This window comes from Xenopus laevis, chromosome 7L (assembly GCF_017654675.1).
Source record: "Xenopus laevis strain J_2021 chromosome 7L, Xenopus_laevis_v10.1, whole genome shotgun sequence".
NCBI classification, from domain to species: Eukaryota; Metazoa; Chordata; class Amphibia; order Anura; family Pipidae; genus Xenopus; species Xenopus laevis.
In genome coordinates this window covers 28,581,581-28,653,669 of record NC_054383.1, presented here as the reverse complement: position 1 = coordinate 28,653,669, position 72,089 = coordinate 28,581,581, and the positions used below count along the sequence as shown (strand labels likewise).

Sequence of the window (72,089 nt, the reverse complement as noted above, 5' to 3'; positions counted from 1 at the left end):
AAAACTATACCCCCAAAATGAATACTTAAGCAACAGATAGTTTATATCAAATTAAGTGGCATATTAAATAATCTTGCCAAACTGGAATATATATATATATTTACATCTCTTTCCTTTTTGTTATGGTCTGTGTGCTGCCTCAGAGATCACCTGACCGGAAATACTACAACTCTAAGGGGCAGATTTATCAAATGTGGAGGTAAATTTTCGAATGAAAAAAATTCAAATTTGGAGCTATTTTTTGTGTACTTCGACTAGGGAATAGTCCAAATACGATTCGAATTTGAAAAAAAAAATCGAATATCGAAATCTATCATGTACTGTCTCTTTAAAAATTCGACTTCGACCATTTGCCATCTAAAACCTGCCGAATTGATGTTTTAGCCTATGGGGGACCTCCTAGAACCTATTTGGAGTCAATTGGTGGACAAAATCAAAGTCTTTTTAAAGAAAAACTTCTAATCAAATTGGATCGAATACACTATTCCTTCAATTTGTACAATTCGAATCCGACCTATTTGTTCGAAAATGGGCCTATTCGACCAAAATAAACTTCGAATTAATTTCGGTTGGACTTTTTGAATTCTAATTTTGAAGTTTTTTCAATTCGAAATTCGACCCTTGATAAATATGCCCCTTACTGTAACAGGAAGAAGTGAGGAAGCAAAAGACAGAACTCTGTCTGCTAATTGGCTCATGTGACCTAACATGTATGGTTTATTTGGTGTGTTTGTGTGCACAGTGAATCGTACGATCCCAGGGGACGGCCCTTATTTTTCAAAATGGCAATTTTCTATATGATTTCCCAAAGGCACATACTACTAGAAAAGTATATTATTATGAAAATGGTTTATTTACATGAAGCAGGATTTTACATATGAGCTGTTTTATGCAATATCTTTTTCCTTATCTTATCCTACATTGTTTGACGGGTATATTTTTTCCTTTAAAGTGTTTTTAAGCACTGGTAAAACTGGTGAAGCACTGAATGATAGTTATAGTTTATGTAAACAAGCTGCCGTGTAGCCATAGGAGCAGCCATTCAAACACTGGACACACAGTAGATAACAAATACGTTATGTAGAATCCTATTGTATACTACAGAGCTCATCTGTTATCTGCTATGTAACTTTTCTCCTTTTTCCACCTTGAATAGCTGCCCTCACAGCTACCCAGCAGTCTGTTTATATAAACCAAAGTATAGTTTCTGAAGCAAACACACCAGTTTTACCAGTGCAGGGGAACAGAACATTATATTTTCATTACTTTAAAACACTATCATTTTTTGGTGTTACCGTTCCTTTAAGCAGAGATAAACAGATCTCAAATGTCATTCATGGCTCTCCATACACCTATATGAGAGGTGTATATAAAACAAGAGCGTTGTTGCTAAGACACGTAGGGGCAGATTTATCAAAGGTTGAGGTGAATTTTCGATTGAAAAAAATTCAAATTTCGAGCTATTTTTTGTGTACTTGGACTAGGGAATAGTCCAAATTCAAATTCGAAAAAAAATGGAAAATTCGAATATCAAAATTTATCATGTACTGTCTATTTAAAAATTTGACGTCGACCATTCGCCATCTAAAACCTGCCGATTTGCTCTTTTAACTTATGGGGGACCTCCTAGAACCTATTTGGAGTCAATTGGTAGACTTTGAAAAATTTAAGTTTTTTTGGGGGCAAACTTAGAATCGAATTCGATCGAATGCGATATTGCTACGATTCGTGTGATTCGAATTTTGCTGAATACGGACCTATTTGATCAAAAAAAAACTTTTTGATTTTGAATTTCAAAGTATTTTCAATTCGAAATCTGACCCTTGATAAATATGCCCCATCATATTGGCAGGTGCTAGACAAATAGGTAAAGTTTTTTTGTGACATGGTTTTGCTTTATGATTAGTGATGGACGAATAAAAAAAAAAAAAACCGCGTCAAAATCATTGCATGTTAATATTTGGATGCCCATTGACTTTAATGCTGGTGTCAAAATTGACACGGACGTCAAAATTCGAGTTTCATGAATTTTTGCGATGCTTCGCGAAATTGGGCAATTTTTTGGCAAAGCGAAATGGGACAAATTCACCCATCACTATTTATGATATAATTGGCCCTTTAAGCCTCAAAACTAAAAAAAAAGAAACCAAATATCAAGAATGACAGAATTCTGAATATTTCACATAATGACATCCTGATCCATGGGGCATACAAATTCATAAGCCCACTGCGCTCCCTCGGCTCATAGCACAATGCCTCAGCCAAACAAGTCATTTACTGTAAAATATTCAGCCAGTGTTTAAATGTTATTCGGCTTTTGGGGGATTATTTTTTTTAAAGAATATATCTGTGGCATGTCTGTTTGATATCAGATCTCATTAGGAAGCAGAGATACCAGTATCTTGTACAAATGCAGGTCCGTGTGCCTCATCTTCCCGCTGGCACGATTGTAGGCCACATGGCACGACTTATACAAAGAGATCAGGCATAACACAGCAGCACTGGGGTGTCTAATCCATTTATTTTGTGCAGCATATACATATATATACACAACATTTGAAAACTGGTCGGCGCTGACTCTTCAAGCGAACCTAAGGCTGACTGCAAACAAACTACATTTGTGTCTGTCCGGTTTATTCATACAGGATAATGACCCGCAGGACACAGCGAGGATGGAATATAAAGAAAACAAAGTTTGCACAAAGTAAGTTCTCTCTGACCTTTTCATGAAGGGCCAGCTAGTTTATTCTATTGGAAAGATTCAATAAAAACATTGGAACTCAAGGGGCCAGCTATATAAATTAGCCTAAAAGGAAATTTACGACCAATTTATTACGTATTTATCTGTCTTTTATACGTTTTTACAAAGGTACACATATTAGTCAGTCCTGAAAGATTGTTTACCACTTGGGGTGAAGTACTGCATTTGGTCTTGTTCTGTTAGTGGGTTGGTCATTACAGTCATCAAACTAAATCATAGGGAATACGCTAATAATATAGGGAATATGTTACTAGTGTAAAAGTTTTTTTTTAATAGTTTAATGGTCAAATAGTAATAGAAAGTTTGCTTTGTCCTTTTTTCATGATTCATAATTAATATGTTTGGTTTTAGGAGTAAGAGGCAGTGAGTCAGCCATGCTGGCAGTGAGTAGGTAGGGATCGCAGCTTCTGAACATGAGGGACAGTTAGTTAGAAAAAGGGCACATGCAAGTCAACAAACATTCCATATTCTATTCTTCACTTTTAAAAACTAGATTGCTCCAAATAAAGTTCATTCACTGCTACCAATAGATGACTTCTTAAAGGGGAAGGAAACCTAGTCGGCGCAAACCCCCCACCCCCCTCCCGTTTGTTGCCCACCCTCCCTCCTCCCCCCTGGCCTACCCGTCCCGCTGGGCAAATGCCCCTAACTTGTTACTTACCCTTCTGCGCAGGTCCAGTCCAGGGAGTTCACCAACGACATCTTCTTCCACGCGATCTTCTTCCTGCTGTGAACGGCGTATGCGCAGTAGGATCATTTCGCCGGTATGATCTACTGCGCATGCACATGACTTTTGGCGCATGCGCAGTAGATCCGTGCTGGCAAAATGCTCCTACTGCGCATGCGCCAAAACGCCGTTCACAGCAGGAAGAAGATGGAGGGATCAAGGCTCTCAGTGATATACCGGAAAGGTTTTCTCTGCCGAAGGCCAATCGTCTCATATACTGAACTTTCTTCTCAAATAAATAAAAGCAACAGCAAGTGTTTTCATACTCTCTTTTCAGCTGAAAAGCTCAATTAAAAGGCACTGTTATCTTGAAGTAGGAATCTGAGAGGAGGCAGTGCGATTGCTCACGACATCAATTGTGTTTTGGTGAATGAGCTGAAAGCAGAACAAACAGGTTGTCTTCATGCTTTTATTCTTACAATTCTCTCAAAGCAAGAGCTGACACCTCTGACAAAAATATTGATTTTTCCTGCATGTCAATGATTTGTACTTGGGGTTTCTCAGGTTGTCAAAGGACTGAAACCCCCAACATCCCCTGTAAACAGGCATCTTTGGGGAGCCCGGAAAATTTACACTTGAGGGGTTATTTATCAAGGTCCGAAGTTTTTCTAAGTTAGAAATCCGAGCAACTCCGATTGCCCGAATGGACCTTATTTATGAAGAAAAAAGCCTGAAAAAATAGGGTCGGGCAAACTTCTGAGTTTTCCCCGAAAACTCTGAATCGTTTGTGGTTTCTGCACAAAAAACTCCAAAATCGAGGGAAAAAAAATCTTAGTTTTCTGCGCAGAAACCACAAACTCATCGGATATCGTTACTGACATCAGCGCAGAATGGGACCTTCCCCATTGAATTATATAGGACCTCGAGAGCTTTTAGATGCCAGGGTTTTGGATTCTGAGTTTTTAGACCATCGGACTTTAATAAATCTTAAAAAATTCTTATTTTTTTTCACCGAAAACCACGAATTATTCGAGGTTCAGATATTCAGACCTTGATAAATAACTCCCCATGTGTAGCTGCTGCACTGGGGCACAGCCTCCTTATTACAAAGGTGGTATTTTTGAAAAGGCGACACACCAACGATGTAAATAGAGGTTATAACTTACATTTAAAGCAAGGTGGCAGCTAGTGCAAGCTTCTACAAACCCCAAAAGACTTTAATATGTGTTTTCTTGCAAGTGAAACTTCTCAGGTATTCATATATTCCAAGCCGGAGGTATAGCTAATAGCTCATTATATAATAAAAAGTCTATTTGATGTTTGGTTACCATTTAGTGTACTTAAAGGACTTAAAAAAGAAAATTTCGTTCCCTGGAGAGAGTGTACAAAGATCGTATTTGACAACCGTAATTTATACATGTGAAAACAGAACTATAAAAGGCAATTCTTCCTCCTTTATTGCTTCCACTCTTAGTTTGTTGTTGAGTGTCACTCTATTCGTCTAAACCGTTTTCACCCAGATAGCACCTTACCTTATGTGCGTAGGGGAAAACAACTCATGAACATGTATTCCCTACATCCCGGGTCCGGGTTGGGTGCGGGTTTTACTTACCCCGCACATCACTAGTTCAGACTCTCACTTTTTCATAGTTCAGTCTCTCATTTATACTATTGCCTGTTTGCTAGGGAAATTACTGTAGCAACCAGATATCTGCTGACATTCCTAACTGGAGAGGTGCTGAATAAAAACCTAAATAATTCCACAGAAAATAAAAATAAAAAAAATATCACACTCTATATCATATTGAAAGTTAATTTTAAGGTGCTTTAAGAGCAGTTCTTATTTTCTTTACTGCTGGGCCTAAATTATTACCTTGCTGTGGCAAGTTTTTTTTGCAATTAATCAAATCTTTACTTCATTTTCAGAGTTTGAGTAGACTGATCAAAGCTAATTGCTAATAGCTTTCTTGGATCCATGCTCTATGAGCCATAAGCCTCAAGGCATAAAGGTGACCTTAAAGGAGAAGGAAAGGTACCGAAGCAGTTTATTGTCAGTAGATTAGCCACAATAGTGCAAGCTATAACACTATATTTATTCTGTAGAACGTTATACCATACCTGAGTAAACAGCTCTAGAACCTCTCTGTTTGTTTAGGATAGCAGCTGCCATATTCACTTGGTGTGACATTACTTCCTGCTTGAGTCTCTCCCTGCTCTGGGCTCAGATTACAGCAGGGAGGGGGAGAAGAGCAAACTGAGCATGCTCAAGCCCTAGCGGTTTAAGATGAAAACAGGAAGTCTGATACAGAAAACACAGGAGCAGTTGTAATCCGGTGGAATGAGCCCACATGCGGGGAATCTGCACACAGGTGTGTCCAAGGAAACCATTCTGGATAAATTGACACGGATAAGTTGACACGCGGAAACCAGCGTTTTAAAAGCATTAATACTTTATTAGACATCGTTTAAAATCATTAGCGGGCAGGGGATGTGTGCTCGACCATTGTGTCACTTCATCAGAAGCATGAGTGTCCGCTGTCGGGCCCACACTAAAATAGCACATATCATTAAAATCAAGGTGAAACACCTGAATAAAAAATCACGTAACGTGCACTCGCACAAAGTAAGGAAATATCATATATCCAATAATGAAAGCTCATGGTTAACCCTTTAAGTGCCACAGAACGTAGAATCTACGTTCTGTGGATCAAAGGACCAAAGTGCCACAGATCGTAGATTCTACGTTCTGCAGCACTTCCGGGTTTGCGAGCGGAGGAGCGGCTGTTAGAGCCGCTCGCTCCGCTCCTTCACGATCCCCTGCCCCTAGGCAACGAGCAGAGCAGGGGATCGAGTGGCCCCTGGGGCGCGATCGCCCAGGGGCCCAAAAACAGCAGCAGGCACGTGTTACTTACGTGTCCTGCTGCTGCAGCCTACACCGCGCCGGAGATCTCCGCCCCCACAGCACAGGGACACAGATGACGTCGCAGATCTCTTCCAGAGGCTCTTCCTGATCGTGTGCAACAGTCTCCAGCGACTTTTTCAGGTTAGTGCAACAATTACACACACAAACACACCAACACACACTTATTACAGTAATACACACTTAGATTCACACTTACACACACTTACACATACATTTTTGGGGATTGGGGGGGTCACTTACACTCACTGCACTTACACACACGTGCACACGCACACACGCGCACATAACATGTAATTTACCATTTGTACACACGCACACGCACATATATGGCATTGTGGCTTTTTTTTTTTTTTTCTTATCGCATCGTTTCTTTTTTTGGCTGAAAAAAATGTTTTATTGCCATTACGAATAGCGTATTCGCTAACCGTACTGTGCAATACCTTTTGTATGTTATTTCGGTGATTATATTGCAATTTTGGGTATTTTGGTGCATTTTTAGCCATTTTATTGAATTTTTAGCCATTTTATTGCATTTTCAGCTCTGCGTATGTTGTGTTCACTTGTTTCTAGCCGTATAACCTGTTTGGCCCAGCTAAAATATTCAAACTGTGATTCTGACGGCCGATAACACTAGTCTGGAAAAAAAAACATTGATTTTTGTGGTTTTATTGGATTTTTTTTGCATTTCACTCTTTACTGCCTTATTTTGTTTTGCCTTGTAAATTTTTTCTACTATATATCCATTTGGGGGTCTCTGTGCGCCACATAGTTTGGTATATCTATGCATACTGGGCATCAAAGTGTTCAGTAGACCCCTGGCGTTCATATTTAGGATGTTTTATGCTGATAAGTTATGAAATGTGTGGCATATAATGGGGTAGAATTGAAGCTTTGTGACGATTTTCAGAAATTTGATAAAAACCGTTACGTTCAGCATTGCTTTGCAGTTTGGCAGTTTGCAGTAGAAACACTTATTTACCCATATTGGATTCGTCAGAATGTGTACTTTCTGAAAATATATGGTTTTCTGGGGTCTCTGTACTGTTAGGGGGGTCTAATGTCGCATAATACACACACCAGGTGCTCATATTGCAGCAGCCAGCGCGTCAGCCGTGAAAATGTATATACACTATTGTCATTTGGGGGTCTCTGTGCGCCACATAGTTTGGTATATCTATGCATATTGGGCATCAAAGTGTTCAGTAGACCCCTGGCGTTCATATTTAGGATGTTTTATGCTGATACGTTACGAAATGTGTGGCATATAATGGGGTAAAATTCAAGCTTTGTGACGATTTTCAGAAATTTGATAAAAACCGTTATGTTCAGCATTGCTTTGCAGTTTGACAGTTTGCAGTAGAAACACTTATTTACCCATATTGGATTCGTCAGAATGTGTACTTTCTGAAAATATATGGTTTTCTGGGGTCTCTGTACTGTTAGGGGGGTCTAATGTTGCATAATACACACACCAGGTGCTTATATTGCAGCAGCCAGCGCATCAGCCTTGAAAATGTATATACACTATTGTCATTTGGGGGTCTCTGTGCGCCACATAGTTTGGTATATCTATGCATACTGGGCATCAAAGTGTTCAGTAGACCCCTGGCGTTCATATTTAGGATGTTTTATGCTGATAAGTTACGAAATGTGTGGCATATAATGGGGTAGAATTCAAGCTTTGTGACGATTTTCCGAAATTTGATAAAAACCGTTATGTTCAGCATTGCTTTGCAGTTTGGCAGTTTGCAGTAAAAACACTTATTTACCCATATTGGATTCGTCAGAATGTGTACTTTCTGAAAATATATGGTTTTCTGGGGTCTCTGTACTGTTAGGGGGGTCTAATGTCGCATAATACACACACCAGGTGCTCATATTGCAGCAGCCAGCGCGTCAGCCGTGAAAATGTATATACACTATTGTCATTTGGGGGTCTCTGTGCGCCACATAGTTTGGTATATCTATGCATATTGGGCATCAAAGTGTTCAGTAGACCCCTGGCATTCATATTTAGGATGTTTTATGCTGATACGTTACGAAATGTGTGGCATATAATGGGGTAAAATTCAAGCTTTGTGACGATTTTCAGAAATTTGATAAAAACCGTTATGTTCAGCATTGCTTTGCAGTTTGGCAGTTTGCAGTAGAAACACTTATTTACCCATATTGGATTCGTCAGAATGTGTACTTTCTGAAAATATATGGTTTTCTGGGGTCTCTGTACTGTTAGGGGGGTCTAATGTTGCATAATACACACACCAGGTGCTTATATTGCAGCAGCCAGCGCGTCAGCCGTGAAAATGTATATACACTATTGTCATTTGGGGGTCTCTGTGCGCCACATAGTTTGGTATATCTATGCATATTGGGCATCAAAGTGTTCAGTAGACCCCTGGCATTCATATTTAGGATGTTTTATGCTGATAAGTTACGAAATGTGTGGCATATAATGGGGTAGAATTCAAGCTTTGTGACGATTTTCTGAAATTTGATAAAACTGTTATTTTCAGCATTGCTTTGCAGTTTGGCAGTTTGCAGTAGAAACACTTATTTACCCATATTGGATTCGTCAGAATGTGTACTTTCTGAAAATATATGGTTTTCTGGGGTCTCTGTACTGTTAGGTGGTCTAATGTCGCATAATACACACACCAGGTGGTTATATTGAAGCAGCAAGCGCGTCAGCCGTGAAAATGTCTATACATATTGTCATTTGGGGGTCTCTGTGCGCCACAAAGTTTGGTATATCTATGCACATTGGGCATCAAACTGTTTAGTAGACCCCTATGTTTATATTTAGGATGCTTTATGCTGGTAATGATACATGGACAATACGATGCTGGAAAGTTGAAGCTTTGAGGCAATTTCCAGATATTTCACCAAAACCGCCAAATTTGGCAAAGCCTTGCGACTCAGTAGTTTGGAGCAGAAAGGCATGGGTACCCATTTTAGATTCGGTAGAATGTGTACTTTCCAAAACTATATGGGTTTTGGGGGGCAAACATATATTTCTGTGTTTTTACCCCACAAAAATGCAGTCAATGTGTTGATTTTTCATTAGCTGAAGTTACCCACGGGACTGTTTGTATGCGCTAACTTCATTTTGGGGCCTCTAAATGCCAGATACTTTGGTAAACTTATGAACAATGGCCACCAAAATGTTCAGAGGAACCCTGGCAATCATATTTAGGGTGCTTTTTCTTAGTACGTAATGATACATGGGTGATATAGTGCTGGGAAGTTGAAGCTTTGAGGCAATTTTCAGATATTTCACCAAAACTGACAACTTTGGGAAAGCCTTGCGACTCAGTAGTTTGGAGCAGAAAGGCATGGGTACCCATTTTAGATTCAGTAGAATGTGTACTTTCCAAAAATATATGGGTTTGGGGGGTAAACATATATTTCTGTGTTTTTACCCCACAAAAATGCAGTCAATGTGTTGATTTCTCATTAGATGAAGTTACCTACAGGACTATTTGTCTGCGCTAACTTCATTTTGAGGCCTCTAAATGCCAGATACTTTGGTAAACCTATGAACAATGGCCACCAAACTGTTTGGAGGAACCCTGGCAATCATATTTAGGGTGCGTTTTCTTGGTGCGTAACGATACATGGGTGATATGGTGCTGAGAAGTTGAAGCTTTGAGGCAATTTTCAGATATTTCACCAAAACCGACAATTGTGGGAAAGCCTTGCGACTCAGTAGTTTGGAGCAGAAAGGCATGGGTACCCATTTTAGATTCGGTAGAATGTGTACTTTCCAAAAATATATGGGTTTGGGGGGTCAACATATATTTCTGTGTTTTTACCCCACAAAAATGCAGTCAATGTGTTGATTTTTCATTAGCTGAAGTTACCCACGGGACTGTTTGTATGCGCTATCTTCATTTTGGGGCCTCTAAATGCCAGATACTTTGGTAAACCTAGGAACAATGGCCACCAAACTGTTCGGAGGAACCCTGGCAATCATATTTAGGGTGCTTTATCTTGGTGCGTAACGATACATGGGCGATATGGTGCTGAGAATTTGAAGCTTTGAGGCAATTTTCAGATATTTCACCAAAACCGACAATTGTGGGAAAGCCTTGCGACTCAGTAGTTTGGAGCAGAAAGGCATGGGTACCCATTTTAGATTCGGTAGAATGTGTACTTTCCAAAAATATATGGGTTTTGGGGGTAAACATATATTTCTGTGTTTTTACCCCACAAAAATGCAGTCAATGTGTTGATTTTTCATTAGCTGAAGTTACCCACGGGACTGTTTGTATGCGCTAACTTCATTTTGGGGCCTCTAAATGCCAGATACTTTGGTAAACCTAGGAACAATGGCCACCAAACTGTTTGGAGGAACCCTGGCAATCATATTTAGGGTGCTTTTTCTTGGTGCATAACGATACATGGGTGATATGGTGCTGAGAAGTTGAAGGTTTGAGGCAATTTTCACATATTTCACCAAAACCGACAATTGTGGGAAAGCCTTGCGACTCAGTAGTTTGGAGCAGAAAGGCATGGGTACCCATTTTAGATTCGGTAGAATGTGTACTTTCCAAAAATATATGGGTTTTGGGGGTAAACATATATTTCTGTGTTTTTACCCCACAAAAATGCAGTCAATGTGTTGATTTTTCATTAGCTGAAGTTACCCACGGGACTGTTTGTATGCGCTAACTTCATTTTGGGGCCTCTAAATGCCAGATACTTTGGTAAACCTATGAACAATGGCCACCAAAATGTTCAGAGGAACCATGGCAATCATATTTAGGGTGCTTTTTCTTAGTGCATAATGATACATGGGTGATATGGTGCTGGGAAGTTGAAGGTTTGAGGCAATTTTCACATATTTCACCAAAACCGACAATTTTGGGAAAGCCTTGCGACTCAGTAGTTTGGAGCAGAAAGGCATGGGTACCCATTTTAGATTCGGTAGAATGTGTACTTTCCAAAAATATATGGGTTTGGGGGGTAAACATATATTTCTGTGTTTTTACCCCAAAAAAAATGCAGTCAATGTGTTGATTTCTCAGTAGCTGAAGTAAAGTCCTGATCAATTTGGATGTGCTAACTTCATATTGGTGTCTCTAAATGCCAGATACTTTGGTAAACCTATGCATAATGGGTATCAAACTGTTCAGTGGACCCCTGGCAATCATATTTCAGGTGCTTTTTCTTGGTACCTAATATAGTTTGGGATATGCGGAGCAGCAAAATAAAACCTTTGAAATGATTTTTCAGAATTTTGAATTTTTTTTTGAAGAACCGCTATGTTCAGACAAGCTTTTATGTTTGGTAGTTGGGAGTAGAGAGACATAGTTACCCATTTTGTAATCGGCAGAATGTGTACTTTTCAAAAATGTATGGTTTTCTGGGGTAAACCTACGGTTTCAGGAGTTTTTGCCTTGGAATCTAAAGCATGCCGTTTTCTGCCTTAGTGCTTTCAAAATTCGGCAATATACTGCCGGGAGTTTTTGAGGTACAGAAGTCCTAAATCTCCCTAAAACTATACATATCTGGTATTGGCACGTTCGAGAGACATAAGGCTTTCCAAATCAGTTGGATTTTCATCCGTAAAATGAAATATTTTTCTGGTATAAATTGATATACGAAGAAAAATGGTAATTTTTCTTTTTTTTTTGGTATTTAGCACTATAAATTTTTTTGCACAGGTGGAAATACATGAAAACTCAGGCAGATTTAGAAAGCTCAGTTTCTACCGAAAAAAACAATGTATAGTTTTCCTAGGTAAACTATAGGTTTCCCCTCAGAAAATGCCCCTAAAGTGAGAGAGCACAAAATGTTTCAAAAACGGCTGGCATTTCGCGTAACCAAAATGTGAAATTCTGCTGGCACTTAAAGGGTTAAACTGTTGTGCAGTCCACTTCAGTATGAATGTAAATCAAACATATTCATCAAAGAATATTGAAATAAAAAAATAACAGTATATCAACATTATATCAGCATAAATAAATAATTAATAGAAAAATGGGAAAAACAAGAAAAAAATATATACACATGTATACATATATATGCAGAAAATATGCAAAAATATATATATGCAAAAATATATATATATGTGTATAAATATATATACATGAAAGAATATATAAATATAAATGAAAAAATATATATTAATGAAAAAATACATACATATGTATGAAAAAATATATATGAAAAAATATATGATGTGTATATATGGAAAAGTATACATATATATAGGGGAAACAAAGGAGAAAACCAAAACAGAACAAAAACAAACGACACAACAAAAACAAAAACAAAAAAGCCCCAGGTCACAAATCTAACGGTCAATGAAGCAACTCAGCTCCCATTCCCTATTCAGCCCATTTGGAGCAACAGTACCACAATTGGCATAAAGCTGGATGTTATATAATTTGGGATCTCGCCTGCCTTTAAAAGTTTTGGTTGGCCTCATATAGCGACAAGTGCCGCAACGGGTTCCACCACATCTGTAGCATCCTTTGGTTGTCTGATACAGAAGCCCATGAGTACACAATAGAAGGTAAGAAATTCAGTGTTTCTTTTGCCCGGAGGACTCAGGGAAGCATTACTTTGAGGTTTTACTGGTGTATTTACTGTATATAGACCTTTCTGATAAAGCTTACTTAGTTTTAGCCTTTCCTTCTCATTCATTGGAGAGGTGACAAGGTTTTAAAGAGTTAAGGGACTTTGAAGATAATGAAACCATTAGTATATAATATCACAATTACATATTTGATTCAAGAGGGTCAGTATTTTCCATTTTCCGTAGGACCAGGCTCAATTGAAATATCAAAAGCTGAATATATATTTTCTGTTAGCTTTATTTCTGCAAAGTTTCTTTGAAGGTGTTACTGGACCAGCCTGCAGCAACTGAAAGCAATGTCACGCTGCCGTGTTTCCACTAGACAAGTCCAGGAATTGCCATTTAAGTCAATAGAGGGGCAATTCTACACATTTTGCCTCCTGCACGATTTAGAACTCAGTGGGAAATACCCTGTGTGTCACTGCTCTTAATGTAGGCTGGCCACAAACTCCGCATCAGGGGAGCTCCTCTTGTGTTCACAATCTGATCACAATACGCCATACTCTCCATGGAGTAATTAGTGAGCACAGTGAGCAGTGGGCATGGCATTTAAAGGGGAACTACCACAACAATGAAAATTTAATATAAGCTTCATCAATTAAAAATTCTATACAGTTTCTGAAAATAATAAAGTTTATCTTCACTATTCCTCTCTCAGCATCTGTTTCTCCTCATTCTGTCTTCATTTAGTAATTGGGTACGAGATGAATGATCCAATATATCTTATAGGGGGGCACTGTGTCTAGAAGATGTATTAGAGCTCACACTATTAAAATCAGCAGAAATCCTGTCTCTCTACATGCAGAATTTGTGCAAAAGGCAGTTATTTTGTTAGATTTTGTTTGTACTAAAATCCGTTATTTGAGTGAGCTCTAATACATCTGCTAGGAAAGGAAGCCCCCTATAATATATATTGGATTAATCAGCTAATACCCAACTGCTGCATGAAGACAGAATGAAAAGAAACAGATGCTGAATAAAAAAAAAAGAGTACATTCAAGCAGAACGGGATTAGAATCGTGTTTGCCTTTAAATAAGCTATACACACGGGGAGGAAATCCTTGCGGCTCAATCCCACAATAAGAAATTAGTTAATTAGATTTTCAAATATGGCTCACCCAGCGCAAAGTTAGACCTGGGTGTCCAAACCTCAGGTCTATCACCTAACAGGCAAAGCCGTAACACGTCAAGAGCATGAAGTGAAAAATATGAAATGAAGATTATCGCAGTAAATCAACCACACTCACCGATGGCTTCTGGTACAGGGCCGGAACTAGGGGTAGGCAGGGTAGGCGACCGCCTAGGGCGCAATCATGTGGGGGGTGCACTTTTAAGGGCATTTTTTTTAAACATTAGTTTGCGTGGCCTTTAATAGTTTTCAATTTTATAAACTGCTTGTTTCAACCCCCACCTCCCCCTTGGCAGCTTCTAGCAGAGGTAAACAGATGATTAGGGGCAATATGATGGATTTTTGGCTGCTGCTAGCACAGGTACAAAGGGGGGCACTATGGTAGGTGCTGGCACAGGTACATGGGGCAACATGATGGCTGCTGGCACAGGTACAGGGTACAATATGAATGGTAAGGTGGGAAATGGTAATGCAGGACCACCGGGTGGGGGGCACTAATTCAAGCTCTTGCCTAGGGTGCCAAAATACCTTGGCCCGGCCCTGATCTGGTGGCTTGGGTGCAGCGCCCCGAACCTGTAGCTTGGGGAGTAATATCGACACATAGCAGAAAACTAACACGTACTCCAGGAGCCATTCAGTGCCGATAAAAGAATCTTTATTCCAAAAGAGCTAAAACACAGGTCCTAACGCGTTTCGCATCCGAAGATACTTAATCATCGTACCTATGATTAAGTATCTTTGGATACGAAACACGTTAGGACCGGTGTTTTAGCTCTTTTGGAATAAAGATTCTTTTATCGGCACTGACTGGCTCCTGGAGTGCGTCTCCGTTTTCTGCTATTTTTAAATAAGCTGCTCAAGAACCTCCATGCACATCTGTATAAGAAGAACTCATATTCCCTGTACCATGGATGGGAATTTTAAATGGCTAATCATCATGTTTTCATGGTCCCTAGTCTGACAATGGTGTTTGGTCAAGGGGAACAGGGCTGAAAATGGCAATATTACAAAGAACTAGGATTAGCCTATGAAATCTGTGCCCCAGGCAAACCTGTGCTGTATCGTGTTCTGGCATACAAGCCATACACATACATGAGACCATGAAAACATGGTTATTAGCCACTTCAAATTCCCATCCATGGAACAGGGAATGTCAGTGCTCTTATACGGATGGGCTTGGAGGTTCTTGAGTAGCATATTTAAAGGCAAACAAGACTCTAATTCAGTTCAGAGTGTTTACTCTTTTAAATTCCATGCCCAGTGCTCACTAATTAATCCATGGAGAGCATGATTATCCACTAGCGCAATACCTTTCACGAAGACTCTCCCACTCAACTGGGCCACTCTTATGCCTCAGCATCATGTTTGAAGCACTCATCTATTATTGCTGAAGCATTAATTACAAGTTGTAGACCTCGATGAAGATCAAATGCATATTCCTGCTTGCAGAGATTTTTGAACGGAAACAGTGCCAGATGAATGTTGGAGCCTACACAAAGTCACAATTAGATTGTTAGTACTGAGTAAAAACAAGCCATGTGGCAAGCTGTGCATCTGTCAGTAACCGACGGATTGTTGGCTGCTCTCCTAATGACTCCTAAGGCTGCATTTTTTTTCCACAGGCCAAACTGTGTTTATTTCCTATACCCCTCTTAGGTTATCACTGTATAGCCATATAGATTTTATTCTGATACAATATTTCTTCAACAAATTATGTATTTGTGCTCTAAGCCAGTATTTTCTCATTACCCTTAAAGGGATACTGTCTTTGAAAAAAATATTTTTTTAAAATTAATCAGTTAATAGTGCTGATCCACCAGAATTCTGCACTGAACTCCATTTCTCAAAAGAGCAAACAGATTTTGTTATATTCAATTTTGAAATCTGACATGGGGCTAGACATATTGTCAATTTCCCAGCTGCCCCAAGTCATGTGACTTGTGCTCTGATAAACTTCAATCACTCTTTACTGCTGTACTGCAAGTTGGAGTGATATCATCCCCCCCCAGCAGCCAAACAAAAGAACAATGGGAAGGTAACCAGATAACAGCTCCCTAACACAAGAAAACTGCTAGAAATGCTGTATTTTGTATATTAAACATAAACATTAACTTACTTACTGCACCACAAGCCTAATAAAACAAATGATTTATGTTTCAAATTTGGCAGCAGGGGGTCACCATCTTGTAACTTTGTTAAATATTTTTTGCAAGACCAAGACCATGCACATGCTCAGTGTGGTCTGGGTGTCAGTTGGGAGGCTAAGCTTAGGGATCATCATCTGCCAGATGTCGATACAGCAAGACTGATTAATAAACAGAATATGCAGACTGCACTTGGTTCTGTGTTGTCATGTAATCTCATGTGGATATTATAGTTTTTGTATTGTTTAATACAAACATTCTCCAACTCTGCAAAATCAGTGGCTGCAACAAAATAATCCTTCAATGAGAATCCCAATTTATCTGTTTAAATCTGGCTCCATGATCTGTGTCCCTGCCACTGGAGTTGGAAACATTAAAGTGGATGTAAAGGCAAAAATAAAACTAATATGAATCTCTACACAGTCGCCGACTGCTCTACAGGGTAACAAACAAAGTTGCTCGAGGTCAGGGAAGTAAGGTGGGGGCTCCACCCTGCCATTTGAAAGTATGATGGTGTCCCTGCAGAGCAGCTAGGGACCGTCTGAAGTGTCCTATCCACAGCAGTCAGAGCAAGTTAATGAAGTGGAAATTTCACTGCATACAGTAGGTTTCTTATAAAAAACAGTACACATTTTCAAATTAAAGTATATTGGAGATTTCTTTTTCATTAAAGAAAGTAAAAAGCGGATTTAATTTTTTTGTCCTTTAGATCCCATTCAGTTTACTAGAAAATCATAGAAAATAATGATTTCCTACTAGAAATCATTATATAAACCCAATAGGCTTGTTTTGGTTCCAGTAAGGATTAATTATATCTCAGTTTGGATCAAGTACAAGATTTTTTTTACATTAAAAATATTTTTTAACAAATTGGATTATTTGGATAAAATGCAATCTATGGGAGACAATCTTTCTGTAATTCAAAGCTTTCTGGATAATGGGTTTCTGGATTAAGGATCCCATACCTGTAATAACACACGTCCCAGGCATATCTGTAACTTTTTGTATTATATTAAGATTGTATTATAAAGAATGAAATCAAAAGTTGTTCCATACTGTAAGCCATGGGGACAGATTTAGAGAACAGGCCCTTGAGATGACAAAGGGCCCTTGGGAAGAAGCTATGAAAGGGTTATACTGTAAAACTTATTGGATAAGGTGAGTAGGGTTGATAGGGATAAACTGTTTGAAGTGAAGGAAGTAAAACAATGTAAAGGTCTACCCTTTAGCACAAAGTAGTCCCTTCAGTCTGGCCATATAGAAAATATAATGCTAAAACTCTAAAATTTATTCCAGTACAAGGGTCTTTGACTGTCCCCCACCATGGCATACAAACAGCGGATACATTTAAAGAACTCATTGGACCATACCATAATTGGCACACCAAGGAAATGGGGCACATGGATATCAGAGACAAAAGGTAAATCCATATAGGAGGTGTGAGAATTTTAATATTGCAGTAAAAGGTGGCAAATTCACTCATCCTAGAACAGGAAAAAACAACCATATATCAGATTTCAGTAATTCTAAAAACACAGTTTTTTGTGTGTATAAGAAAATAATGTTGTGTTAACTATAATATGTAGAGACAATGAGGCTCCTTACTATAGGTGTAGGGAAACACAGGAGGGACATAAGACTGGGGGGGAAATTAGGCATTTTTAACAAGTAGAGAAACATAGACGTGACATAAAACTGGGGGGGGAATTAGGCATTTTTTAAGCAAGTGACATTACATTGTTTGTTGAGATTTATAGGGATTGAGAAAATAAGCACAACTAAGAGGTAGAAATGGAAATCTCTTAATTAAACAGCATAAACTGAAATTGATCTATAAAATGTATTCTAGTTCTCCTAATGGTATGAATAAAGAGACACTTGACATTCATTTTATAGAAAGAATAGAGGCATGAGTGCAGGATACTTTTTTTTTTGTCTTTGCAGTAGCTGATATTTTTCCCTCCAAGTGTTTTTTTTTTGTTTTGCATCATGATAGTGTTTTAGACTGTTATTTTATTAGCTATTAATATTATTATTATCAGTGCCACATTTATCAGAACATGCTTACATTGTGAGAAATTAATGATCCATGTGAATTTTACATTTAAGTATATTACAGGCATGGGACCAGTTATCCAGAATGCTCAGGACCTGGGGTTTTCTGGATAACGTATATTTCTGTCATTTGGATCTTCATGCATTAAGTCTACTAGACAATCATGTAAACATGAAATAAACTCAATAGGCTGGTTTTGCTGTCACATAGGATTAACTATATCTTAGTTTGGATCAAGTACGAGATACTGTTTTATTATAACAGAGGAAAAAGAAATAATTTTTAAAAATTTGGATTATTTGGATAAAATGGAGTCTATGGAATAAGATCTATCCGTAATGTGGAGCTTTCTGGATAACGGGTTTCCAGATAATGGATGATATCCCTCCCTGCAGGTAGGATTTTAGTAAATCAGTTTATCTGTATTCAGTGCATGTACATTAGACCTCCTTAGGACTTTTATCTAGGTTTCAGTTCCCTTTGGGACCTTGATGGTGGCTTTAAAGGAACAGTTCAGTGTAGAAACCAAAACTGGGTAAATAAATAGGTTATGCAAAATAATAAATGTTTCCAATATACAGTACTTAGTCGGCCAAAAATTTTATCTATAAAGGCTGGAGTGAGAGGACATCTAACATAACAGAACAAAACCCAACTCCCTGCTCTTCAGCTCTCTAACCCCGAGTTGGTCAGTGACTATAAAGGAGGCCACATGGTTTGGGTTGCCACCTGGTTTTGATCCGGACAGCCCAGTTTTTTGAAGGACTGTCCGGGACAAAACTGCCTGCCCGGCTTTCTAAATTAGGAAAACCGGCAGGATTTTCTATGATTGACGTGGCGATTGGCCACTGATGTCACAGACCTGCAACATGATCTTGATAAACTGGCAATCTGGGCAGCTAAGTGTCAAATGAGATTCAATGTTGATAAATGTAAAGTCATGCACCTGGGATGTAAGAATATCCAAGCCACTTATAACCTTAATGGGACTGCACTAGGCAAATCCATTATGGAAAAGGACCTTGTAGATGATAAACTTGGCTGTAGCAAGCAATGCCAGTCAGCAGCATCAAGGGCAAATAAGGTCTTGAGCTGTATTAAAAGGGGCATAGAGTCACGGGAGGAGGGGGTCATTCTTCCACTGTACAGAGCACTTGTAAGGCCCCATCAAGAATATGCCGTATAGTTTTGGTCTCCATCACTCAAACAGGACATTATTGTATTAGAGAGGGTACAGAGAAGGGCAACTAAGCTGGTAAAAGGTATGGAAAATCTTAGCTGTAAGGAAAGACTGGCCAAATTGGGGATGTTCACGCTGGAGAAGAGGTGCTTAAAGGAAAACTATACCCCCAAAATGAACACTTAAGCAACAGATAGTTCATATCATATTAAGTGGCACATTAAAGAATCTCACCAAACTGGAATATATATTTAAGTAAATATTTCCCTTTTACATCTTTTCCCTTGAACCACCATTTTGTGATGGTCTGTGTGCTGTCTCAGAGATCACCTGACCAGAAATACTGCAACTCTAACTGTAACAGGAAGAAGTGTTGAAGCAAAAGACACAGCTCTGTCTATTAATTGGCTCATGTGACCTAACATGTATGGTTTTTTTGGTTTGTTTGTGAGTACAGTGAATCCTACGATCCCAGGGGGCGGCCCTTATTTTTTAAAATGGCAATTTTCTATTTATGATTACCCAATGGCACATACTACTAGAAAAGTATATTATTATGAAAATGGTTTATTTACATGAAGCAGGATTTTACATATGAGCTGTTTTATGCAATATCTTTTTATAGAGACCTACATTGTTTGGGGGGTATAGTTTTCCTTTAAGGGGTGATATGATAACTATGTATAAATATATAAGGGGATCATATAATAATCTCTCTAATGCTTTATTTACCAGTAGGTCTTTCCAGCTGACACAAGGTCACCCATTCCAATTAGAAGAAAAGAGGTTCCTCCTAAATATTCGGAAGGGGTTCTTTACAGTAAGAGCTGTGAAGATGTGGAATTCGATCCCTGGATCAGTTGTACAGGCTGATACATTAGATAGCTTTAAGAAGGGGTTGGATGGCTTTTTAGCAAGTGAGGGAATACAGGGTTATGGGAGATGGCTCATAGTACAAGTTGATCCAGGGACTAGTCCGATTGCCATTTTGGAGTCAGGAAGGAATTTTTGTAGTCAGGTGAAATTGGAGAGGCTTCAGAAGGGTTTTTTTTGCTTTCCTCTGGATCAACTAGCAGTTAGGCAGATAAAAAAAAAATTAAAAGGTTGAACTTGATGGACGTGTGTCTTTTTTCAACCTTACTTACTATGTTACTCCCATGCGGTCATGGCTCCGCCCCCTGCCCAGAGTTCCACGGGACAGAAGGTGGAAACCCTAAACATGGGACATAATTGTTCATTGAGTTTGCAATTGATCCTTAGCATGCAACTCAGATTCAATAGCACACAGATATGACCCATGTACCCCTCTCAAGTCACTGATTGGTTACTGCCTGGTAACCAATCAGTGGAAACCAAGAGAGCTACAAAGCAGGAAGTAGTGTTCTGGCTGTTATGTCAGCTGGTAATAGGCAAAACAGTAGGAGAATCAGCTCTCAGAATGGCCAGGAAGATAAGTAAATAAAATGTTTACAAATGGAATGTTCCCTTTAATAAGACATGATTATACATGCAAGGTTCTTTCAGGTCTGTTGTATTCCAGCAAACAAAATAATGTCTTTTCTTCCTTGCCGACCAACATTTTCCTGTGGTTTCATTGTGTTAAAAGATGGCACCAGCAGATGCACATTGGAATGCAGAGAGCTCACACAGCTTGTGGGTTCATTTCAAAATATGGGGTAGTTCTTTAGACCTAGAATCACTCACGCTGTCACAATTACACATGAAACTTGCAGCACAATAAAAAGAGGATAACAAACAACGCAGCTGATAGACAAAATAATTATGGCCTGCATGGACCCTGTATAGAATTTCTATACATTTCTTATTCTAATCATGACTGTTGGCGCTAGAAGAGAACATGGGACTGAGATCTGTTATTCACACCTCCTGCCAAGGTTTTTTTTTAATGTTCTGTTCAATATTTGATCTTAATACAAATATTTCTAGAAAGGTTTATGGATGAAGACTTAGGAACCTTTTCCACCATCCCATTATGAATTAACAGCCATTATTTCAATCACCCTGAGAATGTATTTTTATATACTTTATTTCCATTCCTCTTCTCAGTATGACAGAGATCAAGGAAATTCATTAGATAACATATTACAATGCTTCGCTTATCCAATAATGCACCTTTCAGCAGAGATTAATAGCTTGCTATATTGCAGCACTGATGCTTGGCCAAATTGGGGAGACAGAAAGAAATGATGGGAACCGTTTTCTCAGCTGATTAAATGAAACTGAACTCAATGTATTGTTTAGATTAGTCTTAATATAACTATAATTGTTGTATAAATCCTACCATAAATTGATGTAAAGTTTCCCATACTACTATAGATTATTAACATTTTCTCTTTCTTTAAAGTGATGGCACGTGGGGTGTTTTGCTGCTGATAGGGTAATCAAGCTGTCTGTCGGGACAAAAATGCATAAAAAACTGATTAGTGACAGTAAATGGGAAAAACAAATGCCTTTCAAGACTTTATGTGATTGAAATGTTTACCCGAGGCAATTCCCATTCACTTCAATGAATCCATATTTTCAGGCAATTTGCCATCCACAGGGAATGTAATTTACTGTGGCTAAGAATGTTTGCTATGTGCCTTTAAAGATGGCATCTATACACACATGCATATATATATATATATATATATATATATATATATATATATATATATGTCCCATTTCAGCTGCTGGTTCCTTATTTCAAATGTTTTCCTGCCATGTGGATTATTATGTGCTTTTGTTTTGATGGATAACAATTTAATTTTGGTGAATTATTTTGCGTCCTATATCTGTTTTCTGCTCAGTTGCAAAGCTGATACTGTCGAGATACAAGTTTAATGTGAGGCAACCTGAACTTGCCTGGCCTGCCTGGAGAACTCTAATAGATTAACTATGTAGTCTGGATCTCAATATGAAACACTTCAAATATTGTTTTCAAGTGTGTGCTTCACTGCATGGTTCAGCTCTGTTTTTGCAAATAAAGGAGTTCAGTATTTTATCTTCTGGTGTGTGGAATGGCTATGGGGTCTGATGTTTTTACATGAACTAGTAGGGACAGAACTTTATTTATCCACTGCTACAGTGAAATTTTCTTTTACAAGTGCTATATTGATGATTGCTTATTGATATGTAAAGGGACCACTGTAGTCTTAGCCTTTACCCACAATTTCAATGTGCATTCATAAATTTGTGTCCATATACACTTGCAAGTAGTTAGGGGAGCACGAATGTGCCCACCCATCTTGCTCTGCTGAATAATGCAAAAGATTACACTGACAATGAGGAAAACTGAAATTTCTTGTACACAGCTCACTTTGGCATGCCGTATGTGATGCCATACCCAATTTTGGAAATGTTAGATGAAGCTTGTGTGCAATTCATTGAAACAGGTGCGCTCATTTGCACACAAAGCCCTAGGTCTGCTACTCTCCCACAAATGAACTGCTAATATTCTTATGGTGTTTATGGTGCCATATCTATTATAGCTGGGGTCCCCAACCTTTTTTGCCCATGAGTCCCATTCAAATGTAAAAAAAGTTGTAGATCAACATTTGCATGCTAAAAGTTTCTGGGGTAGCCAAATATGGGCTGTGATTTACTATTGGTACCCATATGTGAACTAGCAGACTACAGGAGGCTCTATCTGGCAGTACACCTGGTTTTTATACAACCAAAACTTGCCTCCAAGCCTGGAATTCATAAATAAGCGCCAGCTTTGAGGCCACTGGGAGCAACATCCAAGGGGTTGGTGAGCAACATGCTACTTGTGAGCCACTGTTTAGGGATTACTGCATTATAGTATGTTGCTATCATTAACCTCACTACAGGAGCCACCCCCATTCCCGCATGTGCTATACTTTCCACAAGGAGAAATGCAGTGGGATCTTTCATCTACTCTGCCAGCTATCTTGGCGAGGTTGTATAATGAGTATTAGTGAACTCGTTATTGGTGGCCTGCTTGGACATTGGTCCTTTATTTTGGGTGCACAGATTAGGCGCTGCTGTACCCAGGAGTGTTGCAGTCCTACAGAAGTTTCCTCTTGCAATACATGTATATTTTGCTAATGGAATAAAAGCCACAATTAGCAACCAATCAGCACGTACCATTTACAAGCCACCTAAATAGGCAGATTGTTTGCTAGGAATGATTCGATTAATGCAATCATTGATAATTTTATTTCCCACCACCCCCCTTGTTTTTTTTATTATCTTAAAATATGACTACTGGGAGTGATTCTTTTAGATAAATACATAATTACCTGTTGATCATTTGGAAGATATTGAATGGGCTATTGTTTGTCACATATTGCTTGTCAACGTCCTTTCAAGAGACAAATGTTTTGCTGCATTCAACCATTAATTGTGCTCTGGCTGTCTGAGTCCTACTTACCCAACCAGATAATCGAATGACAGACTGGAAGATAAACAGGTGAGGGACAGAAACCAACGTCATGAAAAATGAGTACGATGGCAATAAAAATCTCACCCTAGCAACCAGACAGCATATTAAATGGTCAAAAATGCAGAACTGAAAGGCAATTACAAATATGAATAGTAAAAGAGGCAAATGCTGCCTAGAAGACAAACTATAATGTTACATTCCAGTGGGCAATGATTTTCCTAAGGAAAATGTTTTATCAGAAAGGCTGGACATTCATTCTCTTTAATGTACTAATATTTTAGCTGAGATAGAACAGTATGTATACACTATCCAGGCTAATGCCTCTATTAAAAAATACTACTTTTTTATTGATATTATTCAGAATACTGCTCTGACATGGCCAAACAGATTGTTGCATTGAGGTTATTACAGTGAAGGTCACAGTAATTTCCTTCCCAGCCTTCTGTAGTTCCTCTATATGGATTGTAATTACTCTTTGTATTTATGCATGGGAAAATTAAGTCATTGACTGTTTTCAGAGTAATACATGTTCTTTTAAAATTAGGTTTTTTTTTTTTTTTTGTGAAATCACTTGGCAAATTATAACCTATAGAGAAAATAAATGGTGAGCCCACTAATTCTTAATTCCACTATAAGATGTTTTAACACCTTTAACATTTAGAGCTATCTGTAGCTAACTGATTGTCAGGTTCTTTGGTGGGCCCTAGAAGGACCAACCAAAACTGTAAAGGCTCATTTCTTACAAGAGTGCAAACCTTTTAAACAATCCAGCAAAATAATGCTCAGTCTTGCCTCAAAACTCATCCATCTTATCAGTTAGGGCCAAGATCCAATGTCATTGATGTTGGTGAGTGGTTTGTATGAGATTCGGCCGGTCCAAATGGGAGAGAATAAAGGTGCAGCACACAAAGGGGGCCTTGTACACAATGCTTGACAACTGGGGTTTTCCGGATGAGAAGTCTTTCTATAATATGGATCTACATATTTTAAGGCAATTAGAAATCATTTAAACATTAAATATACCCAATAGGATTGATTTGCCACCAATATGTATTCATGCAGCTTAGTTACCATCAATTACAATGTATTGTTTTATTATTACAGAGAAAAAGGAAATCTTAAAGGAGAACTAAACCCCTTTTTCTGTGTCTTGTAAAGACAGCTACAGACAATTGCATGTGACCCATTCTGACCCTCAAATATCTTTGCAATTTCCTTTTTTTCACTCCTGCATAAGCTGCTTTATTTAGGCCTGCGCTGCTGCGGACCCGTTCTCTCCCTCCCCTCTCTTAAGATGGCCATAGATGTTGAGATTTTTAAAAGATCAGATCCTGATCGTGAGACCACGATATTCTCAGAACGATCGTACAATCGTACGAATTTACCATCAACTAAAAAGACCAATTTGCCAGGAAAACAAAGGGGAGCTGCCTGCTTGGCCCTGCAAACATAGATAGATTGCACTGGGACCGATAAAGATTTTTTGACCTGGCCGATCAATTTCCCGACAGATGTCTGCCGAAAAATCGTAAGATGTACGATCGGTCGAATCCCACTAACCGCACGATAATTTCGAAGGATTGGTCGGAGTTCCCTAAAATCGGTGGTTAGGCAAGAAGAATCGTCGCGTCTATGGGGAGGTTTACTTGAAGCGCCGATAGGAACATGCGCAATAGAGCTTGTCATGAAACTTGCGCATGCGCATTTCATCTCCAGAATTTGCAAGCATCCTGGTTAGCTTATATGCAAAAGTCTCGAGCGATTGTGTCCCCATGTCTCACGATATCTTAACCAGCCAATAAGAGGAATGCAGAATTTTTATTGTTCATAATAAAATAATGCAACAACTTCTCATGATGGTGTTACAGCAGCAAAATGGCCATGTCACATAACCTACATTATTACAAGATGTAGCAGTTCAAGGCGGAAATTTCCACCTATTAAAACAATGCGTCTTGGGTAACCACGGCAATGTGCAATCACACTGAGACCCGAGGAAGAAATATTGTGCATGCGCAGACTTGATAATGAAGCGCAGGTGGAAGAACAAGAGGCAGAAGAGTGAAGCGATTGAATACGGAAGCGCAGAATCCAAAATGGCAGCCTCGAAGATGCAATTCAAACTTAAAAAACACAGAGCTATATTGGAGAATCAGTTAAAGTATGTGCTATTATGAGATAGAGTTTCAACAGGGGCCCTCAATGGCAATATACATCTGGTGATTGCTAGGAAAATTTGTGGAGGGTTGAATTCCCCTCTAAGCAAAATTAGAATAATTTGCTTAAAATAGAGTCTGTGGGAGATGGCCTTCCCGTAATTTAGAACTAATTTGGGTTTTCATATAAGGGACCCCATAACCTGTATTTAGTAGCAGGTGTAAAGTACAGTTCTCCCTTTTGTGACCTTGTACCTTATTCTGCAAAGTAGGCACAATGAACAAATTGGGTGCACAGCACCTTTCTGCAAGGTATTTTGAAGGGCCCATATTTGTTTAAAAAAATGCTTAGCAATAGAAAATGAGCCCTTTTCACTTTTTTGTATCCTTTGTGATTTTTCTGTTTCTATTTACTTTATTTAATCTAGCTATACTGTTGTGACTTTTTGTATTTAATGGGCCAATTTGGCATTTGATTATTTATCCTACTGAGCCCTTGATCATGTCGAGAACCATAAAATGACTTGGTTGGCCACATGAGTCAATCAGCTGGGGGACGCTTTTATATATTTAAATAATTTTGTCATTGGTTATTGTGCAAAAAAAGTAGCCCAGTAGCTGAATGAAATGTTGTTGTCCTGTATCGGTACAAGATAGTCTTAGGGCCAAATTAAATTATAAAGACTCTTAATATATTTAACTATCATGTTAATACAATTGTAAAAATTGACATTTTCCTTTCCATGTACTATTCCCACTATACCCAGAAAAATATAAGCTTTTCAGTCTCATGCAAATTATGTCATTTTAGTAAATTTCATGCATTTTACAATGCTTGAGGAAAGTTTAATAAATGCTGGGCATAGAACAATGTAACCTTCAGAGAAAAGTATAAAATGTCTCAATACTCTGTCTTCTATTGCTTTTATTGCCTAGTCCATCCTCACCGGGTCTCACTCTTTGTGCTTTTCTTTTGGAATGTCACTCTGGGGCTGTGTTCAAAGGCTGGAGTTTGTTCCAATAATACCCCTGTTGTTCACCTGCTGGCCACCTTCTTTAGTATTAGAGGGAAATCTGGTATTTTAATAAATAGAGCCTTCACCTTGGGAGCCCCACTAGGAATCATTTTATATTAATCACAAACATTATGTATTAAAGTAAAATTGAAATAGCAATGTAAATCAGTCTATCTGAAGGACCAATGCCTCCATTTAAAGGCATAGACAAATCTTTTGCAGTCTCATCCTAAAAACTGTGATCAAGCCACTTCTAAGGTGTTTATTAGGAAGGGAACTTACATAAGTGACATGAGATGCCTCAAAACTAAGATATAATTAATCCTCATTGGAAGCCAAACCAGCCTATTGGGTTTATTTAATGTTTAAACGATTTTCTAGTAGACTTAAGGTATGAAGATCCAAATTATAGATATATCTGTTATCTGGAAACCCCCAGGTCCTGAGCATTCTGGATAACAGGTCCCATACCTGTAGTAATATGTTCCATATGCAGACAAGCTGGATTGGCAAAACAAGAACACTGGCTGCAAATCTAAGTTCAGGGACAAGCATAGACAGATATTAATAGGATAATTGCTAAAAGGAATTCCTACAGGATTTCACAGTAACTTCTAGCAACACCACTGGTCCTGTAGGCTTTTATTTTTGTTCTGATGAAAAAAGTTCTCAATTTCATTTCTTTCTATTCTCATTTGAAAAAGAGACACTGAGGTTTTTTTCCTCCTACCTTTGTGAGCAATAATTTTCGTTTGTCCGAGAGAAAGAGGGAGATGTTAACAACAGCAAGGCCGGCAGTAAACATATACTTATCGGTCTGACATTCTCAGCACCTTTGAAAAAATAATCTACAAGCCAAAATCAAGCTGACATAAGGATGGGCAGACACTTTTAGTTTAACTGACACCACTATGTTTAGTAACATGTTGCCAGTTTAGTTCTGTGCTCTCAGCAGACTGTTGTGCCATATCAAACTCAAGCAGCAAGGGAATGTACAAATAATAATACATTTTCTTATGTTATTAATCAGGTTATCACAGTGGGGTCACACAGTAGTGGTGGTGGTTCTTGAAGCTATTGCCAGGGGTCTCTTGTACAAAACAACCACCTTATAAAGATGTAATACTACAAGGCAAAGTAAACTCCTTTATGAAGCTTACTACTGATGGTAGAAAAAGTATAGGTATTTTTATACCCGTTTATCTTCTATTTTTGCATTCAGCTAGATGCATTTTAGTTTAACATGCTGATTGGCTAATTATCATTTATCATTAAATCTTAAGAAAGAGCACTATGAGCTCTGAATGTGTGACGTTTGGTCTCCCAAACAGAGTAAACCCCAAGGTCCCGACTCACTGTTCTGCCTTTAACAACCTACTCGGGTGCCACCAGGTCTTAATGTGAGAAGACCAAGGAGAGAACTCTGGGCAAGCAAGTGAAGGGTACGTACAACTGGAACGGAGAATAGGAGCATAGTCAAGGGCAGGCCGAGTCAGTACCAAGCTGGGCCATGCAGTACACAATCGAGAGACAGGAGCATAGTCGAGGACACAGGCTTAGTCAGAATACCAAATCAGGCAGCATGGTACGAAATCGAGAGGCAGGAGCGTAGTCAAGGTCACAGGCCGAGTCGTAATACAAAGATAGCAGTTACAAATCCGGATCTGGGAGAATAGTCAAAATACAGAGAGAACAAAAAGCACTCCAAAATTTTGAAACAAATTGAACTCCCCTATCAGAAACAACGCTCAATGGGGCCATGAAACTTAAATATGTTAGTCAAGAAAAGCTCGGCAAGAGATTTAGCAAAGAGAAGGGAGGGAAATAAAATGAGACATTTTACTAAAACGGTCTACCACCACCCAGATGACTGTACACCCCTTAGAGAGAGGCAACTCCACAATGAAATCCATGGAGATATGGGTCCATGACCTTTCAGGAATGGGAAGTGATTGTAGTAGTCCCTGAGGTAAAGATCTGGATGGTTTTGCATGTTGGCAAACTGGGCATGACTCAATGTATTTACTGACATTCTGTCTCAGGGTTGACCACCGGAGAGTGCGAGATAACAGAGAAGGTCTTATTGTGGCCTGGATGACTGGCTACTTTAGAGTCATGAGGATCGAGCAAAACTGCTTCACGAAGATTCTCAGGAACAAACAATTTACCTCGAGGGACATTGGGAGGTGAATTAACTTGGGCTTTAGTCAAGGAAGCATACAGATCAGGACTCACTGCTGCCACAATCACTTCACTAGGAACAATAGACACAGGTTCAGAAACCTCCCTGGGAGTGGAGACAAAACTTCTGGACAAGGCATCTGCATTCCTGTCCCCAGGCCTATAAGTAATGATGAAATTAAAGCGGGTAAAAAATAAAGCTTACTTTGCCTGCCGGGATTTAAGCGTTTAGCAGATTCATTATATAGCAGGTTCTTCTGATCTGTGAACACATGCTTAGCACCCTCTAAAAGATGTCTCCACTCTTCGAAAGCCCACTTAACGGCTAACAACTCCCTGTTACCGATATCATAATTAACCTCTGCAGAGGAGAATTTTTATAGAGAAAAAAGCACAAGGATGTTATTTTATCGGTAACAAGGTGTAGCTGTGATAAAACTGCTCCGACTCCAATTTCAGAAGCATCCATTTTGACCAGTAAGGGAAGAGAAGAATCAGGATGCTGGAGTACTGGAACTGAAATAAAATACTTATTTAGCATGTCAAAAGACTCTACAGACCACATACTGGGATGTGGTCTTTTTTTTGTCAAGGCAGTGAGACATTGTTTACAAACTCCTGGAAGACAGATGGGGAATTACATAGACCAATGAAAATTACTAGAAACTCACAATGCCCACCCGTTTGTTAAAAGCAGTCTTCCATTTGTCCCCCTCCCTTATTCTGATTCGATTATAACCCCCCCCCCTTAAATCCAGTTTGGAAAAAACGGGGGAACCATTGACTCAAAAAGTTCAAATATAAAGGGAAGGGGATAACAATTCTTCACCGTGATTTTATTTAAGTCCCTGTAATCACTACAAGGCCTTAGACCTCCATCTTTTTTCTCAATATAAAATAACCCAGGCCCTGCCGGGGATGTGGATGGCCTTATGGACCCCCTCTCCAAATTCTCCTTAATATATTCCTCCATAGCCAGAGACGCAGGAATAGAAAGAGGATAAGTTCTGCCTTTTGGAGGAGAGGCACCTCAATAAAAATCAATAGGACAATCATAAGGCCTGTGTGGTTGAAGGGTCTCCGCTGCCTTTTTAGACAAAACCTTGGAGAAGGAGACATAAAAAGGAGGCCCTTCTAAGGCAGTTGCAGCCAAAGTAAGGGGAGACTTGAAACACGAGGGTCCACAGGAAGTACTCCAATGAACTATCTTAGTAGTGAGCCAGTCAATTTGGGGGTTGTGTTTCTGCAACCAGGGAGGGCCTAAGATTACCGAAGTTTGCGGACACCCAATTACATGAAAGGAAATCTGTTAAAAATAGTTATCTAAAGACATGGACAGAAATCTAGACTTGTAGGATACCAAACCATTGCCCAGGGAACTACCGTCAACTGCCACTAATCTAAGAGAAGGGACAAGCGGCTTTATGGGTATCCCATGTCTACGTGTAAAGGTGATATCCAGGAAATTCCCCCAGCCCCAGAATCAATAAAGGCGGAACACTGTAAGTGACCCTTATACCAATTTAAGTAGACCGGGAGTAATATTCGAGAAGACAATAATTGTTGGGGAGTAGAAATGGCAGAACCCAAACTGGACTCCCCAGATCTGCTTAGGTTCTGCCTTTTCCAGGCCTCTTGGGGCAAGTGTTACTAAATTGACCTTTATCCCTGCAATATAGGCATAGCCCATTAACCCACCTACGACCCTTCTCCTCAGGAGACAACCAAGTTGGATGCAAATTCATGGTTTCCTCAGAGGAGGTTCAGGGGTCAAAGTTGGAAGGACAGCAAAAGAGGCAGTTGTAGCTGCTACATCTAGGCATCTCTCCCTCTGCCTCCTATCAATCTGGATAGAAAGCTGCATACGGGAGTTGAGGGAGGACTGTGCAGGCAAATTTACTAAACTATCTTTAATAGCTGTGGCCAGACCCACCCTGAACTGACTCCTTAGAGGGGTATCATTCCTACCGCCCAACGGCAGAACTCAGTACAATAATCCTCGACCCACTGCTTGCCCTGCCTGAGGGTGCGTATAGTTGCGTCTGCAGAAGCCACACAGTCGGGTTCATAGATGATAGCCATGGCCTTAAAGAAGGCATCTAAAGAGAGATGGGCTGGATCACCTGGGCAGAAAGCCCAACGTTGTGGGTCCCCTAGTAGCAAGGTTATGAAAAAATTAACCCTGGACTCCTCAGTAGGGAAGGAGTATTGTAGGAAGCTGAAATAGAGTTTACAGGCCTCCTGAAAGGCAAAGAATCTGATGCGATCACCCGTGAACTTTTCAGGAAAAGGGACCTTCGGCTCCACCGAGGGATTTTCCACAGAAGAGGGTATCTTGCCTGGACCGTCTGCTTGTCTGGACTGGTGCCGGCATAGGAGCTAAGGGCTGCTGCTGAACTTGATCCAGTCTGGCAGATAATCCCTGGAGACATTGGACTATCTGGTCCTGCTTTGCCTCCTGTTCTCTGTAGGAGACTGGCCAGGATTGACTCGTAGCAGGGGGCATTGTGAATGTGCCTTACCAAATTTGTATACATTTATGTAGCAGGTGTGAAAAGTAATTGTTAATTTGATGTGCGTTTAATATGTGATTGCTATTGATGGGCAAATTTTTCATCTTTGCTTCGCCGAAAAAATTCCAGTGAAATTCGAAAATGGTGAAAAATTTGTGAAAAGCGAATTTTGACACTGGCATCAAAATCTTATTTTGGTTGGCAATTCTATACCACTGCTATTGCTCCCACTAAAGTGAATGCAAGACATATAACATAGGTTAGACTAAATCTAATCTTAGTAAGCGGTGATGTGCTAAAATGACATTCCTTACTGCAAACCCTACATATGTAGAGCCCCTAAAGAGCAAAAGATAAATTTATTCCTGCCAGTATGTGTTTTTATGGGGTAGGTAACCTCTAAAGGGACAGGGTAGGAGATGCTACAACCATACCATACTTTCAATGGATCCAATTTCTGCAGAACAGTGCCAAATCAAAGCCCCCAAATGTGTCAGGGCTCAGCAGAAAAGCCAGAACTATTCCCAGAAAGACCCGAGGCATTGTAAAAGAAGCCACAGGTGCCAGGTGTCTGGTTACTATAGTTACAACAGTTTGGAAGTTTTAAGCCTTTGAGGAAGTCGTAGGACGAAACGCATCAGGCTGTGACGTCATCCGGGTGCACCCAGTATTGCACGATACGATCAGAACGCCGGCAAACACTTCTGACTGATATTGGCGGATCTGGAGCATTGATGATTTTAATCTGTAAAACATGACAAATTTTGGCTTATTAAAAAGGTTTTTACACTATTTGAGCACAATTTTCAGAGCTACTGGTGGCTTGCAGATCATATTAAACGTCTGTAATTATTCAATCTCAAAAAAGATCGGTTAAAGGGTATATAAACCCTGCAGGTGAACGTAAAAGAGCACTATCCCTGATAACTGTGATTTCACATAAAGGTGCATAAGAAGCTCCGAAAGTACTACACTTTATTACTTTTTTGTTTGTGCTGTCTATCCCTAAGCTTCCGTTGAGCACTGGTTGATCTTTATAAACTGTTGTGGCTGTCTACATCCAAGGGAGAATGGAAATTGGGAACTGGCTGAGGGAGTGGACCAGGCCCGGACTGGCAATCTGTGGGTTCTGGCAAATGCCAGAGGGGCTGGTGTGGGCTGTTTGGGCCTCTGTGTACCTAAAATGTCCGGGCCTATTTTAATTCTCAGTCCGGACCTGGAGTGGACTACAGAATTCCTAGGTATCCATTACATTTTGAGTGGTTACTATAGTAGCATGGCGGCAGTCATACAGACTTGTTAAATGATGTTACTGTAGGTTCAATATTGTGGAAACTGGTTTGGGAGTTAATAAATATGTCCTGTTACAAGGGCACTCTTGTGCCAAGGATCACTGTGCCTTGGGTCCTATTCTGGAAAGCAGGTACAGCTGGCACTGAGTTTGAGTGTAGCCTAGCACAACCAGAACAAATATTTTATTGAATGGTGTTTTGACTAGCACAGTTTCACCCTATCTGCCCTTAGCGTTCTGCCATGCAATCATAAATGACCCTGAATATGTGATATCATTCAGGAATACCTGTTCCTTATGGTATAGGACAGATTGTAATCACAGATGTCTTGTAAACAGTTATATACTGATCCCAGTGTATAAAACAGTTAATACATGTGTCCAGCAAGCACAGCAGTCGCTGCTTCTCAGCAGCCAAGAAAAAGCATGAGGATTTTTTATCTACTCTAAGGTAGAGCCTTTGCAGGGCACCTCACGGAGTTAGCAGCCTCCCACATTTATGTCATCAGTGCACACAGTTCCAAAGAGATCCTTCTGGGTACAGCAGCACACTAAACTGTTTGTACTACACGGACACGCTTACACTCGCACATCTCTCTTCTGCTACACAGGAAAAAGTAAGTCCCAACTTCTTCAACAGCATTTTATTTTCTATGTCATTTTAGCTTTCCAGTTTTGTAAATGTCTCTTTGAAATATCTCTAAGTTTGTATAATAAGTGAAAGAAAGAGAGATACATAGATAGATGATAGATGGATAAATAAATAGATGATAGATATATAGATGATAGATATAAGATAGATAGATAGATAATAGATAGATAGATAGATAGATAGATAGATAGATAGATAGATAGATAGATAGATAGATAGATGATAGATAGATGATAGATAGATAGATAGATAGATAGATAGATAGATAGATAGATAGATGATAGATAGATAGATAGATAGATGACAGACAGATAGATAAATGGCAGATACATAAATAAACAATAGATAAATAAATGATAGATAGATGACAGATAGATGATGGATAGATAGATGACAGACAGATAGATGGCAGATAGAAGATAGATAAATGATAGATAAATAAATGATAGATAGATAGATGACAGCTAGATAGATGATAGATAGATAGATAGATAGATAGATAGATAGATAGATAGATAGATAGATAGATAGATGAATAGATAGATAGATGACAGACAAACAGATAGATGATATATAGATGACAGATATATAAATGATAAATGATAAATAAATAAATAATAGATAGATGACAGATATATTGATGAATAGATAGATGATAGGCAAATAGATTGATAGGAAAATAGATAGCAAGTTGACACTATTTATCTATAGTTTATTTAATGTCAACTTAAAAAACGGCCAGGTGATACAGTAGTTTTAAAGTCTATGCTAATACTATAAACAAGAGTGCTAGTTTTCTTATGTTCTGCAATATAACTATGGGGTATAATTCTTTGAGTTTTGAAATCATTCAAACAAAATTGTTATCGATTAAGTCAAGAATCCTGACTTGTCCCTGTATTATTTGGAGCAACATGCAGGATCACCCTGTATCAAATAATGACTTTAATGTAATTAAGCACCATTAAGAGACTGAGGCTTATATATCTAATACATATTAATGATACAATTAATTGTGTTCTATTTCAGAGTTTCTAATTGAAATTCATGAAATGCTCTATAGGGTAAATAAGAAACGGCTCTATGGTTTGTAACCTGTGGATTGAATCACTGGACTGATTTGTTCTGTAACCTTAGTGGCTCTTGAAAACCTAAAAGCAGTCACCCAAGAAATTGAGGATTGATTGGCATAATATATAAAAGTATACCTGTCAGAGGATGAAATGTACAGGAGGTACAAGGGGTCATCAAACCAAAACAAATTATATATATATATTTATTTATTTATGAATACAATACTGTCATTTGTTATTAGGAAGTGTCATTGCAAACTGAAAGCAGTATCTTATATTCTCTGCTTTGCTGGGTCTGCAAAGAATAATAGGGGTTAGTCACCTTCTGACTAAATTTTAGCGTGACATTTTTTATTGTTTGTGTGTTTTTTTTAGTTATTTAGCTTTTTGTTCAGTAGCTCTCTGGTTTGGAATTTCAGCAGCTATCTGGTTGCTAGGATTTTGTTTACCTTAGCAACCAGACAGTGGTTTGAATGAAAGACCAAAATCATACAATCATAATCAAATGAAAGACTAAAATGAACAATGATAAAATAGCAAACAGAGCAATAGTTTTTTGCTGGAAAGATAAATAACTGAAAATGCTTTATATAAATAATTCAAAAACTATAAAAAAAAATTAACGATGTAGACCAATTGGAATGTGACATTCTATAACAGACTAAAATTTTACTTAAAGTTGACCCACCCCTTTAAAAAAGAAGAGTGTTGGTTCCAGGGTTGGAGGTTAGTGATTATAGTCCCTTGGGTCTAATTCACCTTTAACTCAGACAATTTTGGGAGAAAATCAGCACCAACACCTTACTAAACTTTTTTGCAGATATAACTTTGAAACTGGGGAATATCCATGTTGAAAGGGTTTACATTACTTCTCTGCATTACTTCTCTGACTATGAGAAGACTTAATGTGGTGTTCTTGCTTTTGCTACTATGCATGGACTTTTTTGATCTCCCATTATACCAGGCTCATGGACCATACCACATAGAATCTCTCGTGGGGTTTAGTGAACTAAAACTGAGCTACAGTATGTAAAACAAAAAGAAGTTTTGGCAGCAGAGTTTAGAACAATGCGTGTTGCCCAAATCTGAAACTACAAGCACAAGCTGAGAAGAACAATGCAACAGCAAATAATTAAACCTTCTTTTCTTAATAGAACATATAAAGGAAATGAAAATAGGCATTTTTATATTAAGAATTCATATTCCATTGATGAAATGTACATTGCAGCTGGAAACCTGAGTCACAGATTCTACCATGATTAAAGAATTATAATAGTCAGTGCCTCCATTATCTAGCTTTCGGATTCATTCACTTAAAGGAAAACTAAACCCAAAAAATGAATATGGCTAAAAATGCCATGTTTTATATACTGAACTTATTGCACCAGCCTAAAGTTTCAGCTTGTCAATAGCAGCAATGATCCAGGACTTCAAACTTGTCACAGGGGGTCACTATCCTGGAAAGTGTCTGTGATACTCACATGCTCAGTGGGCTCTGAGCAGCTGTTGAGAAGCTAAGCTTAGGGGTCGTCACTAATTATCCAGCAGAAAATGAGGTTGGTCTGTAATAAAAGCTGATGCTACAGGACTGAGTATTACATTCTGATGCTAATTGCACTGTTTCTGTGCTGCCATGTAGTAATTATCTGTATTAATTACTAATCAGCCTTATACTGTGACATTTATATTCTATGTGTACTGTATATTGTGAGTGGGTCCCTAAGCTCAGTAAGTGACAGCAGCACAGAGCTTGTGCAGTGAATCAGCAGAAAAGAAGATGTGGAGCTACTGGGGCATCTTTAGAGACACAGATCTTTACTGCTAAAGGGCTGTGGTTGCCTGGGGCTGGTATACGAGCCCAAAACATAATGTACAACATTTCTAGCCTATTTCTTTAGTTTAACTTTCCTTGTCCTTTAAAGGATAGCGGGGGGAGGTCAGGGATGGCTGTACCCAGTGGCATGTTGCTATGCCACTGGTTTCATGGAGTTCTGAGTAAGCATATGATCCCCATACATGCACAATATTAGGTCACTGGGCACTCTAGCTTCCCTCTTGTGGTTACTTACAGAAGTTTAGATGGACAGGTTTGCCAAATAAACAGATCTTTGCATGATTGTGCGCTAGTCCCAATTAAACTGAATTGATTATGTAGCCCCCAGGCTAATGATCGGATCATACAAGAGGTGTATATAGACCCATCAAGATGGAACTATTTCGACAGGCAGATGAGATCCTCTCCCAACAGTACTTATATGGGTAATCGTTTGCCAAGTATCAGACAGGCAGGCGAAAGTTTTGGCCTTAAAGGGGTGGTTCAAGATTATGTTAACTTTTAGTATGTTGTAGAATGGCTAATTCTAAACAACTTTTCAATTGGCCTTCATTTTTTCTTTTTGATAGTTTTTGAATTATATGCCTTCTTCCTCTGATTCGTTCCAACTTTCAAATAGGGGTCACTGACCCCATCTAAAAAAACATACAAATGCTCTGTAAGGCTACAAATGTATTGTTATTGCTACTTTTATTACTCTTACATCTTTCTGTGCAGGCCTCTCCTATTCATATTCCAGTCTCCTATTCAATTAAATGCATGGTTGCTAATTTGGACCCCAGCAACCAGATTGCTGAAATTGCAAACTGGAGAGCTGTTGAATAAAAAGCTAAACAACTCAAAAACCAATAATAAAAAAATGAAAACCAAATGCAAATAGTCTCACTCTCTATATGATACAAACAGTTAATTCAAAGGGGAACAACCCCTTTAAGGTCCAATAAGTTGCCAATGTGGCCCGGACAAGCCAAGTCAGTAGTTAAAATCAGGCCATTTATGACAAGCTCTTATGGCTGCAGTTCTGGATTTCCAATATTAGTTAACTTACTCTCCTATTGTCTTCTGTGATAAATTGCTTCCGAAGAAGAGCAGACGATCTCACAGGGACTTTCCTTAGCAGATATTCTATATTATCCTGCATGCAGTTTCAGTAAAAATGACCATACCATAGTCTGTCCTTTAAGTAATTGGACTGACATACTCAAGGACCACACAGCTGGTTATTATCCCATAGAGTTGCCTGTACAAAAACTGCAAATATGGAACATTTTTAAGGTTTATGGAGAAGTGCTGCCCACTTTTGGTCAGACCACATCTTCCATGTATGGCTGGTGCGGCTCCAGGATCATGACCCAGAATGTCCTAGGATCCCATGCTGGCTTTTCAGTCCATACTATACATGCAAGATGACTTGTACTTGTAGGGTGCCTATTTATCAAAGGTCGGATTTTAGTGGTTTTAGAGGTTTTTAAAAGCACGACTAAACTCTAAAACTACAAATGTCATGAGATTTATTAAAAAATCTAAATAAAAAAAAGTACAAATACCTTGAAAACCAAAAAATTTTAGTTTTTTTGGACAATTCCTAGCGGAAAAAACCATGAAAACCTCTAAAAGTCTGAATTGATTTAAAGTGGCCCAATAGGATCAGCAAAGCTCCCACTGACCTCTCCAGGACCTCAAAAACTTTTGCCCTGCAATGTTTTGTATTAGTGGTTTTCATACTTCATAAATCTCACATTTTTAGAGCTTTTTTTAAAAAAATGGGAAAACCACAAATTGTGCACAATGCTGCTTTGTTTTTGGAGCAACTTTCACGAATCCAATAACAAATAGGGAATTTAAAATTTGAGGTCATTACAGCTGTGATCCGAGTTATGTAGTGTATACATACAGTATGTTAATATGCCCTTGTAACCTTGTATATGAGGGTGAAATCGTTCAAAAAGTGAAGGACAGATATTCACAACATAGATACACCGTTAATACTGGTAACAGTGTATTGCCAGTCTCCAAACATTGCATAGAGAAGGGATATATAGCAGAGGATCTGAGATCTAGGGGCCGATTCACCAAGGGTCGAATATCGAGGTTAATTAACCCTCGATATTCGACTGGGAATTAAAATCCTTCGACTTCGAATATCGAAGGATTTTAGCGCAAATAGTTAGATCGAACGATCGAAGGAATAATCCTTCGATCGAACGATTAAATCCTTTGAATCGAACGATTAAATCCTTTGAATCGAACGATTCGAAGGATTTTAATCCAACGATCGAAGGATTATCCTTCGACCAAAAAAAGTTAGCCAAGCCTATATATATATATATATATATATATATATCCCACCTACAACCCATCTACAGCTACCATGACCACTGTAAAGCTTAACTACCCAGCAAACTTCCTGTTCCAACCCATTAACCTTCCTCTCTAATCCGCTTTCCCCTCTGTCCAAATACTGTATTGACATCATGTTAAACACAGGCATTGCCTATTTCAGTCATTTGGGTGTAAATCCTTAGACTAGGGGATAAATAGCTTCTGTCAGATCATCTGTGTTTTGTAGTTGCCTTATGAATCATTCCGATGTAATGCAGTGAGTGCTAAAATGACAAACAAGAAAAACAACCTGAAATGTTTGGTGATAAAATATGCTTTACAGCACACAGAGGGGATTATAGGCAAAATAATAATACCAACCCAGGGATTCATTCTAATAATAAAAAGGAAATAACTTTGGAGCTACAGCGGATCTTTATGACACTGAGCATCTGTGTATGTGCTTGTTATTTTATAGGGCAGCTATTTTATCAGTAACTGGAAAACATTTTTTAATCTACTTGCAAATTGTCAGCCCCACGGAGTATTTGTCAGGTACCAGGCTCATTGTATTGCCGAACAGCATGATTTGCTGGAAAAAATAGATACAGCAAGTTAATCTCTCTGTTCTCTTATAGTGGTTTCTGTAAAGTTTACAGAATTTGTCAAGTATTTATTAAAACTTTTTCTATACATAGCTGGACTTTCTTAAAGATTTTATTTGATCACATTCAATACAAAATACATAAAGGAAACATACAAAGATAAAACAGAGCTGTGTACTCTAACGATTGTAAATTGGGAAAGAGATGATAAAAAAATAATAGAAGGAGAAGAGGGGGCAGCGACCATTAGAACATGACTGACACCTAAGTAACTAGCAATTCAATGGGTACCATCCAAGCATGATACAATTATACCATTGTTCAGTGTAAAAATAAAAACTGGGTAAATAGATCTGGGTAAAAATAAAAAATGTTTCCAATATAGTTAGTTAATGTATAAAGGCTGGAGTGACTGGATGTCTAACATAATAGCCAGAATTCTACTTTCTGTTTTGCAACTCTCTTGGTTTCCACTGATTGGTTACCAGGCAGTAACCAATCAGAGACTTGAGGGGGGCCACATGGGTCATAACTGTTGCTTTTGAATCTGACCTGTATGCTGAGAATCAATTGCAAACTCACTGAACAATTGTGTCCCATGTAGCTCACCTTAAAGTCGCTGACTAACTCAGAGTTAGAGAGCTGCAAAGTAGTGTTCCGTTAGACATCCTCTCACTCCATCCTTTATAGATTACATTTTTGGCTAACTAACTATATTAGAAAAAATTTTTTTATTTTGAACATTTACCCAGTTTTTATTTTTACACTGAACTGTTCCTTTAGAGTTAGTTCACAATTCGGGGAGATTTTGTCGCCTGGCGACTAATCGCCTCGTCTTCTGAGCGATTATCTCCCAGAACTGCCTCAGCATTTTTTCCCATAGGCTACAATGAAAAGTAGCCTGCGCTAATGCACACGCGGCAATGTGTTTTCTATAGTCGCCCGAAGTTGCCTGTGCGAGGCGACAAAATCTCCCCGAATCTCCTCGTGTGAACTAACCCTTAATGGCTGCCTTCAGAGCATAGATTGGGTCATTATGTGGATAACAGAAAACACCATTATGGTCTACAGAGCTTATCTGCTATTTGCTGTGTAACCTGAGCCATTTCTCTTTTGAATGGCTGCCCCCTACACAGCAGCTTATTTATATAAATAATATTATTAACTATTATTTGTCTTCACTTTAGGATGGAACTACTTTCTGGCAGGCTGTTGTTTCTCCTACTTAATGTAACTGAATCAATCTCAGTGGGACTTGGGTTTTACTATTGAGTGTTGTTTTTAGATCTACCAGGGAGCTGTTATCTTGTGTTAGGGAGCTGTTATCTGGTTACCTTCCCATTGTTCTTTTGTTTGGCTGCTGGGGGGAAAAGGGAAGGGGGGGAAAAAACCAATCCAACTTGCAGTACAGCAGTAAAGAGTGACTGAAGTTTATCAGAACACAAGTCACATGACTTGAGGCAGCTCGAAAACTAACAATATGTCTAGCCCCATGTCATATTTCAAAATTGAATATAAAAACATCTGTTTGGTCTTTTGAAAAATGGATTTCAGTGCAGAATTTTGCTGGAGCAGCACTATTAACTGGTGCATTTTGGAAAAAAAACATGTTGTGCCATGACAGTATCCCTTTAACTTTAATATGAAAATAGATGCTGGTATAGGATCAATTTCAACGTTAAATAAACCAAATAAATGAATCCAATAGGATTGTGTTGCCTCCCATATGGATTCATGCCGCTTAGTTACCATCAACCATCAGAGAAGGAAAGGAAATCATTTTTAAAAATAAAAATTATTTGCTTAAAACTGACTCTCTGGGAAATGTCCTTCCCATTATGAGGAGCTTCCTGGATAACAGGTTTTCAGACGCTGCAACTGTACATAGTTGTCGATATTACTAGACTAAGGCGGAACCTTTCATACAACATTAATTACAGTCATGCCACGCTATCTGACAGTGAGACAGTAGCAGAGTGGCACACAGCGAATGTCTGTACAGAAAGATCTGTCAGATCAGTAACGCACCAGCTTCCACACATCTACTGGTGCAACTAATAGCCATCATGTACCATTCATTATTAGAAAGCAAGTCCCTTGCTGTCACAAAAGGCAACCTTTCATGGTTCTACACAAATTAGTCCTGCATTTTGGTTGCAACAGATCTCATGTCTTGTTTCTTAGGATCTGTGACCTCTCTAGCATTTAATCAAAACCAGATGAGCCTATATTGATCAAATAATCTCAATCCCTATAATAACAATCAAACTGGCACTGTCAGTGATCCATCTATCTTTAACTAAAACATTCTGCTTCAGAGAGAACTTGGATAACAAAGCTCATATAATGAAATTTGTTTGTGTCCATTAAAAAAAAAAATGCCCTTTAAAGTGGTTTGTGTGGCATCTGTGGTGTTCAATGTATCTATGTCAGTACTGCTCATTGACAGCATGGATGTCTGTGCTTTTCCGTTGTGACTATCAATAAAAGGGAAATTTTTAACGAAGAGCGAGGACGGATTTGTCAATTCCAGAAGCTCTTGACAAAAGGGTATGATTCACAGACCTGAATGCAATAGAGAAGAATGGCACTTTACCTCATTTGCAGCCACAGATGGGCACAGAAAAAAACAAAACAACAGTTTGCAGCAGTTAACTTAAAAACACATTATAAGAATACAGCAATTCAATAAGCAATCATTTTGAATACTGAAAGTTTATAATATAAATCTTTCATTTTGTTTTCTGTTGTGTGCTGAAAAGCAAAATAATATAATAAAAAAGAACAAGTAATATTTTTTCTACTTTACTTTGGGTATAGTTTGTTACGAATTAATGTGCTCCGTTTTCTGCATCAGGCTCCATTTGCAACTCCAAGGGGCAAATTTACTAAAGGGTGAAGTGGCTAACGCTAGCAAAAATTCACCAGCTTGACATCATTTTGCCACTTTGCCGATTTATTAATGGGTGCTGCTGTAAATTCGCTAGCGAAGTGGACCTACTCTAGCGCTACTTCACACCCTTACGCCAGGCGAAGTTGCGCTATGGCGAAGGGACGTAACTACGCTAATTCACTAACTTGCCGATTTTCGTAAACGTTACCTCTTGCGCCAGACTTTACTTCACCACCTCAGACCAGGCGAAGTGCAATAGAGTAGATAGGGATGGTTCAAAAAAAGTTTACATTTTTTCTAAGTCCCAAAAAAACCCTGGCGTCTTTTACTTTTTATAGGGTGATAACATGGCACCTAAACTATGAAAACTATTTTTATAGGGTGATAACATATGGTACCTAAACTATACTGTGGGCAGATGTGTAGGGCATTAGAAAACATTTATTAAGGTTCCCTGGCCTTGTGTAGTGTGATGTGTTTGCTGCTGCAAATATGGCCATTGTACTTTACTGCACACGGTATGCAAATTTCCGATCGGTAACTTCGAACCACTGATCGTAACATCGTTAGCGAAACATCGCAAACAATCGGTAACTTTTGCGCAACGGATATTCGTGAATTTGCGCAGCCCTGGCGAATCTACACCTGGTGAAGTCAACGCTGGCGCAACTTCGGAGATAAGTAAATTTGCCCCCAAGGTTTTTGGGCAAAATTTCTAGTTTTTAAAGGAAATTTTTTTTTCGAGATTTATTATACCCCAAAGCTGCTAAATGTCTGAATCCAAAAATCCCATCTCAAACCTGCCGAGGTCATGTGAAAGTCAATGGCAGATGTCCCTTTAACAATTTGAAGGTATTGTGATCTGCGCTGGGTTTAGTCCGGTAATCCGAAAAAAATCTGGGTTTTCGGGCAGCGTCAAACCCGAAGATTTTTTTGCTTACTTTTATCCTGACCTGACTTTTTCAAGTTATATTCTTGTTAAATAAGGTAAAATCAAGGATACGAGTTTGATCGAACTTGGTTTGAAAAAAAATTTGATATTAATTTGAGTTTTTATTAGTAAATAACCCCCCAAATGTACCCTATCCATCTGAGAGTATCATGCCACCTAATTTTCCCAGCATGCTGAGCACTAGCAATAGCACTGATGCACCAGGGAAAACACAAGGGTGGCAAGATGTTTGTTTGTGATTAGACTCTACAATGCTGAGCAGCAACAAGAAGCATGCTAAAAATATAAGGGTCATACATACCTTAAGTGCAGTGAACAAGGTACAAGTTGGAGCAAAAATCACAATTTTTTCAGTTTGTTATCCGGAAAACTCCAGGTCCCGAGCATTCTGGACGACAGGTCCCATACCTGTAGTAATAAAACAGTACCTTGTACTTGATTCTTTAGGATTTACTTGATCCTTATTGGAGGCAAATCAATCCTATTGGGTTTATTTAATTTATTTTAAAGGATTAATGAAAACCCTCTATTTTGTAGGCAATAGTGTATATTATACGGTGCTGGCTTTACTTGTAGGTGTAAATTATCTTCAAAAATTTCTCCTTTATTTGACTTTAAGATGTTCTGGTCCCTGTCAGTGTTTCAAATGAGCAATGGTCCTTGCTAGAAGCTCAGTAGAATGGGGCAACCAATCACAGTCCTGCAGTCACACAAGCAAAGACAGACTTCAGTTCCCTTTCAGGTCAGCCTTGCTGCTGATTGGTTCCTATTCTACAGTGCAATGTGCTGAGTGCCGCCAGCTCCCCTGCACAGCTAGACAATTCAGTGGGCAGGAAGTGGAATTGATGGGAGGGACTAGTAGGGTTTTTGCAGAAATTTTAAACAAAGTAACCAGAAACACAACTTTTTAAAGAGCATTCCTTCAATATCTAAAAGAATTTAATGCACTGGTATATTCTTGTTTTTTCCTTATATGTCTCGTTTAATGTTTGAATTATTTTTGAGCTTTTGATGATTGCTAAACTGCATCAATCCATAATGGTGGCAAAACATTTGAGTTTATTTAATGTGTAAATGATTTTTAGCAGGCTTAAGCTGTAGTGATACAAATTATGGAAAGATCCCTTATCTGGAAAGCTCTAGGTCTCAAGCATTTAGGGGGTTATCTATCAAAGTCTGAATTTATCTCAATATTTTCTGCTACAAACTTAGTATAATAGATACTATATCTTCCATTTATTTTATCTTGAATAGACAGTTATTTAGGAGGTTATAACCTGCTTTATACAAAGATCATTCATTCTGTCTAGAATAAATTCATTCCTATGGCACACAAATGGACCATGATGGTCAACAAGCCTTGTATGCAACTAGCCTACATATTTGATGCAGACTGAGAATGAAGCAGGTACTGGGGATCAGGCAGGATTTTTGCTAAAGGCTTGCCCTTAAGTCCATCCATAACACATTTTTTTAGGGAGGTTCCCCCAATGTGTTGCTAATTGATGTATGAAACATTAAAGGGGTTGTTCACCTTCAAATTAACTTCAATATGATCTTGAAAGTAATTTTCTGAGACAATTTTGATTTGTTTTCATTTGTTATTATTCCTGGTTTCTGAGTTATTACATTTTTTATGCAGCAGCAAATTGCCCTAGCAACCAGGCATTGATTTGTATAAGAGACTGGAATATGAATAAGAGAGGCCTGAATAGAAAGATGAGTAATAAAAAGTAGCAATAACAATACATGTGCTTACAGAGCATTTGTTTTTTTAGATGGAGTCAGTGACCCACATTTGAAAGCTGTCAAAGAAGTCAGAAAGAAGAAGGCAAATAATTTAAGCACTAGAAAAAATAAAAAATAACGGCCAATTGAAAAGTTGTTTGGAATTAGCCATTCTATAATATACTAAAAATACAGAAAACCATCCCCTATATATCTGCTTTGCAGTTTATTTCATGAAATACCAGAGTCATGTAGAATGATTGCAGTGATCACTATATACATTATGTAAATGTATTATAACTCTTTGAATAATCCAATGAATGTTAAGGAGCACCATTGTAGTAGGAGTGGGTGCCTGCCGTCCATGACATAACAAATCCTGCTTTTTGCAGAAATAATTGAATTTTTCTTATTATTATTATTATTAATTTGTATTCTCTGGCGACTCTTTTCCTTTCAGCTCAGTGATTCTATTGTAATCCTGACTCACTGATTGACTGTGTTTAAATAAAATTCCTTGTCATTCAGTTATCGTCTTTGCATGTTAATGCCCTTGTAAAGCTGAACAATAGCCCTCTGATTGTGCCCTTGAACTCTCTCTCTACTGCCACTTCTGTATGGCTAAGAATTTCCTTCTTATGCTTCTCCTTTTCTACTGTAATATCTCTTAAAATATATTAGTGATAAAAGCTAAAACTGTGTAATGGTACTGTAATGGTATGGTACTAAAAGCTCTTTAAATGATGTAGAGAGTCATATTCTGAGACAATTTGCAATTGTTTTTCATTTGTTATTATTTCTGTATTTTGAGTTATTTAGCTTTTTATTCTGCAGCTCACTAGTTTGCAGTTTCAGCTATCTGGTTGCTAGAGTCCAAATAACCCTAGCAACCAGGCACTGATTTGAATAAGAGACTGGAATATGAATAGAAGAGGACCTGAATATAAAGATGAGTAATAAAAAGTAACAACATTAAATTTGCTTACAGAGCATTTGTTTTTAAGATGGGTCAGTGATTTCTGTTAGTAAGCTGGAAAGAGTTGGAAAAGGCAAATAATTAAAAAAATATATAAAACATAAATAATGAAGAACAATGGAAAAGTCACTTAGAATTGGCCATTCTATAACATACTAAAAGTTAACTTAAAGGTGAACCACCTCTTTAAGGTGTTATGCATGGTGTATTACAGCTGGGATATCCAAAAATTGTCCCTGCCAATTCACATTTCTGTAATGCAAAGTGCCTTAAAAAACCAGTACTGCAAAAAAGATAGCAGCACACTGAATTAAATTTTAATAGTGCACAAAAAAAGGAATTTATTGAACCCACATCATACAAATAGGCAACGTTTCGGGCCTACCAGGCCCTTTATCAAACCCTGTGTTACACCTTATCAAACCCTTTTAAAGTTAGGGGTGTGAGTATATGCTCCACCCTCTCCTTGTGACATCACACAAAAAAAATGTATTAATGCCGAAATGTATTAATAAAATTGGTTTATGAAAACTGGGACAAATTTAAACTCGAATTGAAGCAAATTCAATAAAATTTGATTTGATTTTTTTTTTCTGAAAAAATGTGAATGTCAGGAAGGCTGCAAACATCTCCAAATTGATCCCTGGACCTCTCCCATTGACTTAAACAGTAATTATCCAGGTTTTAGGTGGCGAATAGTCAAGTTCGAAGGGCCAGAGTATGATAAATCTCGAAAAATCTAATTTGGATTTTTAAAAAAAACTCAAATTGATTTTGTATAATTTACTGGTTGAATTTAACAGTTTTGACAATAAAATAACTTTGAAATTTCTAATTTTCAATTCGACCCTTAATAAATTTGCCCCTACGTGTTCAGTCCACAAACTTGTACCAAAACAATATTATTGATATCCACTTAATCCTAATAAAAACTACAATTTTTAAATCACAACTGAATCAAGCTAGATGCATGCCCTAATGAGAAGAATATCAATATTTCCCTTTTTAAACCAAGGTAAAGAGGTTTAAATGAGTGTGTTAATTATTACAACACTCGTGCTCTAGTATTATTATTATCAGGAAAGGTAGTCATGGGCTGCTTGAAACATGGCTGTCAGATTCTGATGTAAAATTAATAATGGAACATGAAAGCGGCAGGAACTAATCCAGGGATGGTGATCTGTCTCCACAAAAGAAAATAAAAATGGGAATAGGCAAATTTATAACCCTAAATGGCCAGGATGGTGGTTGAATATATGGTCTGTCAGGTGTCACATAATAAGTATCACAGTCAGGCTTCAACAGCTCTCACACTTGAATATGCAATGATCATACAATGTCCAGGTCCCTGCCTGTTAGGAACCTAATTGCTCAAGCCAATCAGGTTGCTATAGAAGTGGCTGTCAAAACTGACAGTTTTTAATTTCCAACTGTCCCTCCTTGTATCACATGGACCCTGCAGGGAAAATTGTGTGTTGGGTCCCTAAATACTAGGCTTTGGAGACAGGAGTGGCATGGAGGGGGGGTTCAGGCTTTGTTGATATACTGTATATTTTAAATTGATTGATTTTCTATGCTCTGTGTCATCTAAGATTTCTTACATCTACTCTTATTGCTAAATCAGTTGCAGGCATCTCAAGGCAGCAATACAGAAAATGAGAAATTTCAGATAAAGGGTCATTGAGCCTGCCATGTGTCTTGAAAGGCGCTAGTTCTGGTCCTGAGTGTATATCTAGAACTGCTGTCGTGAGGGGGGAAAAAATAGCCATAGCACTCCTAACCATTCAGATATAGCGATGAAAAAATTAGACCAAAATTCTCGATATATTACAAATCACAAACATTGTAATATAATCCGAGCTTTTAGGCAACGCCTAGCCTAGAGCAGTCATTCCCAAAACAAGGGCTGCCCCACTCCCAGTGGGGCTTGGAACAGGCTGGGAAGGGCTTAGTCCAAAGGCCACTACGGGTGAGATTGGGAGAAAATGCCTATTTGCTCTTCTAGATAGACCGAAATGCCTGCTGAAAGGTACATTAGGGTGAGATTTGGGGTAGGATTCTTGGGGCTGTGATGGTATGGCTCACACAAATGTTTTTCTTTATATCTGTTAAGTTGTTATGAGCTAATGCAGGCCCCTATCAAATGGGGTCTTGAATTAGAACAGTCAAAAAAACACAGTCAGGCAGGCTCCCACCATCCTCTCTGTATACCTCGGACCTATGTATAGCCAATATATAACCAACCCATTACCTCATTTGTCGGAATTGTACTTTTCTGCAAAATTTATAAACATGGGGTTGGTCAGGCATTTAGTCTGCAGCAGGAGGATTATTGGCGTTGCGCTTTATACTTATGGCTTTTTGGATAATAAGACTTTAAATCAATAAAAGAGACACTTGAACAGTGAACGGGGAAGCAGTGAATTGAGCAGGACTGTTAACAGGAGCTGGAATTAAACATTTGAACTCTAACTGAGATTCAAGGTTCAGTCAACCAAGAGAATAGAAAGGCTGAATGTAGCGGATATAGAGTTTGGTACAATAGCATTTTACACATGTAAGTCTGCAAATGTTTATATTGTAAGGGCCAGTACAGGTATGGAATGGGTTATCAGGAAAACCCGTTATCCAGAAAGCTCCAAATTACGGAAAGACAGTCTCCCATAGACTCTATTTTTTTTTCAACTGCAATCAGTCTTAAAAATTTTAGGTGATTTCATTTCTAATCAACTTATCTACATGCAGAGGAATAACACAGGATATCTGGCTGAATGTGTTTCAGATGATTTAATTATGATTATTTTTCCTGTGAGGTTAAAACAGTAAATATAGTATTTAGTATAGGAAAGATTCTTAAATAAGAATATAACAGAATGTAGGAAAAGATGAGCATCTGGGTTCTGATATTCACGGTACATTCTATTTCAAGTCAGTGAGGTTATTCATGGAGCCATAGTGTGATCTGTGGGAATAATATCTAGAATATTTGTAAGGAAAATGTATTAGTGCACATTCTTATCATCTTCTACAACGTATTACAAAACAACACATATCTGAATATGTGTCATTACTGCCCATGATACACCTGCTAAATTGTATACCTGTCTCTTTGCAAAGGAAAAAGGTTGTGACATTTATATTTTATGTTTATCCAGTAGTGACACTTCGGCAATGACAAGGGTATTTTGGTGAATATTCATTCTCGTTACCAAGGGGAGTTGGATAGTATTACTCATGAATAAATGTAAATGTTCTGGGGGTAGGTCACCTTTAAATCAAAATGTAGTATATTCTGAGACAGTTTGCAACTAGTCCATTTATTTTTTATGGTTTTCCAGTTATTTAGTATTTGTTCAACAGCTCGCCAGTTCGGTATTTCAGCAGCTATCTGATTGCTAGGATCTTATTTTCGATAGTAACCAGTGGTTTGAAGAAGAGACAGGAATAAGTATAGAAAAGGGACTGAATAGGACAATAAGTAACAATAACTATAAAAGTGTAGCTTCACTAGGCAATAGTGTATTGCCTGCTGCCATCTGTGACCCCCATTTGAAACCTGGAAAGTGGTAGAAAAGGAAGTCTAATAACTAAAAAAATAAAAAGAATAAATAATGAAGACCAATTGTAAAGTTGCTAGGAAAGGACATTTTATAACATGCTAAGTTGAACCACTTGCTTAATGGGGCACATTCTGTAGATATTGGCTTCAGGTCTGAAGCAGTTTTGAAGTTTGTACATGAAATCTCAATAACATGATATAAAGGCACTGGGTGGTTTTTATTAGTATTATGAAAGGTCTCAGGTGCTGGATAACATTTGCCAAAATTAAAAATATACTGCAGAACTGTAAGCATGGATATGCCCTTGAGTCCTATGTTGTAAAAGACAGCAGCTATTTGTGAAGCACTCCTGGGTATAATTGTGCATTATTTCTTGCTGTCTGTAAAAGTTGTCAGTTACTGTATATTGTTAACTGTGATTTAGATTGCAAAAAGACAGAGGTTGAAACCAATTGCCTCTCATCAGGCACTGATGGGATGAATAAAGGCAGTGATGTATAGATGTGTAGGACTTAAACAGATTGTTGAGAAATTGCCCTACAGGATACTAATCTTTCCTTAATCATTTCAGCTATAGCACATTTAAATATAGATTGTTTAATTATATATATATATATATATATATATATATATATATATATATATATATATATATATATATATATATATACCTGATAAAATATAGTGTATTTGTCAACCTTTATTTTCTCAGTGTATGAAAATTCCATTATTTGATTCTTTTTGTCAGTTTCTTCTAAGCTGTTTGACTGTTTGAAAATTACTGAATTTGATTCAGTCTAATAAACTGACACAGCCAAAGCAAATTTGATCATTCTAAGAGGCACGTACCTTGTCTGCCTCCTACCCCTAGTCTGTTCCCTCTCTCCACTCTCAGCTGAGAGGGACTGTGTGTGCGCCGCCTATTCACTCACTTGCATTGCCAGGGCATGGGACGCAACGCGAACAGCCAGGTTGCCTAGGGCGCCTCGTCAGCCTGCCGATAGTAAAAGTATATAATTACAACAGAAGGGAAGAAGAAGGGTGAATGAATCACTGTTTATTCTCCCTTTTTATTCCCTTCTGTTGTGGTTAGTGGGACTTGTGTATAAAGTGAGATAATGGACATGTCCTTTGGCATATATTTTCACAACATGCAAGAAAATCAGAGGCTGGACTAGATTAGAACTAGATGGCTTACAGGGTGAGTGTTTAACAATCTGTATAGCTGTTTAGAAGCATGAGATAAAGTAAGGTTTTTATATTTAGTTTTCCTTTAAAATGTGAGCAGTTTTTTTCTTGTTTGCCTATAGTTCTTTATGGTTCTAACCATATTTTCTTTGGTTCTAGGTTAACAAGCTCTGATAAGATTCCAACTTAACACTTGATTCTAATATGAATAAATCGAAGTCTCCTATTTTAAACGACTGTCTGAAGCACATCACTTTGGAGAATGGATCTTTATGGAACGAGAATATGACCTCCAATGCCAGCGCTGAGACAATGCACCACCTCTTTATTGGTGCCCAACGCCAGGAACCAAATCATGTGGCCATACCTGCCACAATTTTTTACAGTCTTCTTTTCTTCTTTGGTATCATGGCAAACGGCCTAAGCATCCTGACACTTATGAGAAATGGGAGAATGAAAGTGAGTGCTGTGCGATTTTATCTTCTGAGTTTGGCCATGGCAGACATCTTGCTGCTGATCACTATCCCAGTCACTCTTTATCGCTATTTCTGGCAATATTATCCCTGGGCGCTCTCTGATATTGTGTGCAAACTTTATTTTATGATCCGACAGGTCTACTGTGCTACAACCAGTTGGACCATCATTGCATTTACCTCTGAGAGATATATTGCAATATGCCACCCAATGTGGTCCATCACAGGTCTCCGGAAAACCCGTATGGCATACCTTTTGGCATTTATCTGGCTTCTGTCTATCCTCACCACCATACCTGTGGCTATAGTATATGGGGAGTCATCAGCATGCATCTTGGACTATACTGCTACTTCTCAAGAAGAAGCTGTACTCGACTCCACTGTGTGTGAAATGTTGGAGCCAAAGCCCTATACTGTTTACAAAAGCATCATGCAGACCCGCAGCATTCTATTCTTTGTCATGCCTTTATTAGCCATTATTATTTTTCATATTCTTATCTTCCACCACCTGAATCTTAACCAAAGGCAGAGAGAGAAAATTGGACTTAATCGAACACACTGGCATTTTTCTTCTACTCATATGAACCAGCCTCAACGGCACCCGTTTTCTGAAAAAAAAGCTCGACAACTTATGGGTGAGTACATGGAATACATGCTATTGGAGAGGCACTGTCAGTTAAACTTGAACATATGAAAGTACCATTCTTAAAACTTTTAAGCATTACCATGAGGTGCACAATGCAGCAAACAGGGCACCTTGAACCCTGTATCCTCTGCTATTCCCTCATCATTAATATGCACAAGTTAGGGGACAGATAAGCTAGGGTCAGACGATTGTGGCCTACTGGCCTGCATTTCTCTGTAAACCTATAATCCACTCCCCTGCTTCTGCTCTGCCTGCACCTGCAAACCTTGTCTCCGCTCGGATACAGGCAGACACTGCGGATTCCTGAAGAAAAGAAGGGAAGCAGCAGAACAGCAGATTCTCTGCCTGCGGAGAATCTTCAATTGTAGCAATCGCCTGGCCCTAGCCATAGGATGTGGGGTATAACATACTGGTCCCATCCATACTTGTCCAAACATGTAATATTGTTGAATAAGGAACAAAGTGCCTCAAATTTTTTCTTTGTACAGGAACCCAGTTAAATTGGGTTTGCTACTTAGAGACAGGATTATGTGTTCAGATAACTGAACATAACTATCTTTTAAGAAGTTATTCCATAGCATAACTTCTTTGCCTTATCTGCCTTTATTTGCATCGCTAAAGTTAATGTCACTTAGGAGCTTTGTCATTGTTTAGCAACCAATCGGTGGGGAACAAAACTTACGGAATTATCACCAGTCACTTCCAATTGGGATCACAACAATTATGTCACACCTGCATAAATGACACTTGAAAAGGGTGATGGCCATACGTAGGTGCATATATGAATGATACTTTCTATACATTCTGAAGTGTTTCCATTCAGGGCTATATTATTCTGGCTAAAGAAACTGGGCTATAAAATATTTAAAAGTCAAGTAAAGGCAAACAAAATAAAATCCCATTTTTACTTTCTTTAATGAAAAAGAAAACATATCTCCAATATACTTTAATTAAAAAGTGTGTACCATTTTTATAAGAAACCTGACAGTATGCAGTGAAATTCTCCCTTCATTTACTGCTGTGAATAGGAATTGTCAGATGGTCCCTAACTGCAGAGCAGGGAAACAATCATACTTATGAACAGCAGAGGGAGCCCCCGCCTTACTTCCCAGCCATGCAGAACTCAAGCAGCTTTGTTTGTTTCCCAGCAGTCGGTGACTGTGTAGAGATTTTATTTTTGCCTTTACATCCCCATTACTGTTTCAAACTCCAGTTGCAGGGACAAAGATCATGGAACCAGATTTAAACAGATAAACTGGGATTCTATTTGGAGGATTAGTTTGCTGCAGCCACTGGTTCTGCAGAGTTGGAGAAAGTTTGTATCAAACAATACAAAAACTATAAAATCCACATTAGATTACATGACAACACAGGACCCAGTACAGTCTGACTATTCTGATTAATAATCAGTCATGATGACCCCTAAACAGCCCAAATCACACTGAGCATGTGCACAGTCTTGGTCTTGCAAAGATGTTTAACAAAGTTACAAGATGGTGACCCCATGTGGCCAACTTTGAAAGCATAAATCATTTGTTTCATTAGACTTGTGGTGCAGTAAATTCATGTTTATATTTAGTATACAAAATACAGCATTTCTAGCCTAATTCAATTCTAGACTTTATTTCCCCTTTAGGTAATGGATTCTGAAGGTTAGAGAAATAATGCCAGTTATACTGTAAGCTCAAATAAATGCTGTTTCTGCAAGAAAGTAGAATCTGTAACCTACAAATAATATGCTTTGTATACGCAATACATTTATCCCTGCATTGACTGTTTGATCCAACAGATGTAACAAATGGCTTTTCTCTTTCACAGGAATGAGAATGTCATGTCTCTTCTGCCTCTTTATATTACAGGGGCAATTATTTTCTTTAAATAAATGATCACAGTGTAAAATTACTCTTTGATACAACCATATATCACAAGATACTAAAATGAAAAATATACCTCCCATTTTGACATGAGTTCATTCAGTTGGCCTTGGGTAGAAAAGATACATAAACACTAAAATACAAATGTATATTTTTACACAAGCATAACTGACTACACAGATTGAAAGGAAACCTGATACTTGTAATAATAAAATCCCAACCCTGTAGGCTCACAGAGTCATGCAGCCGCTTCCTCACACTGTCCCACTGTGAAGTGAAGAATTCTGGGACTTGAAGTCCTCTGCTTTCAATAGTGGTTCACTGATTCTCATAAACCCAACTGAATGAACTCATATCATAAAGCAGTGTATATGCTCCCTATTAATAGTATATCTATTAATGGGACAGTGTTGTATTTATATGTACATTATACAGTCCAATTATGCATTTTAAATCAAGGGGATGCCTGCAAATAAGCCAAGACAGATCAAAACCATTTTGAGATTAAGGTGTGAGTAAACCACTTCGACACACAGATATAGATATGTGAGTGCTGACAGTGACAGTTGCGTATCAATTTTATTAAATCCATTTTCTTTGCAACACCGAGTCTGACGTGGCATTATATTGCTAAAACGTTCCCTTTAGGGCAGAGACACTGTCAGATTCGGGGAGAGTCGTCCGGCGACAAATCTCATCTTCTTCGGGGCGACTAATCTCCCTGAACTGCCTTCCCGTCAGCTAGAATTTAAATCGCCAGCGGAATGGCACTCGGAGCTCTTTGTTTTCCACAGTTGCCCCACAAGGAAACTTCGGGTGTCTTCGGAAAACAAAGTGCTCCGAGTGCAAATCCCACTGGCGATTTGCCGGCGGGAAGGCAGTTCAGGGAGATTAGCCACTCCGAAGAAGAGGAGATTTATCACTGGGCATCTCCCCAAATCTGACTGTGTGTCTCTGCCTTTAAAAACATGTTTTTAAGCTCATTAAATATGTTAATAATATTATTTTTAGAGATTCTTAGCATTGTTACCTCCTCAAGTAAAAAAATTGCAATGACTAGTTCCAGTACCAGAGATAATAACTCATAGCCCATTGTGACAGACAGGTGATGATTGCCACTGCTCAAGTCCATGTATTTGAAATTGCTCATAAGAGCCTCCTGAATAATAGCTAAGTAATAGCAGTTAATCTCTTAGCACAGTACTTTGAGGGACAGCCAGGATTCAATGCATTCATCTCAGTGGGTACTGTCAGGAGATATAATAAGGAAGGAAGCAGTCACTCAATGTTTATTTGTCATCCCAAAGATTTTTTTCCAATTGTTTTACTCACTTTTTGCACATGTACATTTACACATACACTAAGATCGTTAAATGTTATTTCTCATATTCTATTTTAGAATAATGTGACAAAGCATATTAGATATTGTACATCACAAAAAACTGGGACACATATGAGGCTGTAATAGGGGTGAATGTGAATGTTAAAAGGATGTTGGTAGTGAATCAATGCTGATATACCATTTCCAACACCAGGGCCGGATTTACATATGGGGCACCCCTAGGCCCACTGACGTTCATCGCCCCCATCCCCTCCCTTTTATTCAGGAAAATGGGGACTGGCACACTGTAAATTTAAAAAACGATTGTATCTCCGGTGCATCCCCAGTGTTTCTGAACCAATGTGGGTGTGGTTGGACAGCATGCCACCCCCTAAATCTTGCCATCCTAGGCCCGGGCCTTGGTGGCCTTTCCACAAATCCGGGCCTGTCCAACAGCACAGCGGTGCTCTATACTTACAGAATAATAAAATGGACGGTTCCTATCAATGTTCCCTCTAGTTCCATTCTCGAATCTGTGCACAAAAAAAAATATTTTGTGCACAGTTTTTGCAACTGTGTGCTCAGGTCAGAATTCTTTGTGCGGACCACAAAATGGCACAGAACACAGTGCCTCCCTGTAGCTTTCCTTTCCCAGGGCCCCTTTTGGTCAGGGGTGTAACTATAGAGGAAGCAGACCCTGCGGGGGGCCCAGGAGGTATAGGGGCCCCATGAGGCCCTAATTCATATACAATTTCAATAAATATTGGAGAAACAAGTCAACCTCTAAACATTTTGGGGGCCTGAAAAATAATTTGCTGTGGGGCCCAGTGATATCTAGTTACGCCACTGCTTTTGGTTTTTGAATGCTTGTCTTAAATTCACACATACTGAGAGGACCTTCATCTGCCCTGACCCTATGACCCTGTACTGAAAGATGTCCATTGGGGTGCTGCTCCTTCTAAACTTCTATGTAAAGCTGCTGGGTTAGCAGGCCAGTTGCTTATTATCACCCATTCAGTTGAGCTCCACAGAATGTTTCCTGTCACTAGCTGGATTAGATGGGTACTGATGGTTCTGGCCCTTACCCGGTGACAACATGGTGACTCCTGCAGCAGGCTGGAAACCCTTGGGTTACCTGCAAAAAAAGTGGGTAACCTGTGGGTTGTGGATAGGGCTTGCAGATGCAGGAAGAGGTTTGGTCAGGTCACAAGTCTCAAGATAAGCAAGTTGTATTCCTTTTGTCTCCCTGATTGCTGGCCACATGCCAGTTTGTACAGTGAAGTTGAATATTGGTACGACAGGGCACAGAATGGTATCCTTGCCTTGGGTGCCATTGAGTGGGTGGGTGATATGTCTAGTACTGATTTTAGAATTCTCTCGGATATCTTTTTTTCCCATATATGTACTGAATTCATAGGTTGCCTAACTTGCTAGGGAGTCTGAACATCATTCATGACAAATTTAATGTTTTATGAGGTTAACTTACTGATTTGAATTTTCTGACACAAAACAAAAGCAGTATGTTTTTCTTTGCAGAGGCAGCAATAAATAATCATTATGAATATGTGGTAACAATATACTGGTTTAGATAAGTTTCCTAGCTTTTTTATTCAGATTTTTTTTTTTTACCTAAGAGCATGTGGGACATGAGGTGACATAAACCTTACTTTTGTGTAGGTGTGTGGATGTAGAAGAAAGAATACCAAAGTCAAGATGAGTTTTCTGCAAATATAAATCTTCCTGTAGGTGCACAAATCTTGCAAGAATCTAATCTGACGCACCAGATTTTTTCCTATAACATATTATTAGAGATTCAGACATTTCTCCTTGAAGAAGTTCTTGCCACAGAAAAGTATTTGAGGCACACTGTCTTTTTGTTATGCGAAATATCGTCCATTTAAATATCACAAGGCTGAGACTAAACTTTAAGAAATAAGTCTGCTTTCTGTATAGTTACCCACAATGCTGTGCATGTTCTGTGATGAACAGACCAGTGGAAATGGAGAATCACAGATGTGTACAAGGCATTGTGGGTAATGAATTACCAGCTGGAGGAAAACTTGATCTTAATATACTGTTTTGTTTCTTTAATAATTTTTTTACTTTCATGTTTTGAGACAAACACAACATAGTGTATGTATGTAATGATCCAAGGGGGTTATTTACTAAACTCTGAATGCAAAAATCCCCAAAAATTTGTGATTTTTTTTTTATAAAATCTGAATTTTCGGAATTTATTAAACCGCGAGTATGGAAATGTCTGAATCAGAAAATCTGGCATCTCATGTGCATCTCAATGTGCGCTGGGTTTCGTGCAAAAAGCATAAGAATAAGGGAATTTTCGGGAAAATGTAATAATAAATAAGCGTAAAAAACCCCGAGTGGATTTGATCGGAGTTTGTAGCAGAAAATGTTTAGATAAAACCGGACTTTGACAAATTTCTGGAATTTGATACAATGGTCAGAACCAGCAGTGCAGAAACATAGCAAGGGGCATACAGATGCTAATTTTTAATAGCAATGACATTTAACAAATAGCTTAAAATTAAGGATGCACCAAATCTACTATTTGGGATTCAGCGAATCTCTGGATCCTTCCTGAAAGATTCGGGCGAATACCGAACCGAATGCAAATTTGCATAGGCATATGCAAATTAGGGTTGGGAAAGGACAAAGTGGAAAAATGTTTGTGGAAAATAGAAATCCTTATTTGCATATGCAAATTAGGTCAGGAAATGAAAAAGTTGAAAAAGTTTTGTGACGCAAAGCCAAGTGAATTCCCTTCCCGCCCCTAATGTACATATACAAATTAGGATTCGGTTCATCTAGGTACAGGGCTTCCAAATCCTGGATTCGGTGCATCCCTACATAAGATCACTGAAAAGTTTATTATATACTGTATGTATATATATATATATATATATATATATATATATATATATATATATATATATATATATATATAATGTTTTGAATAAAATTAAATCAACTGAACAATGCTATCTATTTATGTGGTTTATGTTGCCAGAACAACAAGAAATGCACAGGTTTGACATATGAATAATCATATACAGCAGATGCCCCACTGTACAGTTTCTTCTTACTCATGCTTTACTGTTCATTTACAGTAATAAATGGAAGAAACAAAGTGAACCAAACTCAGAATCCTAATCTCTTGTGACCTTTCAGTAATGTATCAAATTATAACGGTCACCTTTTGTCTCTTGGTTATTTAATAACAGAATCATTACGCTTTAATTTTTACTTTAAGTCCTTGCTTTTAATGCAGTCCAGAATGCATCCACATCTTTCTTTGAGCTGCTACTTCTGCCAATTTAATAATAATGAACAGATATGAAAATAATTTCTCTGATGAATGACTGCTTTTAGAATATTAATAGATGCTATCTGTCTTTTTTTGCAGGCGCCGTGGTGGTGGCATTTTTTCTCTGCAATTTCCCAGACACGGCCTCATCTCTCATGCAGATCTATATTGAAAACTGGAATGCACATGTCTATAAAGTATATACCTGGCTCAAGACCTACTTATCCCTTCCACTTTGGTACCTGAATAGTGCTTTGGACCCAATTTTGTTCTGTATCTCCTCTACTTCCTTTCGCAATGCATGCTGGGAAACCCTGACGACTTTCATACCTTGGTATGAAAAGTCATTGGATGGGCCAGGCAACACATATCAAGCATCTTGTGTGAGGTCTGGGGTGTCATCTCTTGTGTCTGCACCAAGCACCCGTTCTACATGGACCCTAAACTCAAATGAAGGAGAGCAAAAGGAATACTTGGGTCAGGCTCGAACCAGTGACCCTAAGCTTTTGTTCTTTCGCCATTTGACTATGATGGACCCAGCAGAATGCAAAGTTCCTTAGGACATTGATTGGCAGAAATGATGGTTATTACATGTGCACAACTGTTTATAACCCACAGGGCTGCATATCCTGGTGATTTACATATAGTGCATTTTGTACCTGAGATCAACAGGCCTGCATGGTTTTCTGCAGCCACCAGCTGCCTAGGGAGGAGTAAATAATGTCCTTTTTAATGTGATTCCGTGCAATGTTATTGCTTCTGTGATTTTTTGATATGCTGGTTTATTAGTCACAGAGACAGTCTAAATGGGAGAATATTTATATAATTTTTATAATGTGCTTGTTTTAATTGGTAATTTTCTGTTTTCAGATGGCAACAGAAGAAATATACAGTAGGTATTGTTGGTCCATACAAGTCTCTAAACAGAATTACCTACACAAATGCATGCTTTTGTTAATGCAAAAAATCTTAAAATTGTCTTTATCTGAGCTCATGGTAATATACATGTCCGTATGCTGTTCGTTGAGCCAGCCGTGCAGTGCAGTGCTATCTTTGTGCACTTGTATCTTTTTGGGTATCCAACTCTAGTTTTTCCAGCAAGTGGCTCGGTTGTTCTCTGCCTATATAAAACCCTCTGCACTACTTATCATTTGCCTTGTAACAAGCTCTATTCCTGCAATTAAAAAGGAATAGAAGAACCTGGTCTTTCTTTGATACCTGAATTTTGACCTCAGATTAATTTCCCCAGATTGCTGCACCCGACCTTTTGGTCAGTTCTTGGATTTCAGATTGCTTTCTGCTCTGGTACCTCACTCCTGTTAGCTGTGTCCTGATAAGTCTTTCCAACTCCTTTCAGGTATAATGGTGGTGCTACTGGTCTTTAAACACCTGGCAGAGTGTCACATTGTCTTGCAATTCCATAAAATACTTCTACATTAGTGACTTCAGAGGTTTTTACGCAAGGAATAGTCTCCTCCTTTGAGTGCTCTGTGCAATCTTCAACATAGTAATATGATAAAATAGAGGCAGTAGTTGAACAGCAACAATCTTTAATAGGGTAAATTTAGGGAAAGCCGTTTATCAAGGGTTTCAGAATTCAATAAGCAGGAATGTGCATATACACTAGTTGACATTATTTTTGCACTTTGCACCCTGCCTTCCACGCTACATAAATGATAAGCACAAGGTTGCCTTGCATACAACAATGCTGCACTCTGCACCTTATAGTGGTTTTATATCCTACGTGAGGAACAGAGCACAGCCAGACCCCAGAAGTGCTCTATAAATGAGCAATTAATTATGTGCTTTTGCTTCCTTGCATTTTTATTCTGGGTCTTGGTAAATGACTCCTAAAGTACAGTATGTGCCCTTGATACATTTTTAAATTAGGAGGGTTGGTTGAATTTCTTCAGTGCTAGGAATAACTCCAACTCAGCTCAACTTGGCTAAGTCTTAGCCAAATCACCATTTTAACAAAATGCATTAAAGGGTGGTTCAACTTTTAGTATGTTATAGAATGACTACTTCTAAGCAATTTTCCAATTGGCTTCAATTTGTTCTTTTTTGATCATTTTTGAACTATTTGCCTATTTCTTCTGACTCTTTTCAGCTTTTAACTTGGGGGTCACTGAAGCCATCTGAACATACAAATGCTTTTTTGTCTTTCCATTCAGGTCCTCTCCTATTCATATTCCAGTTTCTTATTCAAATCCATGCATGGTTGCTAGGGTCATTTGGACCCTAGCAACCAGATTGCTGAAATTGCAAACTGGAGAGCTGCTGAATAAAAAAGCTAAATAACTCAAAGACCACAGATAATAAAAAATTAAAACCAACTGTAATGGTCTCAGAATATCATTATAATAATATCTACATTATACTAAAAGTTAATTTAAAGGTGAACAACCCCTTTAAACATGATTTCCTTTTTCTCTGGAATAATAAAAAAAGTACCTTCAAACTAAAAGTTAATAATCAAAGTGATCATCTCCTCTAACCTCTAAAGAAAAATGATTACATCCTTGCAGCCCTCATCTGTGCAGGTTTTGGAAGCCAGATTACACCACTTAAACAGGGTATTTATTTGGAATAACAAAAAGCAGGAAATCTTTGGGAGACAGAATTTTAATTTTTTTGAAATATAACATTTATAATTTAACATTTATAATAATAGAAATGTCCACTACCCTTTTCAGTACACACATTTGTCAAGACTAACATGTCAAACACGGTCAAACCTACCTCATTATACAGCACTTTACAATAACAGTAATTTTATCCAAAAGAAACTATTATAGAAAATAAGTATTTTAACTGTACAAGAAGAGTGCCTGCTATGCTGAAAATAGAATTTCTAGTCTGCATGCTCAATGATTCATTCACAACAGGTACCTATGAGAGGTTAGTAGGACCTCAATACATTTTAAAAATGTCCACGTGTGTTCCCTAATTTCTCTCTGCTGAAAGCAAGTGCACAATAAGTTCCAGCCAAAAGAAACAAGTTTTCTGCAAAAGCTTAAACGGCTACTATACCTAAAGATACATTTGATATCTTATATGATTTAGACAGTGAGACAATCGAACACCATATTTATTTTTATTTTTTTTTGCACAGTAGTTAAGGGTTGAAAAAGGTCAGGTTCAACATTTGCTCAAATAGTTTCTGCCTAACCACTAAGTAATTTAGTGAAGCATCTGTTTTATAGGGGAACAACAGCCCACCCTTGAGGGTTTTGAAAGCTCTGTTCACCATTTAAAAATATGTAATGATGATGATGATGATGATAATAACCATGCTCAGGGGTCCATAATGACCACTGTGGTTAATAGCCCTTACTGGAGTTTTTGTTCCCCTTTAAAGGAAAAGTTCTGTGCAAAAATAAAAACTGGGTAAATAGGTTGTGCAAAATAAAAAATGTTTACAGTATAGTCAATTATACAAAAATGACAAAAATGTAACGTATAAAGGCTGGAGTCACTGCATGTTACATGTGTAACATAATAGCCAGAACACTACTTCCTGCTCTTCAGCTCTCTTGGTTTCCACTGATTGTTTTCCAGGCATTAGCCAATCAGATACTTGAGGGGGGGGGGGACATGGGTCAAAACTGTTGCTTTTGAATCTGAGCTTAATGCTCAGGATCAATTGCAAACTCACTGAACAGATATGTACCATGTGCCCCCCCCCCTTCAAGTCACTGACTAACTCAGAGTTAGAGAACTGAAAAGCAGAAAGTTGGATTCTGGCTATTATGTTAGACATCCAGTCACTCTAGCTTTTATAGATTACACTTGGCTAACTAACTAAAACATTTTTTATTTTACACAGCCTATTTACCTAGTTTTTATTTTTACACTGAATTGTTCCTTTAATGTATCCATCCTATTTATCTCTAGACTGAAAATTGAACAGTATCCTGTTGCTAAAGTCATGGAACATGAGAATTTTTAATCTCCATTAAACAGATCATTAATTGAATGCACCACAACAACCCACAGTTAATGTTTGTGTTTTTAGTCAACAACTGCTGATCTAGAGAACTCCAACTGCTTTCCATTACTAACTGTGGGGCTGCCCCCCTGGAGTATTGGTGGGGAGGGCTCATGAGCAACAAGTTGCTCTCCGACCCCTTGGATGTTGCTCCCTCAAAGCAGGGGCTTGTTTTTGAATTACTGGCTTGAAGGCAAGTTTTAGTTGCATAGAAACCAGATGTACTGCCAAACAGGGCCTCCAGTAGATCCACATATTGGTAGCCAATCAGAGCCCATATTTGGCACCCCCAGGAACGTTTAGCATGCTTATGTTGCTCACCAACCTTTTTTACATTTGAATGTGGTTCATGGGTAAAAAAAAAAAATTGGGGACCCCTACTTTAAAGGGATTGTTCTTTTAAACAGAAGAATTCCTAGTCAATTTGTGTTTTATATTCTTTGTAATTTTATATGTTCTGGATCCTTGAGGCTTGGAATGTATTTTGTTATCTAGACAGAAGAGAGAGATAAGTAATACAAAAGAAAAATAACAATAAAAGTGAACCAGTTAATTTGTTCCTGGAGTCCGAGACCCTGACAACTGGACGTTTTAGATTACAGGCTGGAAAGAGGAAAAATAGACTAATAAATCAAACACTACACAAAATGTAAAGTTGTTTAAAATAAGTATAGATTCATTTATAGTAAAATATATGCTAAAGGAGAAGGAAAGTCTTTTTAACTTCGGGTTGCCAAAAGTTAGACACCCCATGTGATTGTATTTACTTACCTAATACCCTGGAAAAGCTGAACTTTAACAAAAAAGATGGCTATTTCACTCTACTGCCTATGCGTCTGTCCCAGGACATATAAAGAAGAAACAGAAGAATAGGATGGCTCTGTGGTATTTGCTGGAGGAATCCTGGGCTGGTGCAGGTTTCTGCTGATAAGAGCACCAGCCCGGGGTATCAGGTAAGTAAATACGATCACTTGGGTGTGCCTAACTTTTGCCACACTTAAGTAAAAAAAGTCTCCATTAAGGGGAACCTCCCCTTCAAATCGTTATACTAAAGAGTGTACCCCACCAGTTATTTTTTTCATTCTCTAGTTAGTTAAAGTAGATGTCTCCCTCCAGCAAATGATTTGTGACATTGACAGTATGTCATGAAAGTCATTGATTGAATGGCTCAACAATAATTTATATGGCACTTCCAACTTGCCCCCCTGAGGTCTCTACTATCCTCCTCTATATATATAGTTCCATGCACCTCAGAGTTCCATGACCTTCAAAAAACTGTTTTTCTGCAGCCTTATATGGCCATGCAACTCCATATAACATACTTGTGTAACAGCAGGGGGTGCAATATCCCTTGTAGATATCTTTTTATATATGGGACTATGGGAGCAATTAAAGTAGCACCAATGAAAATTGATAGGAGAGTGTATTACTAAGAGAAAATGGCTAGAATGTTCTTTTTGTAGAAAACAACTCCTAAGCAGCCCCCACGCCAGAGGTATTTACTTTAGTGACATTCCAACATGGATTAGGAGCCTTGAAGACCCAGTTGTGGCATTTATGGGTTTCCAAGAACTCTCTCTAAGGGAGCATGATGTTATTATGAAATCACACTCACTTGCAATAAGCATACATAACTCATTATGTGTGTTAATGTTATGCTATCTTTCTAATGGCTAAATTAATTTGCTTTTATGTGCAACCAGGGTAATTTTATGGCACTAGTGGGCCCAAGGCAAAGATCCTATTGGTAGTGATAATGCTGAACAGGGCTGTACATATTAGACCTATCGATTAGAAAATCCCGTTGTGCTATGGAATAACATGACATAACAGGAGGCTTTGTCTGCTGCCTGCACAGATTTTATGAAGTGCTCATTAATTTCCTATGTACACACAGTATTGTTAAATAATTCACATATTAATAGAACTTGTAAAAATGGTATTTCCTTCAGTAATTGTTTGGACAATCAACTGTGCTCTATACACACTGCACACTATTCCTAAAATGTTTACAAAATAAAATGTGTGTATTGTTTTATCAGAGGTGTAGTATTGCTCTGTCATCAATATTTTCAAAGGCCAAATGCGAGGCCAATAAAATCTGGATTGTTGGCATGGTCCTGTGTTTGTGGTAAAGAGCAAATCATTAATAAAGAATTAAAGTTAAAAGAAAACCATACAGAGTCATGTGTGTGCATTTTCTAGGAGTAACAATGTATTGCACTGGAACATTTTCTAATTGGACCTTAAAATGGTGCTGTTAGTGGAGAACTGCAGGGGTCTGTGCTTGTTCCTTTGCTTTTTTATTTGTTAAAAAATTGAGAAGGATTTGGGGATTTCTGTGGATAACAATTTGTGTAACTCTAGCCAGTGCCTACTAAAGCAAATAAAGTACTGTCGTACATAAAAACATGGCATTAACCAGTAGAATTATAACATAATTCTAAATCTCTATTGGTCCCTGGAAAGGCCTCACCTTGAAGTGCAGTTATGAAGGAGTGCAGAGACGTGCAACTAAACTGGTAAAGGGGTTGGAACAATTAAACTATGAGGAAAGACTGTCAAGACTGGACTTGTTTTCTCCGGAAAAAAAGGCACTTTCGAGGTGGCATTCAAATACATTAGAGGACATAGGCAGTGGGTATCCTTTTTACACATAGAAAAGAAGCCACCCATTTAGTTGAAAAACTGAACTTTCACTTGAAACAGCAAAAATGGTTCTTCACATAAGGGCAAATTCACTAAACGACGAAGCGCCTAACGCTAGCGTGAATTCGCCAGCGTAGCGCATTTTCGTTAATTTGCTGATTCACTAACGGACGCTGGCGTAAATTCGCTAGTGTTACTTCACACCCTTACGCCTGGCGAATTTGCGCAACGGACATAACTACGCAAATTCGCTGACGCACAAATTATTCTGAATGCTACCTTTTACGCCAGACTTCCTTCGCCACCTCAGACCAGGTGAAGTGCAATAGAGTAGATAGGGATTGCTTCAAATATAAGTTAAAAATGTTTCTAAGTCCCAAAAAACACTGGCATTTTTTCTTTTTTATGGGTGATAGGCTGAAAAAGATCGAAAAATTTTTTGGGGCTACCCTCCTTCTCCCCTACATTTCCTAACTCATGGCACCTTAACTATACAGTGGGCACATGTGTAGGGCAAAATAAAAATTTTATTTGCTGTTTTGAAGGTTTCCCAGGCTTGTGTAGTGCTGCTACATATACCTCCATTGTAACTTAAATTTGGTGCCGTATGCAAATTAAGCATCGCTAGCGTAACTTTGCTTTGCTTGGTGAATTAACGCTAGCGCAACTTCGATACCTTACACTTCCCCTAAGCGCAACTTCAGATTTTAGTGAATTTTCGTAGCGCTGGCGAAAATACGCCTGGCGAAGTGCGGCGAAGCGCGGCGAATCGAACGATGGCGCAACTACGAATCTTAGTGAATGTGCCACATAGAGTGCGGTGAAGTTTTACACGACCCTGCCGAATCAGGGCATTTTCTATTAATGCCTAGCCCTTAAGAATGGCTTGGATGACTAATTGGACAAGCATAATACCCAAAACTATAGTGATCTCAACATGTACAGATAAGTTAAGAATAGGTTGGTATAGTTATTGATAAGTCTGTTGAGGTATGTGTAAATATGCACCTAACTCTCAGATCCATCCCACTGAGACACTAATCCCTCCATCAATACTCTTGGGGGTAAATTTATCAAAGAATGAAGTTCCGCCACCAGGGGCGATCCTGGCCCCTCCACCGCCTGAGGTGCGGTGCTGCCCCCCCCCCCGGAAATTCGCTCTTAAAGTACCAGGAGCAGCATTTTTGCTGTCCCTGGTACCTAGTGGGGCTCTGTCCGCCACTAGAGGGAAATTCCGCAGCTCTCCATTAATTTCTATGGGATTTTGAAAGGCGTATTTATCAATGGGTAGGGTTGCCACCCGGCCAGTATTTTACCGGCCTAGCCGGTAAAACACCTGCCAAGGCCGGGGCCGGTATTACAAATTTACCGGCAATGTAGCTGCCAGTAAATTTGTAATACCCTTAAAAAGACCCCCTCGGCCAGCCCCCAATCCCCTGTAAACTTACCTTGTCCTTCGGTTCTTGTCTTGGCTGTGCCGTGACCCCGCCCCTTTGACGTCACCCCACGCCCCTTTGACATCACACCACACCCCCTTTTTGTACCCGCCCCCACCAGCCGGAATTTTTTTGGGCAAAAGGTGGCAACCCTATCAATGGGTGAAAGTGAAATTTCACCCTTTGATAAATACGCCTTTAAAAACCCCATAGAAATGAATGGGAAGTGGCAGAATTTTACTCTAGTGGCGGAACTTCACTATTAACTTCACTCTTTGCTAAATATACCCCTTGGGGCTTCCATAAACTTCTCTGTTGTGTGCTCTTAGAGAATCTATAACCCAAAGCTAAAACTTGTACTTGCTTCCCTTTGTTCGTGTGTCCTCTTCTCTACATATCAGCTGGCATCTTTTGCTTACCCAAGCACTTCACAAGGAGAACTGAGCAGAGCTTATATCCCAACCAGCTGCACACTTGACTTACACAATGGCAATTGAAATCAAGCTACTAAGAGACTGTCCCTATGCAATCTATGGTTGGCTCTACACCCACCCACCTCAAGGGGCAACTTCCACAACTTTGCAATATGTTGGATTTACTGCCACTGATTTCAGTTATGTTCAATCAAGATGCATTTTCTGGAGTTTTGTCGCTTGCAGTGTGCATAAATAATTATGGCCGGCAAATCTCCCCCTTGGCCACTGCCCTAAAACTACGAATGTCATGAGATTTATTAAAACATACAAATAAAAAAAAAGGATGAATGGAAAATAATGCCAATAATAATATACCATTCCTAGCAAAAAAAAAATCCGAAAGCCTCTAAAAGTCTGAATTGATTTAAAACGGTCCAATAGGTTCGTGAAACACCCCACTGACTTCTATAGAACCTTTACAGCTTTTACCTTGTGAAGTTTTGTATTAGTGGTTTTCGTGGTTTTTACACTTAACGAATCTGAATTTTTTAGTTTTTTTTAAAGAAATAGGAAAACCACAAAATTTTAGAGATTTGTGGAAAAATTTAAAAAATCTAAATTCGATAGTTTATGGTCCCCTAAGTGTGGGTTTCATAGGCCTCCTAAGCTTGTGCTTAGCTTTGCAAATAAGGTTGAGCCCACAAGATTCCTCTGTCTGAAACAACACAAGGAAGATATGTCTTATAATAAACATCCCCTAAAGGAGAACTAAAGCTTAACTAAAGAAGCAGGGCAGAAGTGTTGCACATTATGTTTTGGGCTTCTGTACCAGTCCAAGGCAGCCACAGCCCTTTAGTAGGGAAGATCTGTGTCTCTGAAGATGCCCCAGTAGCTCCCTATCTTTTTTTCTGCTGATTCACTGCACATGTCCTGTGCTGCTGTCACTTACTGAGCTTAGGGGCCCACTCACAATTAAAAGTACACATATAATATAAATGTCACACTATCAGGCTGATTGGTAATTAAAAAGGATAATTACTACATGGCAGCACAGAAACCAGTGCAATTAGCATCCGAATTTAATAAGCGTATATTAAAGGCCAACCTCATTTTCTGCTTGATAATTAGTGACGACCCCTAAGCTTTAGCTTCTCAACAGCTGCTCAGAGCCCACTGAACATGTGAGTGTCACAGACAGTTTCCAAGATGGTGACCCCCTGTGACAAGTGTGAAGTCCTGGATCATTGCTGCTGTTAAGAAGTTGAACTTTAGGCTGGTGCAATAAGTTCAGTATATAAAATATGGCATTTTAAACCATATTCATGTTTTAGTTCTCCTTTAAGAACAATTGTGTTCAATAGAAATTAAAAAAAGTTATATGGTTAAATGGTCACATTGCTGAGCTCTTGAGAAAAGAGTCTGCCATTTTTGGCAGATTTGTGTTTTCCTCTTTTACTTGTTTTTCTTTTTCTCATCATATTCTGCAGTTAAACTGACATAGCATGGTACATTCACAGAAAATAACCTAAAGGGGGGAAAAGTAAGAGGTAACTTTATGATCATAACATCAACAAGTTCCACATATGATACATTAAAGGGATACTGTCATGGAAAAAATTTTTTTTTTTCAAAATGAATCAGTTAATAGTGCTGCTCCAGCAGAATTCTGTCACATGACTTGGGGCAGCTGGGAAATTTACAAAATGTCTAGCTCCATGTCAGATTTCAAAATTGAATATAAAAAAATCTGTTTGCTCTTTTGAGAAATGGATTTCAGTGCAGACATTTTTTCCCATGACAGTATCCCTTTAACTTGCCAGTGAATAAGTTGTCCATGGGAAGGGAGTTCTTGTCTGACAAGTGCTGTTCTTTAAACATTTTATGAGTGTGGGAGCAAAATGTGTTACCAATTAGTACACATACAAGCAGGAATAAATGGACTGTGCACTGAACTTCTGATATTATAATAGGAAGTTATTGTATTCTTTTACTTTTCTTATTAACATCATAATCTTATTTCTTCTCAGAAAGGTGAGCCCCATCAAACACAGTTATCTACGTGGAGGTCATAGCCCTGTCACCAGTGATGAGTGTAATGACTAAGATATTCTCAGAAACTATTTTTTGTTCTCTCTTCGGTCAGATACCCAAAGACTGGGTCAGATTAAATACAGAGGACTGCTTGCAATAAGGTTACCCTATTTTGTTAAACCAGAACAGCAGCCCACACAGACCTGAGTTATGAAAAACTATCCCTAAGCTGAAATGTATTTTGTTTTGGATGGGACAACATCTAGCCTGGCTGCCATGCTTTCAAGCAATGAGATACATAATTATATGCATTAATCCATTGTAGCACATACAGTTTTTAATGCACTATGACCAAACACACATGTAGTGGACCCAAATGGTCCATTTCTACTACTTGGGCAGTCCTGGCTCTGTAACTTGTGCTTTGTTTGACAAAGGTTTCACAACTGGATCATGGATTTAGGGACTAATTCTTGTCATGGATCATCCTGTTTCATCTCCACCTAATATCAGGAATGGATGTGCTAGAAATTTGGAACATAAGGCCCAAGCATCAAATTTTGAGCCCTAAGGTGAATTAAAACCTTAGAGAAGTTGGGAAGCAGAGACCCTTGAGAAGATGAAAGGTGGTAGTCAGCACTGCAATAGCATATTTCTAGGATATTGTGAGATGGTCAAGCCATCTTAGAAAGACCATTGTGTTGCTGTACAAGTACAGGTATGGGACGTGTTATCCAGAATGCTTGGGAGCTGGAGTTATCTGGATAACAGATCTTTCTGTAATTTGGATCTTCATACCATAAGTCTACTAGAAAATCATGTAAACATTAAATAAACCCAATAGACTGGTTTTGGTTCCAGTAAGGATTAATTATATATTAGCTGGAATTAAGTACAAGGCACTGTTTCATTATTACAGAGAAAAAGGAAATTATTTTAAAAAACTTGGATTATTTGGATAAAAGGGAGCCTATAGAAGACTCCGGTGTTGGACTGGCCCACCAGGATACCAGGAAAACCTATTGCTTCTAAGCATTTCTTACAATTTCATGGTAATTAATTAATTAATTAATTAATTAATTATGGAAACAAATAGGCCAAATAGATGAAAAACAGAGTATATAATGTAAAGAAAAAGTACTAAGAAAATAAAACAGTTAAGTGAGAAGTGGAAGAAAATTAGATTGGAGAATGGGCCCCTGGCATCCCAGTCTGACACTGAAGATGGCAATTCCATAATTTGGAGCTTTCTGGATAAAGGGTTTCTGGATAACAGATCCAATAGCTGTACAGTTATCAAAAAGACCTCAATATACAGCTTACTCACGTTTCCTCAATAAATTGGTTCCTCAGTGGCCCGGAAGTGAATTAGAGAAATGTAGAGACCCTAAAATGCATGAATATAAATTGAAAATCTATCTTAAATAGTAGATGTCTGTAGCCATACAATTCTGGGGAGCCAGTCACAGTGCAAAGCCACACAAATGTGTTTACATGTTATTTTTCAGACCTTTCAACCCCAGACACTCCTACTAAAACTGGAATGTCTAGTTAAAAACTGGACAGGTGGCATCCCTTTTTAAAGTGTGACGGTAACATCGGTTCATATGCAATTCTGCAGCAACTATAAATAAGTTTGTTTTCTCTAAATTCTTGAGGCTTCCCTTCTATTTACAAAAAGGGTAAAATGACGTAATGGAACAGTTACATCGCCAAACGAGCGGATCTTTGCATCTATGGCCACCAAGACCCAGGGCAGCAACCCCCCCATACCTCCTCTACTTTGAAAGCATTCACATCAATAAGGGTTACTTTATGTGGTTATCCTTCTGACAGAGGTTCATTCAGAGAATCAATTAGTGAGGGCTGTGTAGAGCAATTCCAGGTAGATTCCTTCCAAGTAATCTTCAGTCTGTAGCCATAGTTATCTATTCATTTTGAAGATTCTTCGCATACAATTATTTCTGTTCAAGAGTTAATTTATAGTTCCTGTTTGTTACTCAATATAAAGACATCTGTATGTACTTGACAGATTATTGAAATTAATATGTTTTAGATGCGGAAAAGGAATTCTTAGAAACAAATGTCATTAAAATCTGTTTTAACAGTTAGAAGATTTAAAAACCTTTGATTTTGATCTTTTTGCATTGATTCGAGTTTTTGCGGCAAAAAAAAAGCAATTTGAGCTTCAGAAATGTACATTTTCTAGCTTTTCGAGCACAAAAACTCAGCATCTAAAAGCTGGTGAGTTCATGTAGTAAATGGGAGATGTCTCAGCAAAATTCAAATTTTAAATTCAAGTTTTTGAGATTAATTTCAAATTTGGCAAACTGCGTTTGAGTCGTTTTTTTTAAAAGTTTATGTGATTTGGTTTCTAAGATTTAAGTTTTTAAAGTGTAAATTTGACTTTGGCAAATTGTAGAATTCTTTTCAAATTAAAAAAACTGTAAAATTTGATTTATGATTAATTTGCCTCATGCACCACAATAAAAGCTATTTATTTTAAAGCCCCATAAGAGAAGTATGCCCTACAGGGCTTATTTTACATATGTTTTAATGCCCTGCAATTGCATCCAATCTGCCCTCACATGTAAGTATAGTGTACCTTTTATGCAGCAAAATCTGGGGGGTGTAGATTACTATGTGTACAGAAGATCCATTCTCCATTGTACCATCTAGAGCTCAAATGCTGTTTGGAATTATTTTTGTCTATGAAATGACCCTGCCAAGTTAAAAAATATAGTAGATTTGGTCAGAAGTCATTTATTGATGTATTCATTTTCACTAATTGGGTAAATCAAGGTTAAGAAAGGCAATTGAGTGGATTTTTTTGCATCTTCCATTTTATTTTTTATTGGTCTTGTTTTTCCTAACAAAAAAAACAACAATGAAAAGCTAATAAGGTTTTAGGTGGAAAGCTTTTGATTTTTTTTCCAGCAAGGCAAAAAAATGAGAGTGAGATACAGAACTCAGTTTCCCTCCACGATTGGGTTTTTTTCCCAAGAGCAAGTGAAAAAAAAAAAAAGAAATCTAGTCACCTAAAACCTGATAAAATGTTTATTTTTGAAAAAGTTAAAAAACACTATGGGGCGAAGCGCCTAACGCTAGCGCAAATTCGCCAGCGTGACGTCATTTC

At 38.3% G+C, this 72,089-nt stretch overlaps 1 protein-coding gene across 1 annotated transcript; it reads left to right on the top strand.

Moving 5' to 3' along the window:
- The first annotated feature begins 33,545 nt into the window (after positions 1-33,545).
- LOC108695758 (neurotensin receptor type 1) lies at positions 33,546-60,472 on the top strand. The gene is made up of 3 exons (XM_018224728.2): positions 33,546-33,625; positions 50,951-51,899; positions 58,530-60,472. Exons 2-3 carry the CDS (start codon positions 50,996-50,998, stop codon positions 58,988-58,990), a joined length of 1,365 nt encoding a protein of 454 aa, XP_018080217.1. The 5' UTR covers positions 33,546-33,625; positions 50,951-50,995; the 3' UTR covers positions 58,991-60,472.
- Positions 60,473-72,089: the final 11,617 nt, after the last annotated feature.

Bases quoted from the DNA above. Each gene is read 5' to 3' on its own strand.
- LOC108695758 (XM_018224728.2), top strand. From the start codon at position 50,996: ATGAATAAATCGAAGTCTCCTATTTTAAACGACTGTCTGAAGCACATC. The intron at 51,900-58,529 runs GTGAGTACATGG...CTTTTTTTGCAG, and splicing joins AAAAGCTCGACAACTTATGG to GCGCCGTGGTGGTGGCATTT.